The sequence below is a fragment of the Bidens hawaiensis genome, unplaced genomic scaffold (assembly GCF_021521415.1).
Source record: "Bidens hawaiensis isolate Kalapana, Puna unplaced genomic scaffold, B.hawaiensis_p1.1 tig00001032_1, whole genome shotgun sequence".
Taxonomy (NCBI): Eukaryota; Viridiplantae; Streptophyta; class Magnoliopsida; order Asterales; family Asteraceae; genus Bidens; species Bidens hawaiensis.
The window spans coordinates 4,114,153-4,186,241 of NW_027491060.1; the positions used below are offsets into that span (position 1 = coordinate 4,114,153).

The window sequence follows — 72,089 nt, forward strand, 5'->3', positions numbered from 1 at the left end:
CATGTCTAGAATCACAAAATCCACTGGGAAAACAAACTTGTAAATTTTGACAAGCATGTTTTCAACAATGCCCCTAGGATATTTAATGGATCGGTCAGCTAACTGAATGCTCATATGGGTGGGCTTTGGTTCTCCTATCCCTAGTTTTGCAAACCGCATAAGTCATTAAATTAATACTAGCTCCTAGGTCAGCCAGGGCATTGCTAACAGATAAATTTCCTATGAGACAAGGGATAATAAAGCTCCCTGGATCGGTCATCTTTGTCGGTAACTTGCTTTGGAGGACAGCTGAACATTCTTCACTTAGGGTGACATGCGAGAGCTCCTCCAGCTTTCTTTTGTTTGTTAGCACTTCTTTGAGAAACTTGGCATATTTTGGCATTTGAGCAATAGCTTCGAAAAAAGGGATGTTGATATAGAGTTGTTTAAAGAGTTCTAGAAACTTCCCATACTGGGCTTCAAATCGTTCCTGCTTCAGTCTTCCAGGGTATGGAATAGGTGGAACATAAGTTCGGACTGGTTCCTTAGGCTGGATTATGCTTGTTGGGGTCAGCCTTTCCTGCGTTTCATCAGGAGACTTCTTCTCCATAACTGGTTCTGAAGTGGTGAGACAACAGTGGTCGTACCGCTTCGGAGTGTAACGGCGTTAGCGGTTGCATTCGGGTTGATTGTGTTGTTTGGAAGGGTGCCAGGTGGTCTTTCGGATAATTTTCGGGCAATTTGTCCGATTTGGGTTTCTAGGTTTTGAAGTGATGCTTGTTGACTTTTGAGATCAGCTTCATGTTTTAATAATACTCCGCTGATATCAACAGCTCTTGAGTCGGCTTTCTTTTCTGCTTCATTTGTTTTGATCATTAATTGGATTAACATTTCTTCGATCTTAGAGTAGCTTGGGTTTTGATGGCTACTCGAGCTTTGATCTTGGTATTGAGGCTTGGGTTGGAAGGATTGATTCATAGGTCTTTTTTCGAATCCGGGTAAGGGTTGAGTATTACCTCCGTCTTTCCAGCTGAAATTTGGGTGGTTTCTCCATCCTGGATTATAGTTGTTGCTGAAAGCGTTGTTCTGTGTAGCGATGAAATCGACTTCTTCCATGGCCATAATGACTAGTTTACAGTCACTCGTCATATGATTTCCTCCACAAGTGTCACAGGTGAGTCTAGTTTTTGATAGTTCGGCTTGAAGTTGTTCGAATTTTTTAGAAAGAGCTTCAAGCTGTGCTGTGACAAGAGTGTTGGAATCAACGTGGTGTATTCCTTTATGGGTAGGTGTAGATCTTGGTGGGTTGTAAGCGAAACTCTTCTTTGCGGCCTTCTCCAGAACTTCAAATGCTTCGTTAGGTGATTTGGATCCCAGGTCTCCACCAGCGATCTGGTCGATGGCCTGTTTGTTTTGACTGGATTGTGCGTCAAAGAAAGTTTGAACTTGCAACCATACGCTCAGTCCATGATGTGGGCATCTTCTTAGAAGACTTTTGTATCTTTCCCATGCTGCGTGTAACGATTCATCATCATCGGTCCGGAATCCGGTAATGCTGGCTCGGTATTTGGCAGTTTTATCGGGCGGAAAATATTTGAGGAGAAACTGTTCAACCATCTGGTCCCAAGTGGTGATGGAACCAGAAGAGAGAGATTCTATACATTCTAGGTCTTGGTCCCTTAGAGAGAAATGAAAGAGTTTAAGCTTGATTTGATCTTCTGAGCAGTTTTGGATTTTAAAGGTTCCGCAGATTCGTAGAAATCGGGATATGTGAGAAAGAGGGTCTTCGTCGAGGAGACCATGAAATTGAACTGAATTTTCCACCATATGAATGGTGCTTGATTTGATTTTGAAATTTTCGGTGATTTCGGGTTGAGCCACTCCATTGTCGTAGCCTTCGATAGACGGCTTGGCATATTGGCTCATGTTCGGCTCATTGTTCTGGGCCGCCATCATTTCTTCGGTTTGATTTTCTCCTGATGTGGTGGCGTCTACTGATTCGTATTTGATTGCTTCTGCGGTTTTTGTAGTCCGTTTACGAGTTCGTCGACGAAAGAATCGTTCCGGTTCAGAAATTGGAGAAACAAGCTCAGGCACAGAAGTAGAGGACATACATGGGACTAAATCAAAAGTAAACTAGAGTAAAAGTTAGCTAAGGTTAGTCTAAAATTAAGCTACGAGTTATACTATGTTATTTTAAAACTTAAACTAAGGTCTAAATTAATGAAGCTAAAGTAAAGGTAAGATAAAGGTAAAAAGTAGGCTAGCCGTAAAATTATATATTTTAGTAAAAATTAAAGATAAAATAAAATAGAAGTTAAAAATTTGTACAATTATAGACAACGATTAAATTAAAACTTGGATTGTTCTTAGAAACGTACCGTGTATCCCCGGCAACGGCGCCAAAAACTTTGATCCTTGCGTGCGCGTCTTATAAAATATAAGAGGATGGAATGATTTTCTTTTGCACAAGATCGTGTTTTAAATTTATAAAAGTGATTTCTACAAAGACTAAACACACACAAAATAGGCAAGTGTACCTATCGTATATGTAGAATCGTATTGGTAAGAACCAAGTATCGATCCGTGGATACAAAGGTTTCTAATAATAAATCGTTGTTTTACTTTAATCAGAGATTTTAATCATTTTGGGGTTAATTTTTGAACTTTTTATAAAATATAATACTTATATATAATATGTAGGTGACCAAGAAAAGAGATTCTCAACGAGTTGTTCAATTATGCGAAGGTTACCATCTAAGATCAAGAATCCACTCCATTTTAGCATTGATAATTAATATGTAGACATGTGATAAACTTTCCGTAGCAATATATGATAGATAACTCCTTAACCCAAAGTGAGCATCTTCGGCACTAAGGAGATCGTATGCGCATTTTAAAGTCCACCATTTCCTAATGTCAAACCATCTCAATGATGTCGATTTAAGTTGGCAAGTAGTTTCGTAAAGTAGAAAGATTAGGATTGACTTCGATTTCGCAAATACCAATTCTAACAACTTCGGGTGGTTGTAGTTCATCACACAACCTCCCCTTGGTTGATTTATGTAGGTTATAATTACACATTCCGTTAACATATGGTTTCTTTAGCTAATTTGATATCCTAAGCAAAGCCATTTTCGGATTACCAAGGTTTAGAAAAATACACCATAACTTATATCTCATCATTTCTAAGTACAATATGAGGATCCATGTTTCGATAATGTATCAAAGTATTTCTGTCTTTCAAGAACATGAATCGATCATGAACGATTGCCAATGATATTGACAACCACCAACTTTGATTTAGTGATTTAAGATGGTGAAACATTTCTCAGCAAAAGATAATTGTAATATAACCATGTACTTTACTAGACTACATCACATGTCTTGATTAATTATCAAGTAAAACAAAGCTTCTTCATATATTTTAGATGGTAAAAGGAGTTTAGCTCATAATGAGCATGATGATAAACATTAAGATGATTGATAATAACAAATACATGATTAAACTTGGAACAATCTAACCAAATGTAGATGAATCCTTCTTCTTAATGATGGTAATGATGGTTGATGATGATGATTAGTGGTGATGACCTCCAAACCTTCAAACTCTTCACTAGATCATCAAAGTGAGTGTTAGTGTGTGTATTTATAAGTGAAAACCGGAGAGAATTCTTTTCAATGCACACTTGATGAATGCAACATGAGCCACTATTTATAGGCAATCTGGATGGTGAGGCACGGCCCCGTGCAAGATGAGCACGGCCCCGTGTAGCTTTATGACATGTGCCAGATTTGATTTGTCTTTTCTGTGACGTGGCAACGGCCCCGTGGTTAGCAGGCACGGCCCCGTGTATTTTTATGACATGTGCCAGATTTGTTTTGTCTTTTGTGTGAGCTGGCAACGGCCCGTGGTTAGTAGGCACGGCCCTGTGTATTTTAGTGACATGTGCTCAATTCTTCTTTGTCTTTTCTATATTCCCGTCCACGGCCCCGTGCATGATGGGCACGGCCCCGTGCTTTTGACCTCAGATTTTGTCTTTTTTTTGTTTCAGAAGCATGGGGGCGTGTTTCTTGAGACATGGGGGCGTGTTTCTTTGTTTTCTTGTGTTTTCTTCTGTTTTTCTTTGTTTTTTTTGCTTGTTTCTTCGTTTGGGGTTTGGTTTCACCTGAAATTATGTTTTATTATGATAAGTAGCCTTTTATGCTATGTTATTAGATAGAAATTGCAGTTTTTAGAGATTATTTGATGCCGAAAAGATGTATATTTATATGTACATCAGTTGTCAACGCTACGGCCGAGACGAAAGAAATGAAAGATGTTCCTATTGTGCGCGACTACCCAGAAGTATTCCCTGAGGATCTTCCGGGGTTGCCACCGGAGCGAGAGATATAATTCCAAATAGATTTAGTACCAGGAGCCCAGCCCGTCGCGAAAGCGCCTTACCGTCTAGCTCCGTCCGAGATGAAAGAACTGATGTCCCAACTGCAAGAACTCCTCGACAAAGGTTTTATTAGACCAAGTGTTTCCACGTGGGGCGCACCAGTGTTATTCGTGAAGAAGAAGGATGGAAGTATGAGAATGTGCATAGACTATCGCGAGTTGAATAAGCTTACGATAAAGAATAGATATCCTTTGCCAAGGATTGATGATATGTTCGACCAACTGCAAGGTTCAAGTTGGTTCTCACGAATAGATCTCAGATCAGGCTATCATCAGCTGAAGGTGAAAGAGGCAGACATCCCTAAAACAGCGTTTCGGACGCGGTATGGACACTACGAGTTCCTTGTGATGTCATTCGGGCTAACGAATGCTCCCGCAACATTTATAGATATGATGAATAGGGTGTGTTGGCCAATGTTGGATAAGTCAGTTATTGTCTTCATTGACGATAAATTGATTTATTCGAAGAGCGGGTCTGATCATGTTGAGAATCTAAAAGAGGTATTGGAGACCCTGAAGAAAGAGAAGTTGTATGCTAAGTTTTTGAAATGCGCGTTCTGGCTACAGGAAGTGCAATTCCTAGGTCACATGATCAATCCTGAAGGGATTACCGTGGACCCAGCTAAGATTGAAGCGATAACGAATTGGAAGACTCCACAGAATCCGACTGATATACGAAGCTTCTTAGGGTTAGCTGGCTACTATAGGAGATTCATCGAAGTTTTCTCTAAGATAGCCGCACCATTGACCGGTATGACCCGAAAGTCGGTAGTATTCAGTTGGGGAAAGTTCCAAGAAGAAGCTTTTGAAGAATTAAAGAAGAGACTCACGCAAGCTCCAATCCTTGCTTTACCCGATGGTGACGAGGATTTGGTTGTTTGTGCAGATGCCTCGCATCAAGGGTTAGGTTGCGTTTTGATGCAATGAGGGAGGGTTATAGCATATGCGTCCAGATAGTTGAAGGTCCATGAAAGTACTTATCCGACGCATGATTTAGAACTAGCAGCAGTAGTGCATGCCTTAAAGATATGGAGGCACTACTTGTATGGTACTAAGTGTACTATCTATACAGATCACAAGAGTTTAAAGTACTTCTTCGAGCAGAAAGAATTGAACATGAGACAGAGAAGGTGGTTAGAATTGGTAAAGGATTACGACTGCGAAATCAAGTACTACCCTGGTAAAGCTAATGTGGTCGATGACGCGCTAAGCCGTAAGAGTGAGGAAGTCCTTGCAAAAGTGAAGTCATGCAAGCTGATCATGAACTCAAGTCTTTTTGAAGAAATCATCAAGGTGCAGTCAGAGGTGTTAGTAGATGAAGGGTTAGTAAAGAAGGAAATGATTTATGGCCAGCAAGATGAGTTGATGGAAAACACTCATGGAGTTAAGACTAGGTTCGACCGTATGTGGATCCCACACCATGGTGATCTTAGAAGTCGAATCTTAGATGAAGCTCATAAGTCAAAGTACTCAATCCACCCTGGAGCTACAAAGATGTACCAAGACTTGAAAAGAGATTACTGGTGGCCAGGAATGAAGAATGATGTAGTAGATCATGTTAGTAAGTGCTTAACTTGTTTACAAGTCAAAGCCGAGCATCAAAAGCCTTATGGAAAGATGCAACCACTAGAGATACCTGAGTGGAAATGGGAACACATCACCATGGATTTCATAACCAAGCTACCTCGTACAGCTAAGAACCATGACACTATCTGGGTGATTGTGGACCGTTTGACCAAGAGTGCTCACTTTCTGCCTATACGAGAGGCTATCTCGTCAGAAACGTTAGCAAGCTTGTTCATTAAAGAGGTTGTATCTAAGCATGGAGTGTCGTTATCGATCGTGTCTGATAGAGATACACGATTCACTTCGAGATTTTGGAAGAAATTCCATGAAGCTATGGGAACGAAATTGAACATCAGTACGGCGTATCATCCTCAAACCGATGGACAGTCCGAGAGGACGATCCAGACCCTTGAGGATATGCTACGTGCTTGTGTTTTAGATTTTGTTGGGAGTTGGGATGATCATCTGCATCTGGCAGAGTTCTCCTATAACAACAGTTACCATTCAAGTATTGGTATGCCACTGTTTGACATGCTTTACGGTAGACGATGTAGAACCCCGATATGTTGGGGAGAGATTGGTCAGAAAGAAATGGGAAGCCTAGAAGTGGTTCAAGAAACGTCTTCAAAGTTCGATCAGATTAAGGCTAGGATGAAAGCTGCTCAAGACAGACAAAAGTCGTATGCTGATAAGCGGCGACGGCCGATTGAGTTTAACGTTGGTGACAATGTGATGCTCAAGGTCTCGCCTTGGAAAGGGAGTATCCGTTTTAGGAAAAGAGGAAATTTGAGTCCAAGGTACGTTGGACCGTTTAAGATCTTAGATCGTGTGGGTGAAGTAGCTTATAAGCTGGATTTACCCGATGAGTTAGAAGGAATTCATTCAGCCTTTCATTTTTCTCATCTGAGGAAGTGTCTAGCTGATGACACGTCTCATGTGCCATTGATGGACATTGAGGTTGATGAACAATTGAACTACATCGAGCAACCGATAGAAATTTTTGATCGCAAGGAGAAGCAGCTTCGTCACAAGGCTATACCTCTAGTAAAAGTGATATGGAAGCACTGCAAGGGATCAGATGCTACTTGGGAAGCTGAGGATGAGATGCGCAAGTTTTACCCTAATTTGTTTAGCTAATAGTTAGGTTTCGGAGACGAAACCTCTTTAAGGAGGGAAGACTTGTAACATCTTAAATTTTCATATTTAATAAAATAAAGTCGCGTTTAGTTATTGGGCCTAAATAAGTAATTAATACTAGCAAGGAAAATGCCATGGACTTGGATTAATTATCATGGGTTAAGGGTAATGGGCCTTAGGTCCATGGGCTTTAAGGGATATAAATACCCCTTAAACCATCCTAAAACCCTAAATCCTCATTCTTACCATCTTATTCTCTAACACACTCATAACACACACACACCCTACACCACCTTACGGCCGAGAGAGAAAGAGGGAAAGCGAGGTTGAGCGAACATTCGTTTTGGTGGATCTTGACTATTCGAGTCATACACGAGATTTATAGTTCATAAACAAGCTAGCCTAGGCCAAACGAAACGTAAAGGTATGATTTCGATCTTAAAGTTTATGTTTTTATAGACGGTTAGCTTTGAAACTTGAGTCTAGAATAGATCGGGTATGAATGAAACGTAAAGTTGTAAACTTGATATTAGAGACGAACTTAACGAACTTACGGCCGCTATGGCTCGTTAGAAATAAACCCTTAAACCTAGTATTGAACGTTGTAATCTAAAGGTCCAAGCTTTACACACTTTCGGGTCGTGTTTTACCCAAAAACGGCTAAAGGAATGTTTGCAAGAATTATTAACATTTTATCGATATATTACACCTTGAAAACCGACTGATTACAGAGGTTTTGGGATGAGCCGTAGCTGCAGCTGAGTAACTTCGCCCACAGCAAGTTCGCCCAGCAAGTTCGCTACCTATTGTGAACTTCGCCTGGTATAAGTTCGCTAAGCATACAAGTTCGCCTACTGTGAACTTCGCCTGGTATAAGTTCGCTAAGCATACAAGTTCGCCTACTGTGAACTTCGCCTAGTATAAGTTCGCTTGTATAAGTTCGCCAAAGCCAAGTTCGCCGAACACTAACCTCGCCGAATGTTAAGTTCGCCGAATATTAAGTTCGCCAAAAGTTAAGTTCGTTTAGAAAATGAATTAAAATCCTAATGGAAAATGCGTTAAGACAGTTTATGTAAATAAAATTTTTCCAAGCTGACCTGGCAGCTCGACCCCTGCCAGGGGCTCTGCCCCTTGGACCCTGCTAGGGGCTGCCGCCCCTAGACCCCGCTGCCAGGGGCGCTGCCCCCGGACCCCCGTTCGTTGTGGGTAATGACTAAGACTAGAAAGATGATATGAGTAGTGATAGTTAATTGATACGTGTAATTATTATACAGTCAGCCGAGCACAACTGAAGAAAGGGATTACCATTAACGGTGAACGTAACCGCATACAGGTGAGTTTCTAGCCCCATTTCCTTGTTATGTTTTCGGGGCTGTGTGCATACTCGATGTGATTAGTTAATACACTTACCTTAAGTGGTAAGTGTATGCCCTGTATGATTTATGTATAAATGAATGCTTGACGATGCATGAATGATCTTCGGATATTGCATGTGCCGTTAAGGGATAGTATAAAGATATGATGTATAGTTAATGTATGGACGTATGAAAGTTATAATTAAGAATGTATAGAAAGGTACGGAAGGTACAGATGGAACGAGGGAACCGACCCTAATAATGTCGGCGAATATAGGGAACCGACCCTATTAATGTCGGCGAATGTAGGGAACCGACCCTAATAATGTCGGAGAATGTAGGGAACCGACCCTAATAATGTCGGCGAATGTAGGGGACCGACCCTAATAATATCGGCGAAGGTTTTAGGACGTAAGGTTCTTTGAAACGTATGTGTATGAAGTGAAAGCACGTATGTTATTATGAAAGAATGAATGAGAGTACGCAAGTATGTAAGTATGTAAGATAGTAGGAAGGCATGTACCTTCGGGTGCATAGGTAAATATGTGAATGTATTGTATGTTGCCTGATTAACTAGAACTCACTCAGCGTAGCTGACTTTTAGTATGCACGCAGGCTAATCGACTGAGACAGCTGGCTTGAGGGAGACACATGGCAACACTGAAGAGGCTGGCATCTGAAGATTTGTCATGTTGTTTTGAAACTATGTTTTATGTTATGCTTTTAAAAGACAAGTTATGGATGTTTGTAATGGATGGTTGACAGTTTATAATATTCCGCGAATGTTTTAATTAACTCTGATTTTAGAACTGCGTTTATGAGTAAATCCAACGTCCAAATGTGAGGCACCGGTAACGGGGCCTTACAATCGATTGTACACATATCGAATAGAGGAATTGTCCACGGGAGTTGCGAGGGGCGTATGCTAGGGGTGATATCAAACGACCGACCATCTCACTTGAAGCGGTTGCGTCAAATGATTTATGGTTTTGGCATTCTTATTTTGGGGTTCCCGGCTCAAACAACGACATCACTGTTCTGTACACATCACTGTTTTTTCAGAGCGTAACAAATGGTACCGCACCTTTCTGTCCGTATTTTGTCAACGGGAGATATTACAGACGTGGCTACTATCTTGTCAATGGTATTTACCCGCAATGGTCTGTTTTTGTGAAAGCCTTTTCTTTTCCTGTCGAGGAAAATGAAAAAGCGTTCAAGAAGTTGCAAGAATCGGCAAGAAAAGATGTCGAGAGAACTTTCGGTGTTTTAAAGGGTAAATGGTGCATACTTAGTCGTCCGGTTCGTGCAATGAAAAAACCCACGATCTCTAGCTACGTGTATGCATGCATCATATTACACAATATGTTAATAAAAGAATATGGAAATGCAATTTCTTCAGATTGGGTACCGGATCCTCCTACTCAAGTTCCCGTTCCCGATGATGTGCAATTAGACTTGCGGGATGAAGATATTCACCATCGGTTGAGATGGGATCTAGTTGAGCTTATAGATTCTTTAGGTTTGAAATTTCCGGATTCAAACGAGAAGTAGACGTTTATTGTAACTTTTACTTTTTAATTATAATATTTAAGTTAAATTATGTTAAAGTAAAATATTATTTTTATTTTTTAAGTTTTAGTAAAATATTGTTTTTATTTTTTAAGTTAAAAAAAACAAAAAAATTTCTATCACACCACACCACCACCCCTAGTAAATTTCACCACATGTGATAGATTTGGGGTTGGTGATATGGCACACCACCATTGGGTGTTGTGTGTGAGGAAAATGGTACCACCCCCTCCCCCTTAAGGCTACTAACTATGGTCAGTAAGGCTAGTGATCACCTCATTTGAGGGTAACCAATCATATTTATTTTTTATTTTTTCCTTTTCTTTTTCCATTTTTTTAATATTAATTAATGGAATGATGAAGAATAGTGTATTTCTTTGGTTGAAATGTGATGTTGAATGGAGGGAAAGCTGACGTGATGAATGAAAAGAATGGTGTTGAAGGGTGTATACCCTTTAGTAGGGATGAGCGTGGCACAATACATGTATCCGTACCCGTACTGTACCCGATTGTACTCGTACCAAAAATCAATAAATACACGTACCAATACTCGTACCAAATTTTTCGGTATGGTACGGGTATTAGTAGGGTTATTTCAGCACAATACCCGTTTTTGTATCACTTTACTTTTTTATTTTGAAATCTTCGACGATCTTGAAACCGGTACCAGTACAAGTAACAAACAACCTGAATTAGTCCGAGTATCAGTACTTTCACAGGTACGTGACGAGTACCAACTTAGTACATGTACCAAATTGGTCATCGATTTAATGCTAAGATTGTATTGAAGTATCCTAATTCGGTCGCCGACTTTAAGTGATTTGTTTGTTGGTTCGAGTCTTGGATGTTAGATTATTTAATTTTAAAGAAACGTCTAAACTTGTTCAATAATAACATGGTCGGAGAACTTATTTTATATATTAAATATGAAGAATCACAATTAAACCTTTATATACTCCAAACAGGTACAAAATACCAAATGTACCCGAACTGTAATCGTACCCGTACCTGTACCCGATTGTACATGTACCAAAATTCAACAAAAATGAGTACCGTACCGAATAAGCTAAATCGGTACGGGTATTTGGGACAAAATGTTTATCTCTACCCCTCAGCCTTAGCCGAGTGATCTTCACATTATATATCCACCTTTTATTAAAATTTTAAAAACTTAACCAATTTGCTAATCAATTTTGTGCTGCTCCTACATTAACTCTGGTAATGTGATGTTGAATGGAGGGAAAGCTGACGTGATGAATGAAAAGAATGGTGTTGAAGGGTGTATACCCTTTAGTAGGGATGAGCGTGGCACAATACATGTATCCGTACCCGTACTGTACCCGATTGTACTCGTACCAAAAATCAATAAATACACGTACCAATACTCGTACCAAATTTTTCGGTATGGTACGGGTATTAGTAGGGTTATTTCAGCACAATACCCGTTTTTGTATCACTTTACTTTTTTATTTTGAAATCTTCGACGATCTTGAAACCGGTACCAGTACAAGTAACAAACAACCTGAATTAGTCCGAGTATCAGTACTTTCACAGGTACGTGACGAGTACCAACTTAGTACATGTACCAAATTGGTCATCGATTTAATGCTAAGATTGTATTGAAGTACCCTAATTCGGTCGCCGACTTTAAGTGATTTGTTTGTTGGTTCGAGTCTTGGATGTTAGATTATTTAATTTTAAAGAAACGTCTAAACTTGTTCAATAATAACATGGTCGGAGAACTTATTTTATATATTAAATATGAAGAATCACAATTAAACCTTTATATACTCCAAACAGGTACAAAATACCAAATGTACCCGAACTGTAATCGTACCCGTACCTGTACCCGATTGTACATGTACCAAAATTCAACAAAAATGAGTACCGTGCCGAATAAGCTAAATCGGTACGGGTATTTGGGACAGAATGTTCTATCTCTACCCCTCAGCCTTAGCCGAGTGATCTTCACATTATATATCCACCTTTTATTAAAATTTTAAAAACTTAACCAATTTGCTAATCAATTTTGTGCTGCTCCTACATTAACTCTGGTAAATAGTTGAGAGAAATTTGAAATAGAGTTAAAGTGATTCCATAATAAGATCAGGACTACGTAGGTGAATAATAATAAATAAAAACTACCCACTATACCCTTTAGTTTTAACTCACATTCTGCTAAAATAATGGAGATGGATCTTCTTTTCCCGCCCATACTTTCTTTTATTGTTTATTTTCCACCGGTGATTAATTTTACTAACATTCCTATTCTCCAGCGACAATTTTCGGAATTAGGGTTCATTGGCGAATTTAATTTCAAAATTCGTGGTTCATTCGCCCCAGAATCATAACATCTTGAAGGCTCTGGCTCCGTAATACAATGATTTGTATAGATTCGTAATGATTAATCATCTAAGGATTCACAATATGGAAGGTATGTAATTTAACTCGCAATTTTATGTTTAATTGTTTCCACCAATTTCAGAACACAAATCGTCTATAACGATACTTTGAAAAGGGTCACCCGCCCCTGTGTTTGTTTTTCAGGGCAAATTCGTTAATTATGATATGTAACTATTTTTTAATTTTCAATTTCAAGTTGGAGCTTCCTTTCATGGCTCTTCATATCTCAGGTATTATCATGTATTCACTTGAAACTACAAATTTACAATAGTATTTTACAGATAATGACTATAAACATAAAGGAATAACTTTTCATTGCCTTAGATCAGTATGGGATTTTAAACTGGCAAACAAGAAACAGAGCTACATTAGTCCCATGCTTATTTAATTCAAACAAAACTGAACTGTTTGTGTATTATTTTTTCTTTTCACAAATCAGAAAGCTACTGCACAAACTTGAATTCTTTTGATTATTTTCTTTTAAGTGCATAACCCTGTATCACATATTTTTGAGGCTGTTTGTGTACATAACATCAGTTGACTGGATTAACAATATAATCAATTCCCTTGTAGACTGTTTATTAGTTGAAGACTATATCAAGAACTTGATAGCTGGTGATCCTTATGTCATTGAAATATGTATTCAAAACTTAAGTGACCTTATCCATACAGATAAAAACAATTACTCAAAAGATGATTTTTAATGATTATCATTTTTTCTTTTGAGATTGCAGCCCGTTTAGTAGCGAGTTAGGGTATTTTGTGCAAACCACATTTCAGGCTAATGTTTTGCTTTCATTAATTCAGGACATATGTTTTAGGCATGATATGTTTAAGAAATCTTGATGCATTGGTAACTCACAAAGTTGGATGAGGTAGAACTTACTTTCCTTGATAAATTATATGGTAGAGCTTATTGTTATATTACTTATTCACTTTTATTTGATTGTCTATGAAAATTTACATAATATATCAGTACCTTCATTATCTTAGTTAACTTTGGGAATATATCTAAGATGAGCTAATCACATTAAATATATAATTTTAAAAACAAATATTATGATTTCTTACAGGTAATCCTAAATTGATTATAACAAACAATAAGATATAATGGTGACTGGGTTGACAATATCATTAATTAATGATAGATTATGGCGAAATAAGTCTATAGTCTAAACTAACAACAAATCTTGTTGTTTTGGATGGTTTGAACATTCTTCACAAACATTCATCAAGGTTCCATTTTTAGGCGTTGTGCCATATTTGGCCATAGGTGTCTCTATCCTATAAGCATTTGATGTTGTGTGGTAAGTGTCGGGCATAATTTCCTTTGCCTAAAATGATCAATATATATTTGTAAGATCACCTTTTCTTATTTAATTACTTTTTTTTGGCTTTTTAGTGTACATAAATGATACACACAAGTACAAAAAAACAAAAACTCACTTTGTGTTCATTTTACCAGGGCATCGCGTTGATAATCACAGTTATCCAAATAATACGAGTGCCTAATTTCAAGATGCTTGCATGAATTCATCATTAACTGATTTGTTAAGCTGATATATTACATGATTGGCTTTTCATTTATTATTATTTTTATCAACTCAAATATAACTAACAAAATATAGAGGAGGAAAAATGGGTGTGGCAAATATTTTGTTTCAATTGTTAGAGGGATTTTATGCGTAAAAAAATTCCATTTTTGGACAACTTTTATTCGTTTGACCGTTTAGAGATATAACATAACCCAAACTTCTCCCTTTATTTTATTTGAGAAACATTTGACCTGTCATACCCATTTAGAGATATAACATGTCAATTTTCACATTCAGGTTAACCAAACACAGAAGCGGAAACGCTAGACTAACCGCATGGTGTTAAATAATAGGGGCATGGCAAATATAGCCTGGAATTTGTATTTTCTTTGTGTACAAGCTTTTAACTTTTTTATTAAATGGTGGTGCCATTCATGATTTTTTGTTTTAGATTGTGAATAATTACTGAATACGATGTAAGTTCTTTAAGTGTTTGGATATACTGTCAGGTTTATGCCTTGAGTTTCTTAACTTGCTTCAGGAAATTATGCAATGCATCGTTTTGGTATTGCACTTAGTATGCAATTTGCCAATTTATGTCCTTTTTGTCCATAGACCAATCAGTTTTCTTTTTAAAACTCTGTTTAGTTGCTCTCGTGACTTGAATAACAAAGGTCAACATCACTTGCTAATTTTATCCAGATTTACCCTACAGCCCAATGCATTGTATGTAAATTTTTATGTTGACCAAGGATTTTTTTGTTTCTTATATAACCTGTTTTTAGTCTGGGTTTTTATGTTGCATTATTCATAGTTAAAAATAGAGAATGAGTGAAATTACGAATTTTTATAGAGAGGGTAAGCTTATAAATTAAACTACAAATATTATATACAAAGAAATATCGAGGGATTTGTGAAACTTCTAACATGTTATTGTTATTTTTATATTTGTGTAATGTGCAATTTATTCAACAATATGATACATCTTTAGATAAAATCTTGAACATATTTTTTTCGTATTACACCTTGTGTAGCTATTTGAATAAATTTATTTATTTCAACCCGTGTTGAACACGGGTCACTAACTTAGTAACTAATAACGTAATTATGATGCATAATTAAATAGAGTATGGAATAGTAAGGTATTGATACCGATTCCACGGATTTACTCAAATGGCTCAAGAACAATTGATCATAATCAAAATAACTCGAACCGAAATATTCGGTTGACAAGCTTCACGCTTTCAATTATCTATACTATATATAATACACCAAACAATGGCAAATTAAGACATCTATTTTTAAGTAATTTACAGCACTTAAAGCATGAGGTACATGTGTTAGTAAGGGTAAACATATCTTTTAAACATAATCCATTCAACTTACAAGTTTGGTCTCTCATCTTTAACCATATTATGTTTTTAATTTAACTTGTAAACTAACTTCCCACCCATGATTTTAAGAGGACTATAGCCTTTTCACACGTTAATATTTTTATAAACAAATTGCAACATAAAAACGAGCATTTTGTTCTCTTTAATTTGGATTTGATGTTGTAATTTTTTTCATTTTAAATAAATTAATATGTTGCGTAGGGGTGTTTAATGTCGGTTTTGATGATTTTTAAGTTAAACTTATGAGTCCAACCGTTAGTACTGATTTTTTGTCGTCTAAAACCAAACTCAACCATTGAAAGTTGAAACAGAACCGTTACTAACGGTCTGGTTCCAGTTTGATTTCATAGTTTAAACTTTAATAATAAATTAAGTTTAAAATAATTAATAATTTAAATGTACCATCAATTTTAACTAAAAACGAATATAATATGATACTTGAGATGATTATAAATAAAAATGATAATTTTAGCCTCATAAATGGTAAATAATAATGGAAGATCTAGGACGTAAAATAATAACAAAAATTACAAAAAGAATCATATTGCAGTTTGGTTAATTTACAGTATTTTATGGTTTCATATGGCCGGTTGCCGATATAAACTGCGAACCAACCGTTCATTACGTTTTGAAAATTTTGAAACCCACCAACAAACCGAAAGTAAAAAAGAAAAAGAAAAAAAGAGTCAAACCAATGACCAATTTAAACGATTTCAAGGTTTTAACCGAACCATAAACACTTATATTTGTACGTGATTAACAGGTTCAAACACCCGCTGCATCGCGCGGGCACCCGTCTAGTCTTTTATTAAACATAAACAAATGATTTAATAAGATACCTAACAGCCCTATGTATACTAAAACAATATAAAGATAAATTTAGAATTTGAAATTTGAACAAATAGAAAAAGATAAATAAATTTAGATTTTAAAAAAGGAGCTCAGGTAGGTATATTCTGACAGCCGACATCGAGTCACGTACAATCCGCAAGGTAGGTGTATGAGCTGAAGAATAAATTGTTGATGTTTCCGTAGAATCACTTCTACTTTTCTTCTTGTCAATGAGCCTGATTCCAAAACCACAACCCCGCCGCTTGTCTGCAATCTCAAACGAAAGAGCTTTGTGTGTTTGATCCCACCATACAGTTCGTCTCAATGAACCAAATGAAACATACGCCATCAATGTATATTTACCATAGCTCTCTAATTTCCAAATCTCATCATCATGTTGAGAATCCATACCATTCATCTCCTCATAGACATTAATACTTCTGTATACTCCACTATCACTAGGGTGGAAACTAGGCAAAACGGCACATATTAAGAAACCAGAAAAGTCATTGCACCAGTTCTCCGAGAGTTGCAATGTGCATCTATTCCCTCTAAGCAATGGAGGTGTAAACCCCTTTGCAATCTCAGCACCTGTAAGTTGGAGAACCATACAGTGGTTTTCCACAGCCATGCATGCTTCAAGTATGGATTCTAATAATTCCTGACCATCACTTATGATACCCGCGTCCCAAAGTGACACTTGACACAACCGTCTACAGTTTGAAGAGGTATATACCCGCCTCAACACCGAGCAAGGCGGGTCAACCCACAAGATATAGACAAGAAGCTTGAAATCAAGACATTATGAAGGCACAAAGCCAAAACCTACGCGCATGGCGCATATCACATATGCTCATGCATCACATGCTCAGGCATCATATGCCCAGGCACCACACATGCTCAGGCATCATATGCCCAGGCACACATATGCTCGCGCATCACATATGCTCACGCATATCACATATGCGCGTGGCGCATCAGCGCGCGGCGCATATCACATCTGCGCATGAAACATCTGCGCGTGAGAATAAAAGAGAAGACCTCGCGCATCCTCAGGATTGGCGCATATCACACATGCACATAATCAACCTCGTCCTTATCCAAATCAGGATTAGGGCAACCTTGATTGTGCACGTCAGACAACCTTCCAGAAGGTATCTTTTTAAGGAATAAGAATATGCTGAGGTTGACAGCTGCCAAATGAAAGGTGGACAACTCAGCATAAACCATGTGCTACCACGTGATTACAACCAATGAAAAAGCACCAGGTGTCCCCAAGGACACGTGGCGCCAAGCAATTGGAGGAGGCCAACAAAACCCTAATTGGGTCTGAGCCCAATCAGTGGAAACCCTAGCACTCTAAATACAGCATCAACTCCACAAGGAAGGATCATCAGATATCACCTGATAACATACAATCACAGAGTATTCAGCTATTAAGCAATACACTCCAATTCCTTACTCTCACATATTATTATCTTCTCCCACAAATACTTATTCTCACACCGGAGGGTTACCCCAAAGAGGACCCCTCTGTCCCTTTCTGAGGGGTAAGTTTACGGTGCTGTTCATTTTGTAGGTGGAAGAATACAGATCCAAGAGAACCATCGGTGAAATAACCTAATCACACCCGAGGAAAGTAGATCGTCTACCAGTGAGTCGATCCACGCTTCTTCACAGTTCTTGTGACAATCTCCAAAGGTTGTAAGTGACTCGCAGTACCTTGCATTCAGAATAGTTAAGCTTGATGGGAGTTCAGGCAATTCGACAAGCTTTTTGCAGCACGACACGTCAAGGTGTTTGAGTCGAGTAAGTCGCGAGAGGCTGAAATCTAATCGTGAAAAATCACTGGAACTTAGATCTAGCTCTTGTAAATTGGATAACTCAGTAATACTCGGTGGGATTTCAACTACATCTTTGAAACAGCATGTATAGAGATCCAACGGATGAAACATCGTCTTCACATGTATAGATCTATATAATTGGAGCGTTTTCAAATGTTTTAAGGCATCAAAGTTGAATTCTATACTCTTTAAATTCTTCAATTGAGACAAATTTAGAGAAATAAGGTTGGTACAACGTTCGCCAATTGATGAGGGCAAAACTTGTATCCCGGTATCTTCCACGGACAACTTTACCAAGGCTTCCATGTTTGCTTGGATCTTTGGGAACTCAAGAAGCTTTTCACAATCCTCTATTTCTAGAGTTTGGAGATTTTCCATATGGACAATCGCTGGAAACGTTCTAAGGTTGTGACACCGTGACACCTGTACGGATTGAAGACTTTTATGATTTCCAAGTGATGGGTGAATCTCTTTTAACTCAGAACAATAAAAGAGTGTCAACTCTTGAAGACACGGGAGTCCATCAAAATCCGGTGTTCTCAGTAGCTTCTTCATCCCAGGGAGTCGAAGAACTTTCAGATGCGGTAGATGCTATATAATACACAAAAGTTTCAGTCAGATTTTACAAGTAGTATAATTTCATGACTTTATGATGGCCCTTCTTGATAGGATTTATATATTAAACAAATGAAATAGAAATCAAATAATTCAATAAGAATAATTAACAAAAGCGATTTTGTATTATGATTCATGAAGAACAGATCGATGTTACAATTTGTGATCGGCAAAAAAATTGGTTAACCGGACCGGTTTGAATCAGATTATGTAGAAACCGATTCGGAACAGATTTAAATCGAAGGTTCGGAACCGGTTTGTAATTCTCTCTACTGAAACTAGTTAACCGAAACTGGAAAAACCGGGGAAAAACCAATCGTAACCCAAACCGAAACTAATTGTAAAACGGTCAAGAAACCGGTTTCAACCCAAACCGAAACGGAATGTAAACCGGTCTTGTCTTTTGTTTACCAAACCGAACCGGTTTAGGTTTTGAAACCGGTTTATACCCACCAAATTCCCACTACAACCGCCTCAATGGTTCACTTATACAAGGCAACACTTCGTTTATTTTCGAACTAATTACAAAATTTACACAAACTATTAACTAATTACAATATGCACCCTATCTTTGTTAACCGAACTTTCTAACAACGTTTAACTTAACTTTAATCTACTTATGAGATCGGGATTATTTCCAACAAGTTATATCCACGGCTGGAAAATTTTGTAGAGCAAAAAAACAGGACATCCCTTTTCTGATATAATACAACAAGCACGCTTTTATTCTTACACAAAATAAATTAAATTACGACGGCCCTCCTAACAATCTTAACAAAATTTGCTCTGTTCGTTTTTTTTTTCTTCCTTTTAGCATTTTTATTTTTTTATATAGTTAAGAAGAAAACTTCTATCAGTTACCTGCTATTTTTTATCAATATAATGCTCAGTTAATATAATCCACTATTTTAATATGTTCAAACAAATGAATTACCTTATAGCCCTTCCAAACATGTTTTTGAAAGCTGTTTCCCAATTCTAAATTAACAAGCTTCTTTGGTTGGAAAATGTCTGGAAATGGACTTTTTCCAGGATACCCTTTCCAATCAATATATCGCAACTCGTTTGAAAGAAAAGTAGGCCCTTCAACAAGCTTGGGATATCTCAATGACACCTTAAGGTACCTTAGTTTCTTCATGTTTGAAACACTTTTACAGAACTGTGATGAATCAAGATCATGATTAAAATTTTTATATCTTATGGCTTCAATCCTGTCATTTTCCTGCAATAATGACAAAAAATGTACATGTTAATTATCATTCATCAAAATAACAAAATGTTTAAAAGTTAGCTAACGTAACATTTACCATTGTTAAATGCATGTTATCGATCTCTTCATGTTTCCAAATTCTGCTATGTTTGTCAGGACTGTTAGGATGTTCCCCTTTAACAATGAAATGTCCCATTTCTTGAACCAGATCATGCATATCAAAATTGCCATCTCTTGAAACAGTTATGAGAGCCTTTTGACGGAGCGCCTCTATCCCTATTTCGGGGTGAAACCCACAAGCTTCAAGTATTTCCACTGCGTTACCTTTGTACCGCCCTCTAAAAAAGCATGCAATATCCAAGAATAACTCTTTCTCCACAGTTTCAAGTCCATCATAGCTAATTTTTAGCTTTTCCACAATTTTCAAATTAGGATTATCTTTTAGTCTATCCAAGGCACTAATCCACCCCTTCTTATCTTTGTCATACAGAAAAGAACCTAAAACTTTAAGTGCTAATGGGAGCCCATCAGCATAAGAAACTACACGTGACGAAAGTGTCTCATAATCTTCTACAGGTTTTTTTTCATTATATGCATGCTTATTAAAGAGTTGCATTGCCTCTTCACATGATAATAATTTAACATGACACACCACGTCTACCTTGTGGGTTGTCAACAAATGTTCATCTCTAGTTGTGATTATGATCCGGCTCCCACTACCAAACCAACTATGGGATCCAGCTAACACATCTAACTGGTCAAGGTCATCAACATCATCAAGAATTATTAAGACATTTCTACTACATAGCATAGTCTTAATATTTTGTTTTCCTTCCACAACATTGGGTACCGCCACTTCGTTTTTGAAAATAGCTGATAGCATATTCTCTTGCAATTTTTTTAAACCAAATTTACTTGATTCCTCCCTAATATTCTCCATAATACAGTGACCTTGAAAGTGATGACGTAATTCCATATAGATAGAAGTTGCAAGAGTAGTCTTACCGCTACCCCCACACCCCCATATCCCAACCATGCGCACACCTTCAGACCCAGCTTCTAATTTTGATTTCAAGTCTTCCAAGCGGGTCTCTATGCCGACAAGATCTTCATCAACATCTGCATTAGAGGTGAACAATCTGCCCCTGACTTTATCAACAATTTCTTTAATGACTTTTGATTCGTGCCTGCACATTGGATAAACATATATATGGATGATTAACGTATATTCGCATTATTTCACAAAGAGGTAATTTACCCCACAAAGCTTGATGTAAAAAGAATTCCATTTTAATATATGAGGATATGCAAGACACGAATGAAAGAAATCGATTAAAACGAGAGTCTCTGTATTTATAGGAGAGCCGATACTAACAACGTTATAGTAGAGCAAATGCTAACAAGAAATATATAAACAAAATAATCAAAATATTTGATAGATCCACCATTCCAATAAAGTAAACCTCTTAAGCACAAGTACAGGTAGCCCTAGCTTAACTAAAAGCACATGTAATAAATTTATTGACTAATGCATAAAAATTAAAAAAAAAAAGTATATTTTGCGTTGTACAAACACATTAAGCATATATACATACTCCAAATAGAAAGAAAATTACCCGTTGGCAATGTGCTTGGGTTCCCATCCAGCAATGTTACTTGCATCAACAAGTGCGTTTCTCCATAGCTGAGCTTTGTTGTTATCTACGTCTAGTTGGTCAAATGCCTTTCCAAAATCCTCCTTTTGTTTTCTCACGTCAGAGGGATCCACATCATAGAAAATAGGCATAACGATTAACTCTCTTTCTTCTTTGCATTTCATTATATGTGCAAGTTCTTCCAAACACCATGAAGAGCCTGCATAGTTTTTGGAGAATACTACAACAGCAATTCGTGAATCTTCGATACCTTTGAAGAGGGATGGACCGATGGATTCACCCCGAGAAAGTGTTTCATCATCTTTGTATGTGATGATTAAGTTCCGCTTAAAAGCATCATGAAGATGATCCACAAACGTCTTGCGGGTGTCTTCCCCTCTAAAACTAAGAAATACGTCATACGTAAACGACCGAGAAGAGGATGATGATGAAGATGCCATGTAAGTGTTGGGTATCTGTATGGTAAAATGGAAACCAAATGAAATAAGATGTATGTGATTTGCTTTGTGTTACTGAATGAAATGGGCCAAAAATAAAGAACTGAGAGTGATTTGATGTATTCCCTAGCTGCTTCCTTATATATAATTAAACTATTTTACAGAAAGAAAAATTTATACCGACTTAATTTGTATTTATATAATACTGACAAGTTAAAATAAATAAAAAGAAATAACTTTTTGAGAAAATTTACTTCCTCCATAATTGATGGAAAGACCAAACCACAAAAACACCTCCTCCAGAAGTTCATATTCAAAAATATCTTTTTGTGTTTAAATACGTTTATCTTTGATTTTTTTGTTTTTCTTTAAATATGTTAAATTGACAAACTTTTTTTTGGGTTTAATTTCGGTATTATAACAAGTGTAATCGACATGTAACCAATAGTAATCGCATAGTTGCGCCGCTTCAACGTGACGGTTAATATATCTAGTTTAAAATAAAAGTAGTACTAAAGACTCGTGGGTTGTGCGGGACCCGTAATCGTATTCGTAGGTAGGCCTGTTCACGAGCCGAGCCGAGCTCGAGCCAAGGCAAGCTCAAGCTTGGCTCGATAATCAATCGAGCTGGCTCGGCTCGAGCTCGAGCTCTTAATCGAGCTAAAAAATTGAGCTCAAGCTCGGCTCGGTTTTTATCGAGCCGAGCCCAAGCTCTTAATCGAGCTAAAAATTTGAGCTCAAGCTCGGGTCGGTTTTAAATCGAGTCGGCTAGGTTCGGCTCGAGTTAACCTGTAATAATAAAACTTATATGCAACCATCAAGCTAAACTAAATAAATATGACGTTAAGATCAACACCAATCAATTACAAACTAAATAAATACGTCTAATAACACCATCGAAAACAAAATATGTTCAACAAGTCTAAACCAAACCAAATACAAAATTAAGTAGAGAAGTATTATCTATGAGCGACGGCCGATGGCGGAGGTGAATATGAGCGGCTAGGGTTAAGGTGGAAAATGGAACGTATATTGATTATTGAGTTTGTGAACTATGAAGTCTCATCTCTCAGTTACTCACTATATGAAATTATGAATATGAACTATGGAGTGAGAAACGAAATTGGGCTGGATTAAAGAAAAGCCCATGTGTTAAAATAATTGGGCTCGATAATTATATGCATGTATGTATATATATATATATATATATGATAAACTAAAATATAATAGTTCGAGCCAATCGAGCGAGCTCGAGTCGAGCCGGGGCTAGCTCAGGCTCGGCTCGTTTAGAAATCGAGTCGAGCTAGGCTCGGCTCCTTTACAATCGAGCCGATTTCGAGCGAGCTTTCACCGAGCTTTTTTCGAGCGAGCTTCGAGCCGTGAGCTTTTTGAACAGCCCTATTTGTAGGAAAGAAACATATAAAGTACGGAGTATCAGGTTTATTAAAAATCAAATTAAACTATAAGGGTTATATTGTATTTTTATCAATACTAAGGAAAGAAAAGTAAAAGATGTTAATACTCCAAAGGAAGAAACTGAAAGCTTATTTTATAAACTACTTCGATAAATACAAAGTTACAAGTCACATCGTATTATTGTTACCCATTTCTTGGCGGGGAATATTTTTCATTTTGGTCAAGACAGGCGGCTAACGCATAGGATTTTTGTAATAATTGTATTGAGTTAAATCTAAATATTAAATATTTGTGATTTTTTTTCAAAATAAAAAGTAATAAGGGCATTCACATGATCACATCTTAGTTATCACTAACCTCTGGCCTCAACCATATTTAATCTTAGAGTTTAATTAAAACTCATATTTTAAAATCTATTATCTCACATGAGTTTACATAAATGATGAATAGTAGTTTTTCTACCATTGCAACTTTTTATAATTTAGAGTTAGATAAGTAAAATGGTGAAAAGGATGGAGTGTGTTTTTAAAAGAACTTTTTATATTTTAAAGATTGAGGAGGGTTTGATGGATGCTGTGGTTTCATATTACCTCTTATCACTAAAATATAAAGAAAATATAATTTATCACTAATTAAATGTATCAAATTGTCATATAGGATCATCGTCAAACTAAACCGTGCAACATAAACCCCCTTCCCCAATTGACCATATTTTATAAACAATTATTGTAGGTTGAGAAACAGAATAAGATGAGTAACTTTCCCAGATTTTGCATATTATTGTAAACCAACAAATGAAAATAATAAAATAATCAAAGAAAGAAAGATGGATGTGAGTGTAAGTAATTAGTAATACTAAAAGAAACAGAAAACTAAAGAGAGAAGGGATTTAAGAACAAGAACCCGTTAAATTCGTAATGATCAGAAACTCCGGGAGGTTTCAATTCCTTGCAGGTGAGCTGTCGACTTTAAAGCATTTTATTGTGATATGTAATGCCGTGTGGGACCATTTACTTGTCAGTGCCAGTCACAAGCATTTCTTCGATGAAATATCTTGAATAGTGATTAATGAATTTTTTTGTCTACATGTGAAAGTTCCCTTCTTCTTCTTCTTCTTTTTTTTTTCTTTTTTTTTAACGTCATATAGAACCTGTTATTCTTTATTTATGACACATTACTTTTTTGAAAATAAAGATCAATACATGGGTGAAAACTTGTTTGAATTACCTATGTCATTTTAATTTATCAACGAGTGGTCAGTACAAAGCCAGCCCAATAAAAATGAAATTGTTGAACCTTAATCCTAGTTTGATTTGTGCTGATTTATGTTTAAAGGTTAAAATAGTTGTGTTCAACTCTCGTGTTGCGGTGGAGACACGACATGAATTCGGTCAATATTAATTCAATTTATTATGAAACTGGTACGGTATCTAAATACGCTACAACAAACAAAAAAGGAACCCCAAAAACAAAGTCGTAATTTGACCAAAAAGGTTTCTAGACGTGTTCAGTTCTTTGCATCGACGACTTGATTTTGCACATCAAAATGTAATCACGAAAAAAGTTACATGGTCATAAAATCCGAAATATAAAATCATGTAAAATTGAAAATGAAAAAACAAAAACATTATTTTTAGAATGGAAAAGAAAAATATGTCAACCGGTGCTTATTTTCATAGGGTGCTCCCGGATTTTTCTTTTAAAGCCCATTGAATAATTTTGATGGAGAACATAGCCTCCGGACAATAAGAAATTTCTGGAAATAGTTGAATTTATCGTGTTTGCATGGCCTTGAAGCCCGACCCAACAATCAAGAAGGGTTAGATCCTCGATACCAAGTAGGTCCGGGTTACTTTGTTTTACTCCCAAAAGATTGTTGAAGGCAAGAAAGTAAATTGTTTTCTTTGGATTAATAGTTGAGCAAAATGCTTACTTTAGATGGGACATATTGGTTTGTAGCTTTAACTAACATCCCTTTGTAACTTTTTATTTTGTTTCTTGCTAGTTTCTTAATATATCACATTCCACATACACTAAATAAAAGATACAGGTTGCTAAAGCCGTCCAAAAATCATTATTATTGGTGTGGGTCAAACCATGAAGTGGTTACTAATTTGTCAGCCAAGAGCCCAAGACCACTAAATTTCCACATGCTTGAAAAAATATCTTAAAACTATTGAAATTTTCTATTGAAGAATGATGATATGACTATATGTATTATACTATATTTGTAGTCATATACGCAATCGGGCACCAATATTTTTATATATACAACTTGAAGCGAAATAAAAGCTGAATAATATTTCGTTGGTGGAATACATAAGATCCTTAAAATTGAATGGGTGCGTGGGTATTTGGTTTGATTCCCGCATTGAGCGCTTTTCTCCCATCACCACATGTCGAATCCCCTCTCCTATTTTTCTTTTCTACGTACTTCTTAAATGTTTAGGATTTTAATTGCTATTGTATATGGGTGCACCGTATCTGTATCGATTATCGAAGCTAACCAATACCAAACAAACTCTCGTCATCGCCACAACACGCATGTTGAATAGTACTAGTTTGAATCAAATATATATGCAAAGAATTCGAAGTGATTTATTACAAGGTTCATGTTAACTTTTTAATTCTTTTATAAATATATGCCCTTTTATGAAAATCGAGTTTATTTTTATTTTTTTATTAGTAGAGTTACTGACATTTCATTTTGTAATTTTGTTTTCAGTAGGATCGGTTTTGTCATTCAAATGGGGTGGCGGCGCAGCTTATTGCCTGCTTACCTGCCTCTTTATTGTAATTGGATCATTTTATTTGAAAAAAAAAACAGCAAAAAAAAGATTATATTTTGTAATTAGACTACTCTCATTGGCAAACCAAATGTGATTTGTCCCACTATTTAGAGAAGAAAAAAAATAAAAAAAAACTTGAAATAATGGCAAACGGTTTGCTAGAGCAAACTAATTTGTAAACCATGTTGGTGTCACATATCAGCACATGAATGAGCATGTTTTTAATTTCTTTTTTTTTATTCTTTCAAAATAATTAGTTTGAGGTCTAATCTTGATTTTTTTTTAAACTTTTAATAATTAAGTTATTATAGTAATTTAAATAGCATAGTCTTGTTCATTTGTTTTAGCATACCGGTATAAACTTGATTAAAAATGAGTTAGTTTAAAAAAAATACTTTTTAATATAAAAATAATATTAATCATCTAAGTATTTGTGATGAATATAATAGTTTTTTAATATTTTAAAATAATTATTTTGATTCTTTTTTTAATTAAATTATTATTATTTTCTGTTTCTAGTCATTATAAAAAAACAACAATTATTGATTATTATTAATTTAAAAAAAATCCTGAAGGTTGTGTTGCTAATGAATGTGCAAAGTTTAGTTTGATTGGGTTGGGTAAATGGACGAAAGAGAAATTAATTTTATATAAGAATTGGGTTGGTTTGGTTTATGAACGGTGATTTTCTTACGTTTACGAACCTAGGAAATTTTCGTAGTATCTCATAATGTTAAAAAATCCAAACCCTTCACAATTGGGCTAGTGTGCATATCCTTCAGTAAAACTTCATTCTGGGCTTTCATAATACTTTAAAGCACAAAGTTTACTCGGCTAATATTATGTGTTCTAATTTCTAAAGTATGTAGTTGGCACCGATTTTACTAAATCACAAAGTGCCCAAAATATAACTAATCCACGCTCACTCTTCACTTAGCCTACAAAGCTTACTCAATAAGCCCACGTGGAAGTAATTTCAAGTTTGCTTTGTTGGCCTAGCAAGGATCCATTGTGGAAACAAGATCTATGATAAGAGTAGAGGTGAAGAAAAGACCAGTTTCGAAATTGAAACCGGTTCTTAAACCGAAACCAAACCGCTTTAACCGGTTAAATAGGGTAAGACACCTTTGAACCATCCATTTCTAAACTGCAAATATGATGATTATGGCATAAAAAAGATAAAAATTAGTTAACATTGGGTAGCATGAACCCGATTCAGGCAGACATGAATCTCTGCCATTGTGAATAATTCTTTTACTTTTATTATCCTTTTCTCTCTCCATTAGTCTATGTGTAGTGGGCTATAAAAAGGGGCGATATGGACGAGGAACACCTCCCCCTGGCTACAAGTTTGTGTAATGCACATGCCGACGTGGTGATTATTTGTTGATGGGGCGATTTTTGGGCAACAACACCATCCCTGAACTACACATAGCATTAGAGATGAGCTCGATATTGTTATCGAAAATATCGGTATCGAATGTACCGTTGATACCCGGTACCATTTGCCCATCCCCATTTTTTATGCACCCTAATAAATCTACATAAATTGATGTACTTCTCCTCATAGTTCTCCATCATCCTCAAAAACAAACAATGACTTCGGTTTTTTTTTCTTTTTTCAAATCAGCCAAAATGGGAAGATGAATATGCAAGGATTGAAGCTGCATGGGGGGGGGGGATACAATGGTGATTGGTGAGTTTATTTTAAAGATTGACCACACACGATGTAGGACAATGATCGTATGTTTCAGACAATCTAAACAGCAATATTATTAATATTATGTTGTTAAGTTTATATAAATCGGTCTACATTTCAATTACATTCCTAAGGTTGAACAATACTTTATTTAACGGAATGGTTGAACAATACTCAAAACGCAGATATGAAAAGAGGAAATATAATTTAATAGTTCAGAATATACCAATATAACTCGACATTATTAGAATACAAAATGTATTGCCTCAATCTTTGCATATTCATTTTTCCCAATTTGGCTTTTCCAAAACTATAACAAAACAGACGATTTGTATCACCATTTACTAGGATGGTCTATAAATACAAGTCACATTAGGGTCCTTCAATATTTGAATCCGATACAATAACTCAAAATTTAGTTCAATTGTTAGATTAAAATAAAATAGAACTTATGATTTTTTTTCAAAACTCGATTTTAAATTATATAGATAAAACTTTAAATTTCTTTTATATATTTAGCTTAACAATAGTATGAACATTTCAAATCAAACTATATAAATTAAATCAAACCAACTTGAATTCTAACGAATTTTGAATTTCAAAATCAAATAAAATTTTGAATTCAATCAAAAATAGAATTTCAAGTTCAATTTTTTTTAATTCAGGCTCAGCTTTAAAACATAGAAATAACTCAACCTAGGTTTGAATTGCCATCGCCGTTTAAAAAAAAGATGAACACGCACAATTTAGGAAGATAAAAATTTCTTAAACACTGATATATGTCTTGAAAGGCTTAAACCCAATAACAAAATCTAACAATTCCGTGTTCGTCGAATGTAAAAACAATATTAAAAATGTCACCAACTAGATCCCCTTGTGATCCTTACCTCAAATAACCTAACTAATAACATAAAGTAAAGAGCCAAGGATGACTTGCCTGTGAACCAACAGCCAAAACCCAAACTCTGGTTGGTTGTTGTTTCATCAGCGAAACATGTGGTGGACCCCACCAAATCCACCGGGCCCACCCGCATGAGAATTGTAGATAGAGAATTTATGTTCTTGCTGGTGGAAGTAGTCGTCAATATTGGAGGTGGTTGTATTATCTGAGTTGTCACCATGATTGGTTTCGAGACATGGTGTGGACCCCATATCATCATGCTCATTGAATGAGCCATCGGGTTGGTTTTCTTGAACCTTTTTCAAGTTTAAGAACCGACCTCCTGGTCCTCTAGCCCTCTTGAGTGCATGAACATGCCTTGATTCATGTAGATATGGCTGTCCAAAAAGATTCGAATGATTAAAAGTAAAATTTTCATAGTCAGACCAGGCAGCATATTGGCCGCCTTACCAGTTCACTAGTAGCCTGGTAGAACCGGACTTAAAAACGGATGGCCTCATAATCAATATAAAAATACTTATGTTTTGTATAAACTTGGAAATCTGGTCCGATCACCTAGTCCGGTTCAACCAATGACCTGCCAGTCCACTTGGGAAACGATTAAATAGAGGCTTAGCCTGACAGGTTCCATTCCGGGTCCCAAGCCAACCGGTAGTGAAAACAGTTATTTAGAGGACTCTTCATTATGCTTAAAAACCCTTACTATAAATGCAAATAATCTTCAATAGAAAGTGGAATTCAAATCGGTTTGAAAGATAATAATAAGCGAAAAACATGAATGTACCTTTCGTGGTTTTGAAAGCTTGTTTTGTGCCTCAAGTTTTGCACGACACTGCCTCCTTCGAAGAATTGCATTGTACTGTTTTGCATTCACATATATGGCTTCACCTTGTGTATAATCTGGTGGAAGTGGGACCCGCGAAGACGCTATGTTCATGCCTTGAAAATGAGGAAGCTGGTGATGTATGTAAACAATGAGACTGAGAATATCTCATAAACAAATGAAACTTGAAATAACAAACTAATCTTGTATGTGGGACGACCAAACAAAAGGTCAGTTATAGAAGAAGAGGTAGTAGCATAAGGCCACCCGGGGTGGAGCGTGGTGAGCCTCCATCACGCGTGATGGCCTCACGCACACCGCCGCCGGTGCCCCATCTAGCGTGATGGTGGTTTGGTGCGTGATGGCTATCACGCTGTGAGGGGGGAATTCCGAGAAAAATGGAACGTTGGAGGGGACTTGGTGATGGATTTGCAAAAAAAAAAAAATCCTATCACACCACACCATCACCCCTACCAAATTCCATCACATGTGATGGATTTGGACTTGGTGACATGGCACACCACCATTGGGTGTGGTGGGTGATGAAAGTGGAACCACCCCCTCCCCCCTAATTAAAGATCTTGCAAACCACAAAACATAAAGAAAGTTTAGTAATGTGTTCACCAGAGTTTGTGGCCCGTAACCATAAGGCGCAAACATCCCATGATAGTATGGAACCTGAAAACATGCCTGAAACGAAATTTGGAAGAAAAAAGTCATCACATAAAATTAATAAATGTATTGACCCGTTTGCTTTTATGTTTTGAACTTTAACAAGTTTAACAAGTTCAACAAGAAAAAAAACTTATAATTTAAAGTGTCAAAACAACTTCAACATCACTTAAAGAGCGTTTATTAAGAATAAATCCACCAAACTCATTCTATTGAAATACTAAGATTACTACTAAAATACTATAACTTCTGAAAGATATTAAAAGTTACTTAGTTCTAAAACTTTGCTCAAAGAAAACTCTGGTCAACCCGACTCGACCCGTTTCAACCAGTACTAAAAACATTGAGTTTTACCTTAACCCAATTTGACTTCCTTGGACCCGACTCATCCATTTTGCCACTTCTACTTAATTATCGTATACAAAAATATGAGACTTATATTATGAAAATAACTTTTCCAATCACAGTAGTAACTTTAACCTTTATAAAAATTTAAAATAGCACCAAGCAATTTGACCCGATCGGTATCCAGCCCATTCATTTTACCAACTCTAGTATAAAACAATTCAACTTACATATGGCTGCTGGTGATCAGGTTGAGAACCAGTAGCATAATCTTGAGCACCAAGCGGTAAAGCAGACCCCTCGCTACCTTCTTCATGTGTCGCATGAGCTGGTTAAAAGAAACGAAAAAATACCAAAAATTATTTAAACTTTCAAATCACAATGAAAATAATAATAATTATACTTACTAACATATTTACACAATTCTTAGTAAATAATAAAAACAGTTACTAATATTGTTTCTTTTTCTTAAATATATTAAAGTCTATTTCTAACGCATTCAGCCTCCTAAACTACTTAATTTAAATGTTTAGATTATTATTGTAATAGTTAATGTCAAGTAACCATATTTAAAGAGTAACTTTTTTATAAAATTTATTAAAATAAAAAAAGGTAGTTGCATGCTGATCCAGCCCTTTTAGAGCCCAACATTTAGTGTGTACACAATTTAAACATTGTACTAATTTTTTAGATTTATTTCTAGTAATATTAAAACTTTTAGCGAATACACCAACGACGGTAACGATATAATAGATAGATTAACTTACCCGATTGAACAGAAAACTTGTTCTCCCAATACTTGCTGCTGTCTCCAGCACTAGCTACTTCAGGACAAGATTGAGATGTAGATTGAGTTGAAGATGAGTCTTGATCTTGAAACTGAAACTGAAAACCAACGTGCTTCGTGTTTTGCTGATGTGGTGTTGACGATCCCATTTTCAAAGTTAAGTTATTAGACAAAGTTGGGTGGTCAACAAACAAGTCAGCTCCGGTCCACTGAGATAAAACCCAACACCACATTGTTCATAATTATTTACAATTATATCTCTATGAAATCACTCATTTTATAGACAGATTTCCAGTTCAGGATTCTGCATTTCTCATATTAGAATTGGAATCCAACAATTGAAGGCTGAAAACAATAGTAGAATCTGATGAAATTATTATGTAAAATATATAATGTCAAGAACTAGATGCTTATCTTGTAACAGTACTCTATTAAACATTAAATATACATACAATTAGTGTAATTAAAAGCAAGCATAAGCACAAATGTAATTAAGTAAAACTAAGACACGAGTCTTGATGTCATGACTAAAGAATCTTGAAGTGAATACGATGATTTATTAAAACTCACGAGATTAATAATCAAAGGGTGATTGGGATTGTTTGTTTGAGATATATGCTTAATAATCAGTTTATTGAAAAAAAACCCTTTCAATTCAAAGGTAAAATTATAAAAAAAATGCAAATGATACAAAACCATAAACACCCACTAGGAATTTTGTAAAAATGCAATAAAAAACATCCACAATGATGAGGCCGCCCCAAGCCACCTCACCATTTTCATCTCAACAAAACGTTGTCATGCCATTTTGGCACGGCGCCTATTAATGGGAGCCCCTTGGGATGCTACCCTATTAACGGGAGGCCGGGGGTTGGGGTGCAAGGCTACACTTTTTTCCAACCAATCAAACCACTCGATTCACGTGAAAGTGACTCCATAGTCACTTTTTTAAATTTAATTAAACCAATATGCATGGTACCACCGAATAAAAACCATCATGTCACCCTCTTATAACCAAAAAACATCTCCAAATACTTCTCTTTTCTATCCTCCTCCCTCAAATAAGTAAATAACATATATTTTACAACTAAAAATATTCACTCATCCTCTCTTTCCTCTATGGGAGCTCAAAAATGTCCAAAAACGAAATGCATGCAATGCTCTAAGAGCAAACCTAAGCACAAATTTAATTGAACAAAGTTTAGAGCATAAGTAGTAAAAAACACCATAATTAAAATACCTTACCTGAATGTAATGATTTGATATTAAGTCACAAAATTAACTATTAAGAAGAGAGTAGACCACATCAAGAACAAGAAACACTCATAGAATATATATTAAAACCTACGATATCGTTTTCTTTCCGGTCCCCATGTTTAAAGAATGAATAAGAGCTTAACAACACACAAGAGTGTCTTAAAAGTCAAGATCAAGAAACCAAGATTCACAGAATTTTCTTAACCAAGAAACTAACTCCCAAGAACAAAATGCAGACATTTTAAAATTATTTTTAGTAAAAATTATATATTTTAAACTCATAGTAACAAAATGTCAAGATTGGGTATCAAAATGACACATGCATGTATCACAAATCAAGAAACTATAACAAGACTCATACCCTGATGAAAAATAAATAAATAACTATACCCTTTGTTGGAAAGAACTCAAGTATGCCTCCTCCCTAGAAACTTGGCAAAGATATATAGATATATGGGTGTGTATGTATATGTTTGAGTGCATAAAACGACAAAGGAAGTAGTCGTTTTGAGGGGTCCGGTGGAAGCACCGGTTCCGGCGAGTGGTTTAAGAAGGTAGGAATTAATATTAATATGAATATGAATGGGTTTTGATGAAGAAAGAGAGGGATTTGTATGGTCTAGGAATCATGCGAGTGGTTTTAAAGAGTTTAATGTTTTCTGTAGCTCTGTATCAGCCGCCCCTATTGGCCTCCATATATGTTGCCAAGCGTCCAACTCAGAGCGTCGGTTTTACTCCTTTTTTGCTATTATCAAGTTTTAGCTTTTGTAGCTTTATATTTATTAACTATGCATAGAGTTTCATGGAAATGCAAATTTAATAAATAAAACTGAAATTTAATAATTTTAATATCCGTCAATAATTAGGCGGGTGTCGTGGCACGCAAATGGCAGGCTTCAGCGAGTGGTGCGAGCCATGTTGGCCGCGCACATTGCAACGGTTGCCTGCAAGTGACCAGGCAAGAGACGGCTCGCGTGTGCTAAAGTGATGTTTGAATGGAAACTTTTGGGGGCGTTCATTTGACTGTTGGGGCATTAAAAAAAATTAACTTCCAATATTAACCAAAAACCATACATAATTTCACATACCAAAAAACTAAATAAAAAAATCACTCATTCTATTCATTTTTTTCCAATACATCTAATTATAAACCAAAAATATTATAGAATTCCTTTTCTTCGTCCGACTCTTTGGAGGAAGACGACCTTATTTTTGAAGCCGAGAGGATAACGATTAACTTGTTGGTTGAACGGTTTCAAGGTTGAAAAAGGCTAACAATTTAGCCCCGATCTCGTTTATGACGAACATCATTTTAGACGGCGGCGAATGAGTTGACAACTATTTATGTGTTTATCAAATGATATATGTCGGATCGGTATCCTTTTTCCTAACAAATACTAGATGCAATACCGGTTTCACGACTATGCAAAAATGTGCAGGTGTTATTCGTCAACTAGCGTATGGAATTTCGCCATACGCAATGGACGAATACCTAGAAATGAAGTTGTGCGAGACTCATTTCATTTTTTCTGTCAAGGTATACTTATATGTTTTGTTTAGTTATATTTTTATATTGTTCAAGGGTTTACCTGACAATGTTTATACATAGGGATCGTATCGATTTACTCACAGAGATAATCGTGCAAACCGACTTTGTATGATATCCAACGCATATACGAGGTGCAAGGTGAAAAACATGATTTCATCGGAATGCTCAATGGCATCGATTGTACACGTGTCAGATGAGATATGTGTCATACGGTCTGGCGAGGTCAGTTCCACCGGGGTGATCACCCCAACCAAACCACAGTATTATACTTTAGGCGGTGGCCTCATAAGATCTTTGGTTCTCGCATTCGTTTTTTGGTGTAGTGAAGTCAAATAACAACATAAATGTTATCAAACAGTCATCGATATTTCATGACATTATTGACGATTTGACGGGGTTGAGCCAGCTCAATCGTTTTATACGAATAAGTGAGTAATTATGTAATTACATCATATTATTTAACATAATTACTTTATTTGATTCTTACAATAAGTATGTTATTTTTATTTGTATTTGATTCAAATTCATTATATATGTATGAAATTAATCTCTATTATTTCTATTGGATAAAACTCAGAGCTTTTGAAAATTGCAACGTTTGACTATCTTTCTTTAATGGTTTTATCCATTAAGTTTTCAACATTAAGTACTGTTATATCTATTTAACATGGTCAAAATGTTAAAACAAAGTTTTAGGAAGAAACAAAAAAACATATAATTGTAATGTTTTTTTCTTTTCTTGCAAGTAAAATAATTCATCAAGTTTACCAATATCTAGTTCCCTTATTGTTTTTGTATTAGTTTATCTTTACCTATTGTTATATTTTTTTTTCTATAAATTGTAATCGTTATCTATAAGAAAAATAACCAGAAAATTTGTCTCAAATCGGTCTATTTTTCTCTTTTGGTCTTAAAGCCTAACTCACTCTACAGGTGTATCGAGAGATTGATGAGTATCTATCATGATACTTGCTAGTAGCTCGCACATCAAGATCAGCACAATATATACATCATAATTCAAAACATCAATAATTTGTTTCTTTCAATCCTTCATCCTCCCTTTATAAGAGGCGAGGGGTGGTGGATGTGATGAGAAATTTCATCATACACCCTATCCAATCAAATGGTACCACATCATCAATCCCAAATCTATCATATGTGATGGTTTTTTACTAGAGTTGGTTAGTGTGATGGATTTTTTTTAATAAATATAAATAAAAATAAAACAATATTACATTAAATAAAAAATAAAACAAGAATACATTAAATAAAAACCGACAAAAAAAAAACCTACGGCCCTTCCCAACCCCACTTGTCGCATATCTCGTGTTTGCGTTGAATTAGGATCGATTTAAGGGGTTCCTCAAGATGATTGTGCGGTTGTAGGATGAAAGTTAGATCGGCGTATTTTTGGTTTTCATTCAAATGGGTGATGTACGTCTCCTCACGTTTCATTTTTAAAATATGAGCCGGTTTCTTTCGCTCCTTCGTCTCAACCATTTCCGCCATCTTAGCCGACTTGTATTCGATAAAGTTTTCGGCCACCGCTTCCTTTCCAAGTCTTGACGGTTCCCCACTTTTCTTGCGATTCGACCGTGTGGGTGTGGGTATGTCTTCGTCGGGATTGTCTTCGGGTTCTTCGTTCAAGTTCATGTTCGGCATGTTGCATGACAAGCCGCCGGTAGACGTCATGTAGTCCCCGGACTCGGAAGTTTTTGATCTTTTTGAACAAGATCATTTCTACCTTGGAGCCGTTGGTCCGTTTAAATCGACCAACGGAATCGGTACCCACTTCACGTGACGTCTCGCAATCTCCCAGGCATCCAAGTGGGGAAAATCCTTACATTTGTAAACTCGGACATATTCGCGCAAAGCGTTCGTTATGATAGTCGCCTTGCTCGATCCACTCTGTGGAGTTCGGGACTACAAAACATTTAGAAAAAATATATATATCAAATTGTAAAAATAAAGTACTAGATTATAAAATAAATAAACTAAAATAGTTACCTCTTGGATGTAACAAGCATTAAATTTTGACATTTTTCGATTCAAATCTCCCCACTTGCCAATCATTTGATCCTTGTTTCGTTCGGTTGCGCGGGGAAGTTGCGAGAAATGGTCTTTAATATGTTTCCATAAAGCTTCTTTTCTTTGTTGGTTTGAGTGTTTTTTTGATTCGGATCAATGTAAATAAGCATTGGTCAAGGCGGCTTCCTCATCGTCCAACCAACGCCGATTACCTCTTTGATGCGGCTCCTCATCCGCGGATTCATCTTCAAAGTTTGCACTTCGTGACGAAAAGCACTTGCAAATTGATGTATAACCTCGTTATCGTCTAGAGGATCGACGGACATTTGAGACGATTGAGATCCAAACATTTGAAAAGCATTATGTGGATAATTTTGGGTAGAAAAATGTGGAATAAAAGGTTGGTTTTGATACGATTGGTTTTGGGACGGTTGATAATAACGTTGTTATTGGTGGAATAAAAGGTAAGGCTGTCTACATCTTACCCTCCTCAGACCCTACCATAGCATTGCTATTGGTGGGATATACTGAGTACGATGATGATGATAACGTTGTTGTTGGGAAGGTTGTTGATAGTTTTCGGACGGTTGAAAAGGTTGCGGATAATAAGGTTGTTGTTGGGAATGTTGGTTTGTGTCGGGTTCGTCTTGTAAGCAAAATCTCGTCGGTTTGCCAAGATTTTGTCGAACCTTTGGTCGGGTTTGGGTTTTCTTTGAACCCGACCCGCGTTTCTTAGAACCCTCCATTTGATATGTTAAAAATGGTGTGTGTAGTAGAAGATTTTGAGTTGGATTTGAGTTGGATTTGTGTATGTTTTGAAGATATATTTATATAGGTAAAATATGGTTTTTTTTTATTTCCCAAGTCCAAATGGTCACCCCCAACAGCTAGATTTCTTGGTTTTCACCCCATCACACGCGTGATGGCTATCACGCAAAGCTCCTCCATCAAGCTTGATAAGGGAGTGGCGACGGTGTTGATAAACCCATCACGCGTGATGGGTGCTCCATCACGCGATGCCCCGGGTGCTCTAATGTTCATACAGGTAGTATTATTATTCCTAAAAAGTACGAAGATTCATGTGATAATCTTGTTTCTCTATAACAAAAATAATTCTAACTTATAAACACTCTATAGGTTACCTTTTTTTTATAGCCAGAATCCATAATCTTTACAACTCAAAATTGTTGAGTATAATTCTATTTTAAATATCATTGACCTCAAATTCAAGACTAAAGGAAGAATTCCGATATTAATTTATATTAAGGATAAGAGAGGACGAACTAATTTTAAATAATAGTACTTAAAGCCGACCAAGAATAGTTATGCATCTTTATCTTTTCCTTGATAATTAATCGGCTTTCTTTTAACAATTTTGGAACTACCTCTAATAGGACCACTACTCGAATGAGTTTTTCTCTGACATGATGTCATCATCATACTGATTTTGATTTTACAAGTCTGACACACCCAAAAACACCATCAAAAAAATATATCCATCATTGTAGGAAAACTCTTGAATCAAGTTTCGAATTTAAGACGTTAAGATTCAAGTTTTAACTATTATCCCTGACATATAGACTAAGAATAGTTATACTCCTTTATCTTTTTATCTTGATAATTTATTTAATTGACTAACTAATGGAATAATTTCGGATCGAAGCAAAGCAGACATTTATCAAAACGTGTGTGGTTTAAAATATTTTTAATATACATTTGGTGGTTCTTTGAAACTACCAATATCATTATAAATATAAAGATTTTATAGTATTGGTGGTTTGTATGATTATGTTGGGTGTGAATCATCATCCTCGTACACAAGTAAACAAACAATATATAAATTTAAAATAATGTCTTCTATAAATTATAAACAGAAATGTAAGATCAATTATCTTCTTAATTAAAATATTAGCACACAAGGATTCTTTTATTTTCTACTTTAGCTATTGAAAACACTAATGTTATAGGTCCATTTTATAATGTTGTATGTCAAATCGTAAATGAATACGGTATTCTAAATACTAAGTTTATTTTGTTTTTGGCTTTGACTTGTCTTCATTGGAGGACGTTAGTGACCTAGTCTATACAAATTAATCGGCAAATAGTTGAAGAGAAACGTGTGAAATAAAGCTCTAACGGCTAGAAGAGAAGGACCTAGTCTATACGAAGTAATCGACAAATAGTTGAAGGAAAACGTGTGAAATAAAGCTATAACGGCTAGAAGAGAAGACCAATTAAATTCTAGGATTCTCAAATGTTAGTTATTTATCCTTTTCCATTTAATAGAGCTATGATTGATAGAAAAACACAACACACACATACAACTCTCATTGAAACATTTGGATTCGATTCATAATTGCTCTCGCATTGTAATTTTTACTTCATTTAATAAGATCAACAAAGGCAGAGTGACGATTAGTCACCTCCCGAGATTTTATGTCAAAGTGTAACATCACGTAAAATTCGGGCCAAAAATGTCAATTTTCAAAGTCAAGGGACCAATTCCAACAAAATCTAAACCCCAGGGACCAAAATGTAATTTTAGGTTTTCCTGACCTATCGCAGTACGCGATGGGTCAGAGGAGATACCCATCGAGTACCGCGATAGGGTGGTTTGACACGCGTGACACGTGTGCCACGTGGCACACGGTGGCAACGCCTGCCGCCACGTGTCACCACGTGGCAACACGTCCGCCACGTGTCGCCACGTGGCTCGGCGCCTGCCACGTGTCACCACGTGGCATGTCTACTTACTGACTCAGCAACCCTACATCGCGCTACGCGATGGGCTTGCCAAGTGTAACGATTCCGACGAAACCAGGTATACCCTAACCGGTAGACAATAGTTACGTTATATTTAATGTCGGGTACATGAAGTACCATAGTAATTATACGAGAATACATGGTTCACTGTATTGATTGTACGTGAATATATAATTCATCGTAATGAATATGCGATTAATCGATCGATAGTTATTGAAACCCGAACGAATCGAGGGTTCAATTATAGACGAGATATATGATATTTAGTGATGTTTACGAAGTATTAAAGCTTCGGGATAAGTGAATTAAAGCACAGAAAAGAATTTTCGATTTAATGGTACGTCGGTACGTTAAACGAAACCTTTAATACCAAACCAAGCAAGAGACGATCGATCAAGCCGAAAAAGATGCGCAATTATTAATAATATGATGTTTTAAGTTAATAGATGTCATGGTTAAAGTTTTTAAAGTTTTTAAATCGTTTATATATAAATTTCATTTTTTAAGCCGAAAAACGACCGTTTTAGCCTCGTTTTAAGTTAAATTAAACATTTAACCAAAAAACGAACTGAACCAGATTATCCAAAACATTATCCGGATTTCGAGAATCCAAACATGTGGCTATAAATGGAGAGGTGAGTCCCACCCCACCCCCCCTTGAAGACCGATCGGACTAAAGGGGTTAAACCCCATTCTCATTTCTTTTTTTTACATCAACCATGGCATCATTCATTCTTCCTCTCCACAATATCAACTAAAAACCGAGATTTTTGCAAGAAAACCGAGGTAAAAAGTCGAGTTATTTACGTTTCCATCTTCGTTTCTTGAGTTTATATGCAAGAAAATGAGGTTTCAAAGATGAAAACCGATTCTTGCATGATCAAGTGATGTATACGGGTTATACAAGGGAGCTTGGTCCAAGAAAGGAGTTAAACGAATCAAAAACGAATTTTTACGGTTCAAACTTTAGTTTTGAAACAATAACCGAAACTATAGTGTAAGAGGCTTGATTGTGAGTGTAACTTGCTTGGTATTGTGGTATGTTGGTTGTAGGTTCTGTATTTAGTGGTAGATAAGGCGGAAAGACGAGTTTGTAGCTTGTAGTGGCGGAAAACATAAGGTATATTCGGTTTATGTTCGGTTATGGATTTTTGGACAGATTGTGGATGGTTTAGAGTTAGGTCATGAAATTTTACAGAGGTGTTAAATACATGAAAATATGAGTTCTGTGAATTTTTGGTAATTTTTGGACAAAGGATGAATATTTGGTGAATTTAATGCTCGGTTTTGGCTAAAAATGGTGAAAAATAGTTAAATATCATGAAAAATTCTGGAAAATTGCAGATAAGCTTTTTATAATATTTATAAGTCACACACAAAATTTTAGGTCAGTTGGAGAAGTCTAAGTAGGCTTTTCGGTTAAACAAGTTCTAGGGTTATCTAGTTCGGTTTTAGTGAAAATGGCATGTAAAAAGAGATTTTGGTTCTGGAAAAATTACAGGGGACTATGTGGATGGCAGGGGACATCCAGGAAAAATTTGGGATTTTTCTAAGGTCGTTTGGTATTTACGACATATTTAGTGTTTAAATGGTGTTTAAAAATAGATAAATAAAATTTAAATATAAAAATTAATTCTGGAAATATTTTTATAAAATTCCCCACTGTCAAAAAGTGATTTGTGCAAAATTTCAAGATCCGAGATTAAACGGATAATTATTTGTGCAAAAACAAACTTTTAAAGCTTAAAACGCGTAAACCAGTAAAGTTCGCCTAAACGAGCTGACCGGTGTATAAAAACCCTGAAAATGGACTATTTTCATATAATTAAGTTAAACAAGTAAAAATAAATCATCCGAAAATAATTCGGATGATTTGAGTAATTTTATCCGATAAAACAGTTTCCGGTGCACTAAAGACGGAAACGGGTCCCGCGGCCAATCGGGGCGTCTAAACCGAGCTCTAATTTCACAACTTTAATTAAATTATCAGTCAACAACTATTTTCGGGTCGTGTGTGACCAAACTCATTTTGAAACGTAAAAATGGATAACCGTGCTAGGCACGCAAAACGGGGAAACGAACTAATAGTAGTTTTGACAACTGAACCCTAAACGATAACACAATCTGAGTCCGGAGAAATGTTTCTGGGTTAACATTGCCCCCGGAATGGGTACAATACTGGGTTAACAGTGTCCCCAGATGTACCGGTTGATACGGTTAAAGATTATATAAACAATAATTGTATAATAACGATCGTAGGGATCATAATATAGATTGGACGTGTTAACTGATAATGATTGTTGTTACCTGCTTGCATGTGGTAAGGTGAGTTTCACGAGCCCCTTTTTCTGAATTGTTTTTAAATATTTTCCCGGGGCGGAAAGCATGTTACTATTGAAATGTTTAAGTACATACTGAACGCATGGATTTGCGTGTATTTATAAATATTTGATTGTACGGGAATCGTACGGAATGGGTACAGTACTAGGTTAACAGTGTCCCCAGATGTCCCTAGAAGTGTTTCTGGGTTAACATTGCCCCCGGAATGGGTACAGTACTGGGTTAACAGTGTCCCCAGATATCCCTAGAAGTGTTTCTGGGTTAACATTGCCCCCGGAATAGGTACAGTACTGGGTTAACAGTGTCCCCAGATGTCCCTAGAAGTGTTTCTGGGTTAACATTGCCCCCGGAATGGGTACTGTACTGGGTTAACAGTGTCCCCAGATGTCCTTAGAAGGGTACAGTACTGGGTTAACAGAGGTTTCACTTGTGGGCTCAACATAATTACATCGATAATATTATATTTTGATATGGATTTATCATGGTTTACTCAAATTGTGAAACTCACCAACTATTCGTAGTTGACCCGTTTTCTCACATGCTTTTCAGGTACAATTAAGATGAAGTGATTGGTTACGTGCTAAGTGCTTGATGTGTGTAAGATTTGCGTGCGGGATGTTAGGATACATTATAAAAATAGAATTATGTATCGTATTGTATGATGTGTGCATCACCTAGACGGTAGTGAAATACGAGAAAATGTAATTCGAAGTATATTAATGTATTCAGTTTTCTTTATAAACAATGTGGTTGATATCAGAGGTGTTTGTTGCGCCCTGTTTACGTTTCCGCTGCGGTTACGGGGTGTTACACCAAGGAACCCATCGCGTAGCGCGATGGGATCCAATTTGGGCTATAAATAGGGCAGTCACAAGTTCAGCCCTTTCACACCTCAAATTACACACACATACTCTCTCTAGATTCTCTCACTACCTCGTAAAGCGTGCCAACGATCCGTCTCGATAAACGTGCCCCGAACCTCGTTTTCCGTGCCCGTTACCTCGATATACGTGCCACTCCCCGACATACCTCGAAGTTACCTCGAAGTGTGTGCCAAGGTGTTGGTATCTCGAAGAACGTGCCAAAGGTGGAAAGAAGGATTAATCAAGTGAAGGTTGAAAAACGAGCGACGTCGAAGTGCTGCCCACGTGAAAAGGGAATATTAAGCCAATCAAGGTAGGCATAATGCCCGACCAAAATAATATTAAAATATTATCAAGGCTTAATGCCTAAGTCGAAGTTATTCTTGATAAACGAAAGAAATATATAACAAAGAAAAGAAAGAAAAGAAAGATAATATATATATATATGAATATATATAAAGATAAGGTTATTCTTTGTTATATAAATATATTATTTAAGTATTATAAATATGCTTAAATAATAAAAGAAATATGTTTCTTAAAGAAGAAGAAATGTCGGGTTTTCAAATATAAACTAAAGGTTTATGAAGATTACTTTTTGACTAAAGGTTTTAAAGTAAAAGAAATAATGAACTAAAGGTTCATCGAGATGATAAGACTAAAGGTCTTAAGCCGGATCGTGTATCCGACTAATGAATGTTATACTCGTACTATAGGTGCGAGATAGCAAGAGAAGAACGTACGGACGGTGTTGGAAGCCGATCCTATTGAAAAGGTGAATACGCCCCATTTTTACAAACTTGTTTTCAAACAAACAAACGTGTTATGTGTAAAACTTTACATGAGGCTACGTGTCTCTAAAAACATTATAAATAAGAGTATAAGCCAGCCCTCAGGCTATGGTATACGTTTGTATGGATCCTTACATATGTGGAATGCGGTGGGCACATCGCACCACGCTTGGTCACGACCTCCAGCCACGATGGGCCGGACCTAAGTTACGTCCGAGTGGGGAATGGCCATGTGTATATTTATGGTACCTAAGTTATGTCATAAACGCTGCAGTGTTTCGCTGAGGTGACCTAGTGCAGAGGCTCGAGTTTATGATGATTGTTTTAACTTGATTATTCCTAAGCCAAGATGGGCCGAGACTTACGTGGTCTCGAGGGGTAATTAAGTGAAGAAAATATTTTTAGCGTCAGCATATTCACCAGCATTCGTTGCTGACGTATTTTATAACATTTTGCAGGTAATCAAGATTAGAGCTTGTGAAAGCGAAGAAGCTCAAGAATCCGGTGGCTCGGATTAATTTTGTATAAATATAAAACATGGTGGTTTTTGTAAAACTTATAACAAGTAAAACGAGACTTTCGTCTCGTTACCTTTGTATTGTAAATATTTATACAAACGATCCTTTGTTTTATAAAGTCTTCCGCTCAAACCCGTAACTCTGATTTATTTACAAATATGGTACCAACTATGGATCACACTCCTAGGCCCGAAATGGGGGTGTGACACAAAGATCGTTAAAGATCAATGGCTTCGTCGTAACCACCCGCCTCATCCTTTTTTGCTTTCTTTATCATATTTGTTACAAAATTTGTTTAAGTACACTACCTCACATACTAATTTGATTATAAAATTATCCTTATTATATTTTGTTTAAAACAATTAGAAGTTCACAATGGGGCAAGTTGTGCTTTTCATTTTCAATTATTTGTCAAAGTTTGCGATCACTCACTACTCAAAAATTATTTCAAATATGTCGTCTCAACCCAAGTCATCTTCTTCCTCGATGCCATCTTTATGCTCTAGATTGAATCACCCTATTCCTGCTCTTCCATCAACTGAAAAAAACAAAATGACAACTGGTAAAATAGACATCTATTGGCCATTTCACTCCATGGCCCGAAACATTAACCAAAAGACCTTTCATTATCTCGAATGATGGCATCATTTCTGTGTCTCACGAGTGAAACAACATATGAAACAATAGCAAAAGACCAATCATATGCTGATAAGAGAGACTGAGACGATGGAATTAGAAATGAAGAACCCAATGGAAACGACGACCACTCCATTGCAACCCAGGATCTTGAATTTTGACACTTTAGGAATCCCAAGGAGCCATCATGGAGATTTCATCCTCATGCAGCCTCGAAACCAGGACATTGCCCCAACTCAAGCTATTAGGGTTGCTGTAACCAGAGATTTCAACTTTACCCCCAGTACAGCGTGTAATGATGAATCCCTGAAGGATCATGTAAGCACATTTGGTTGAGAATCCTTGGATATCCTAAATCTTGATGTCGCTACCGCGGTTCAAAATTTTAAGAATTTTGATAATATTTTTTAATTTTCTTTTCTTTGGTTTGTTAACAGAAACATAAAGATAAACCTTAATTAGATGAATTGTTAAAATGATCTGTTGTTCAAACAAATTGTAATTTTGATCCTCTATATATATCCAAAAAAAAAAAGTTCCTCATAGTATTTGAACATGCGCCCTTGAGGCATACCCGTCTTAACAAATACAAGCTAACCATCAAACCGGTCAACATCCCATATAATTTAACTAAAATGTCAAAACGGAGCTACTAATGATTTTTGTGACACCAAACCATGCCTTTATATATATATTTATATATATATATATATAAGCATCAACAATTATATATAACCTATACGAAAATGCACATAGCCTACACAATACACATATGCTTTTAAAATTAATAAAAACATTTGAAGGTTGTATTTTAAAATACACACGTGTAGGTTATATGCATCTTACGCAGTTTATATATATACTTGTTATGCTGATATTCACATGCTTATTAGATTTTTATATGTACGTTATATGTTTTTATGCCAAAACACAAGTGCAGGTTTTTACTAATGTGTAAGAAAAACTCTTTTTAAGTTAACGCCTTAATGGAGTTGTTTATAGGATAAAATATCAGCGTAGACAAAAACCCAATTTTTATGTTCTGGGCTTCGAAATGATCAAATCTTGGTCCTGAATTCTGAAGCTCATATGGCCATATGACTTTGAGCCCACTGCTTAAATGAAAGCCCTACATGTTACTGTTAACATACAAATATACAATTATGATACACACAATTAAATATCAATACGGTTCGGTTTAAATTTCGAACAACCTGGTATATATTAGATTAAAATTGTTGGCTCTATAACGAACCTCTAAATGGATTGGCACATTCCCTACCTATTCATATATATTAAAAGAAAAAAAATCTGTGTTTTACTATTTTATATAAAAAAAAAGTTGAAGTTGTTTACATGTTATGTGTAGCATTTAATGTTCAATATAATGTTAAAGTTGAAGTTATTTACATGCAATGAGGCTTTAAGTAACTAACCCTTTATTATTTTTGTGGTGGTTTTAACTAAAAACTATGTTAAAAAAACATGACACAAATTAAAAACAAACAATGTACAATTAGTTGACTAGGGTGAGCCACACCCTCATACCCATGGCCCGCACCTACATTAAAGCCTTGGCGGATGAGGGCTTGGCAACACTTCTTGGTGGCTATGTAGTAGTTTTAGCGCCCAGGTATCAGTATGCTAATGTGGAGAGGGGTTGGCGCCCCATCTATGCTACACACAACCTAATAAAAAGCAATGAACTGGAGTTCTCTTATATTCACTTTCAATAATTTAGGTCATGTTGAGAGTAGTGGTGAAGCTTGAAAGAAAATACGAGAGGAGTTAAAATTTCAGATGAAAACGAGTAAACTTAAATACGAATAAAAAGTTTCAGATGAAAAATAGTAATTAATACTCTAAAAGGTTTTTTTTTTAAGGGAAGGGGGGGGGGGGGGTAAGGACAATATAAATCAAATCATTTTGTGTGTTGTATTATAGAATATAAATCATTTTAATAAACTACGAATCCCATTCTTTTTTATAGATTTAAATGTTTTGAGTTGCGATGGCGGCATGAGACTTTGGGGTGTAGGAAGTAAAGACTAAAAAATAAAAGAAAAGGATCACAAGGAAACAAAAAGAGGGAAGGAAGCTATAACTATCATCATAAAGCCAAAAGTAGTAAATTATTCTCCCAAAATTAAATATTTCAAACAATTATTATTATTTCGTATAGAACCCGGAACCTATGTATAAACGTCTAGGAGAAAATATTTGAAATCTAAAATGTTAATGAAGAGCTAACTTCATCGTTTGCCTATGTAAAACATAAGGGTCAAGTTATTTTGACAATCTCATAAATCCAGAAAGAGTACGAAGAGAAATGTATTATAAAATATAACAAAATGACGAGCAAAATTTGACATATTGTTAAGTAATATAACATCATATCAAGGAAGAATGACAAAAATAAATTAAATAACACAATGATACAAAATGAACTAAACAAAAATTCTAAAATCTACAAGCTAGAAATCGAAAAGCGAAAACCTAAAATATAATATCGTAGTTTTCGATGAGACGATTCCAATGGCATTAGTATGAGCTCAATCCGAGTCCTTTTGATATCTTTTTTATGACTTCCTAGTTTTAATTAATTATTATATTTTTTTAATAAGTCTTTGAATTTTGCATGCTTTTGGTCCTTTAACAAATTTCTAATTATTTTTATTTGGTGTTTTTAGTAAAAATTACAATTGATTCTTTTTTTCTATAACAATTGAGTTAAGCAATCAATTAAAGCAATAACTTTTGTAAAGGGTTGATCAATATTCATCTACGAAAGACATTTAGGACTTTTTATGAATATAAGATAAATATAATTAAGTATTTCTTTATAGGATTGCTTTATTTTGTAGAATAAAAAGACTATTTGGGATTACATTTGGAAGAAAATAAACAACTGATTTCGAGTTTGCTTAACCGAAGCAAAAAGTGGCAAATCGCCTCATGGGGATATGAACCGTGTCATTATACCACATTTTATATTTATAACTATTATTAAAATAAATTTTGACTTTAAAGCCCATAACAGTTAAAGCTTGCCTTTCATTGTCAATTTACCATCTTCATTCCAATAATTTAGCTAAACTCTTCATTTCAAAAAATTTACCTAACATCTATTTCTACTATTTTCTATATTTTTCTCTAAATTATAAGAAAATTGTATGAGATGATTTCAATGTGAGTGATCTTATACCAAATGTAAGCCCATATGACATCTCTCATCCTACGATCACGGACTTCAACACATAGTCTAATAGTAAATGATCTATATAGTAAAAATATTGTCACGTAGACGCCACCTAATTAAACATGAGAGTTTGAGTACATAAACTACCGACATCAAGATGCCTAAAAAATGCTCCAAGTTCATTTATTTAACATGCGCCCTCCTAAAATTGAAAATGCTTATCAAGTCCTTTAACTTTCTTTTTAATGTCTTTAGCTTTTACTAAAGAAACACTCGTCTCCAATCTGTTTTAAAGGTTAAAAGCTACATTTTAAGCTTTATACCTAATGTTTTAACATTCTGTAAGTTTATTTTAGGACACTTCTAGTTAAATTATTTTTAGAACAGCCAATTTTATTAATATATCAAATATCAATAACACCCAACAAGATGCTAAGAGCCACAAAATGAGCACTTACACAAAGCAAGATAAAAAAATAAAAAAATTATAACATGAATCGCACCAATGCGTTAATCTTCGCTCTATTTTTAACCATAAGGACACCAGTATTATGCTCTGTACCACCTTTTTGTTTAACGAATACATTGACAATGACTTCGAAAACTCAAGGTCAGATTGATGCTCCTCCTTGCTAGCACTTCTATCATTTGGGACGACCATCTAAGTCAGCCGACTGTGATCATTAGTATCATTTAACACCATATTTTTTAGAATGGAGGAGCAACGAGAAAAAAACAATCCATCCTCTTTACATTGCACCATCATTTGATAAAAAAAGGGTCGTGTTGGAAGCTGTAAGGATTCCAACAGCCAAACCACCCGATTCTTTAGATCACATTTCCTCATCCCAAGTAACCCAACCTAGTTTGAATTGTTGGTTCTACCGCCTCACAAAAACCAATTCATTAATAACTTTCATGGGAGCTTTTAAAGAGACAAATAATATAAATCGAGACGTCATAAAACCGTATTTACTAGAGCAAGTCTACCGCCAAATGATAATGTGTGAGCATTACAATCCTATAGCTAATTGCGCGCATATAAGAACTAAAGTCGCTACATTAATTTACATGATTTTTTTTCTATTTTGAATTTGGGATATTCAAATTATAATAGGTCTTCAAAATGTTAAATATTTGAAATCAGAATATTATAATTTTTGGATCCGGGTTATACTAGTATTAAAACCAAATTATAAATCTAACTTTTCTCAACTCACATCATGCAAATTTCAAATAATTACACTGCATTCTCGGATTTAAAATACTAAGAAAAGAAATGATAAGATTGGATATGGGAAGATATGAAAAGACCTTATATACTTAAAACGCATTCTCGAGTAAAAATAAAAGAAAATAAAATGTTAATTACATTTTTGAGTTAGATCGGAAGAAAAAGATAGGAAAAAAATTGTAACTTTACAATGATGTTCTCATAGCAATATGGAAAAGAGTATTGAGATATGGTAAATTAGTAATATTGTAATGGGCTATAAATTTTTCCTTCACAATCAGACCATATTTAGTTGGAAAGTTTTGAAGCAAAAAAAACCCTAACTTTTTTTTCTATTTTCTTTTGTTTCTCTAAAAAAAGCTCAATAATGAAAAAAAAAAAGTTTTTTTTATCTTTTTTTTTTCAAAACCTTAAATACAAAACTCAAGAATGCAATGTTAAATTACATGAGAAGTAACCAAATTGAGGATAAGGGTGTAGTTCATGTCATCTTCTTCGTGTTTGATCACATCTTTCAAACTCTATTGTAATTCTCTTTCATCTTTTGACACTTTTCAATTTTTAATAATAGAAATAATTTTAAAGTAATTACTTACTAAATATTTAAAAAAAAAAACTATGATTATTACTTACCAAACCCCAGTAAAAAAAAAATGAGACTTTGAAGTCCAAAAGAAGAAAGTTTTTGTGGAGAATGATGGTAAATCAAATATTTATTGGGTTGCTTGAAGTCGAGCAACTACCGCTAAAGAAGATGGAGGATTGGAAATCTGCCCACTAAAAGTCTCTAACCTTGCTCTCTTATCTAGGTGGTGGTGAAGGTTTAAGGTGAAAGAAGTCTTTGAAGGAATACGATTATGGCACGCCATAATTCTCCTAGAACCATGTTGGCAGACCCTATAATAAAATACTTAACAGTACATGGGAAACGTTTTGCAAAGATTAATAACTTTCTTGCGCTCTCTTCGGTTTCTTTAAACAAGTTAATCAAAGACGAAGTTGGGAATGGGTTAAAAATTAGCTTTTGGTTGGACGATACCCCGCTAGAAAATTATTTCCTAATTTGTTTGACTTGGAAGTGGAAAAAGGTTGTTTGGTGGTTGCTCGATTTAAAGACCGAGATGGGGAGATTGCTTTAAATTGGAATCGGAGAAGGCAACCTTTGTATGGCACTCTAGTAAATAAGTTAATGGATTTTTTTGGAAAACTCTACAGTTTTAGATTTAAAGTCGGTCAAAAAAAGTGGGTGTGGGGTGGTAATAACTCGGGCACTTTCTTTTTGGATTTTTAAAGACAGAACGAGTATGTAAAAATAATAATATAAGTTCTTTACATACAACAGTGTATGACATTACAAATATACACTGCGTATACGCTTGCGGTAACTATTAACTATTTTCTAAGTAACCATTTTCGTTAAATAAAAAATGGTTTAAATAGTTTTAGAAAATTAATAAATGATTTTGTAATGACATGAGACCATGCATCTGATAAGGTTTTGATGATATTAGCCCCACCCCAAAACCATGTTTATGCTAAAAGAAAACATGATGAAGCGTGGGTCGGGTGCACCAAGGCAACTAGTCCGCATACAGGAAACAGATCGGGACCTTGATGGCTATGGGTCCATTCAAATCTCATCATCTTAACCCTACCCACATGTGCTCTAATCAATGCTTATTTTCCATATTAATTTTTTTCATTAATTCATATTTATTACCATAACTGTATCTATTAATACACCGTTTATAGTTATGAATTTAATCAATACTATATAAATATTAGCATATGGATTAACCGACACTATAACCTCTTTTATTTGAGCAACTATTTCTAACTATTACGATTGGTTAAATATTTTATAACTTGTAACTCGTTTGAAAGTAACTAAAAGCTCCCAACTCGCTTGCATGTCAAGTATTTCATAGCTTGTAACTCGTTTGAAGGTAGCAAAAAAGTTCCCAATTCACTTGTGTACGTATTAGGAACTGATACGAGCACGCCCCACGAGTGACCCCATTAAGAGTGCCGTTAGTTTTTCTTATGTGACTTGTCTTTTGAGTTTTACGCAAATTTCATTCGCTACTAATGGTTTTTTTTCATGCTACAAATTTTGTAAAGTATTTATTTTATAACACAAAACATCGTGAATCATAAATGGTTTGTGATAGAAAAAAATAAGGTGACATATATGTGCGTATATTGTTCAATTGTTGTCAAAATAAAGTATACATAATGTTCTGAACATGATACGTGTTAATGAAGAAACATGAGTAAATTGAAAAGCACTCCCCCCCCCCCACCAACCCCCACCTAATCATATGTCGCACATCACTCTTGTTTCGTCTTTGACGCAACGAGTAAGGCAGTGTTCCCTAGCGACACGACTTGCCATCTCAACCTTCACATCTCATTCCCGGTCGACGCCCATCCCTATCAGAAAAACAAAATAGCCATGGTAATAATATTTGTTGTTGGAATGAATATATTAGAAACAAGTTTCGTGTTTGCTAAAATTGTTTTTTTTAATATACATGGTATATGCAGATATACGCTGTTACACCATCTTTAACGGTAATTTCATGAAAATCCTTGGACTTATATGAAAACTGAAAGACATGCGAGAATGATGTGCTAAGTAGAGAAATGAAGATAAATTAACTTTGAAGGCGGAAAGTTGTGAAAAGGAAGGAGAGATGGAGGATCACGTGTCCATATTTTCTTACAAATTTATTAGATGATGGGTATATTTCATTTTAATATCAACGGCATCATATCAGCTTCATCGACAAGCATATGCCGCACATCTCTTTTATTGTGACCTTGCCGCTAGGGTGCAATACTGCTCCTAACGAACAACTAGCCATCTCATCCTTGACGTCCCATTCCCAAATCCACAACTCGCTCCTCCTAGAAAAATATGATATATCCATATTACTAATTTTTGTTTTTTAATCAAAATATTAAAAAACATGTTTTATGTTTACAGTTATTATAAAAAAAGTTTTATTATACACCTCATATATTTACATATACACATTTATAGAAAAAGGTATTCAGGCTATCTTTAACGGTAAGTTCACGAAAATCTTTCGACCTATACCAAAACTGAAAGACACATAGGAAAGACATGCTAAGAAGAAAGATAATGAAATGTTATTTCAAAAAACGATAAATCGTGAAAAAAAAAGAAGAAGAAGACAGAACGAACCGCATGTGCATATCTTTTCACAAATTTGTTACATTTTGAGTATTTATTTCATTTCAATATCTATAGTAGCATCACCAAATATAAAAAATGTTTCCATTTTCTCCCAAAAATAATAAAAATGAAATTTCCAAGAGAAGGTAGAAATAATGCAATGTAACATTAGGTTATTAGTAGTGGGCGCCAATTGGGGCGCGAAGGGGCTATAACACCGCTCCTTAGGCGAAATGTGGGGCGAATTGTGGGGGGGGGGGGCAAGCTTTTATCGCCGGAAGGTGTTGTTTTTGGGGGCGCGAATTGTATTTTTTAATATTATTATATTGTGACTGAGAGAGGGGGATATATATATATACACATTTATATATATATTATTATTATATTATATTTGTAGCCCCTACACCATTACACCCCAAAAGCAAATTCACACCCTTTACTGACTGGGCGTCACACGACGCAAAACGCCTCAATTTGTAGCCCCTCCACTACACATATCGTTAGAGGAAAGTGATTTGGAGTACCGATGCAAAGTAGTGTCAGCAGGCTTCCTTTTTCACCTTTTTCCATCGATTAATCAACAGCCACCGTTACCACTCACCGGCAACCCCTCGGACCCATCACCTTTATAACACCAACAACCCACACGCTACTTATCTTCCATTCCATCATAAGTCATAACCTCTGTCACAGACACAACACAACCTAATATTCTCACCCGACTCACCCTTCGTCTACCCAAAAGAGAACGTGCGTTTGTGTCATCACTGCCTGTTTCACTTTACACCAACATCTTCTGATCCATCAACTGTTGCTTCTACATATTTATGCCTTTGGTTTCAACTTCTCTACTATATATAATTGAAGCTGTTGGTAACATATATAATTCTGTGATCGTGATAATATCATCGAAAATGTTGACGTGTATCGTGTGTTCCAAGCAGCCGATCGGTGGATCGCTACACGAGGAAGACGATGGAGACATGGCCGCTACACCGAGAACCAAACAAGCCGTTAAATCATTAACTTCTCAGGTAAAATTGTTTTAATTATAAGTTTATAACATATACTGTCTATCTTTATTACTATTAAGTCGGGTAGAAGTAACATTTGTCATTTAAAAAAATTAAACAGTTTATTTGTGTTAATTATAAGTTTATAACATATCAATAACTGTCTATTCTATATTACTATAAAGTAGAGTAGAAATAACATTAGTCGTTTAAAAAAAATAAACAGCAGTTTATTTGTGTTATTAAAACTAATATTATTGGTTTATAGATCAAGGACATTGCATTGAAGGCATCCGGAGCTTACAAACATTGTAAGCCATGTACCGGTTCATCGGCTAACACTAACTTGACCCGAAGGGGTTATACGGACTCTGAATCCGGTGGATCAATGTCGGGTCGGTTTTTTGGCGGGTATAACAGGACCGGTAATTCGACACCTCGGGTTTGGGGTAAGGAGATGGAAGCTAGACTTAAGGGGCTTTCGAGTGGAGCGAGTACTCCAGCGTTGGTGAGTGGTCAAACCGAGACCGCGGTTGTGTTTATGGAAGAAGATGAAGGTAAAGAGTGGGTCGCTCAAGTGGAGCCCGGTGTCCTCATCACGTTTGTTTTGTTGACTCGTGGCGGCAACGACCTTAAGCGAATTCGTTTCAGGTTAGCTTTTTTATTTAAATTTACTATTTCAGTTTAAAAGTTTATATGGAATGAAACTTTAAGGACTGAAAACAATTTATAAAATTATTAAACCGAAATAGTAAATTTGAACAAACGTGACAAAAAGCGCAGTTTACTCGTATTATTATTATTATTATTATTACTTTTTATTTGTACTTGAATCCGAAAACGTGTTCTGTAGCATATTTATGGGGCATAGCAACTAACAACCAGACTGCATAAGAAAACAAAAACAGTCCAAGGAAGAGACTGTGACATCTTTCCGAATGCTTGATATAGGGAATGTGGGTCCGGCCTGGTTGATATACGTAGACAATTTTTTTGATTTTATATCGCAATAACTGTATTAAATTTAATAATTGTCTATTAATTAACCCCCAGAATGGGTCCAGTTATTAAATATTTGTTGGCAATTTAATCCATTTTAATGTTTTTGATTGATTGTTGCTGGTGTCATCCCATGTTGGTGCCTATTTCTTCATATGCATCGACAGTTCGACACCCCATGTTGAGTTTATTGAAAATATTGCATATTTATGTGTTAGTTATAAAAAGTAATTAAATTTACTGACAACTAACCTTTTATGTTATTAGGTGTAATATTAGTTGGCATGTTTTAATGTTATTGTGTTGTGTATTATCAGTCGTGAAATGTTTAACAAATGGCAAGCTCAAAGATGGTGGTCTGAGAATTGTGAGAAGATTATGGAGTTGTACAATGTTCAACGGTTTAATCAGGCGGGAGTACCACTGCCGTCTCCACCAAGATCTGAGGCTGAGGTTAGTTTTATTGTTTATGTATTCATAAAAGATTAATGTATATATGGTTTCATTTTTTTCATTGTGTATAAACATGGACAAGAGAGTAAAGGCATATTGGATAAAATGACAACTTTATTGCATACAATAAAAGAATAAAATGTGAACATATAGGACCTGTGAATGAACCGAACGATAACAAAGGAAGCAGTGAAGCATGTCTGTGTTAGTTTGTATAGCGCGAATAATCAAATGAACGGAATTTTTCTTGTTCTTGCTCGTGTGCGTGTCCGTTCGTTAAGAAAATTAACGTGCCCGTTTATTATTTGTATAAACGAGCAGATCGGTGAATGAATGTAAATAAACAAACATAATTGAACACAGATGAACGAACTAACCAAGCTTAAACCAACTAAAAGTAAACATGAAGAACAATGTGTTGGGCCTAAAAAAGTTTAAATGAACTTGTTAACGAAATTAAACAAATGTAAACTAATGAACATAAATGAACGTAAACAAACAAACATCGTATTTTAAAGAACGAAGAAATGAGACGTGTTCGTGCTCTTTGGATTAGCTAAATGAACAAAAAATTGTGTTTGTGTTCATTTGTTTATTAAATAAACGAATTTCCTGCCGAACTGTGTATTAAACTTTCGGTTAGTTTACAGGTCATAAACATTATTAGTTAGTTAGTTAACCTTTTGTTAATATAACTTCTAATCAACATTACCAAAGTACTAATATTATTTTTTGAATCATACATCAAAGATAAAAAGTTATATTTTTGTTTCAGAGCTCAATAGCTGAATCTACTGATGCCAGTCCAGTAACACCACCACTTAGCAAAGAACATCCACCTAGAAACTTCTATAATCCAACTGGTATAGGATACTCATCATCAGATTCACTTGACCAACAACCCAATCTTACCAAATTCTCACACATAAGCGGGCCCAAAACCGAGGCATCATCGTTAGAGGCTTCTAGAAGAACCAGTTCTTCTCAAGGCGCCGATCAATCTGGAGAGCCTTCTTTGAGCAATGTTAGTGAATTGGAAAACGAATGTGTTGAGCAGGATGAGCCCGGTGTGTACATTACTATCAGAACCTTGCCAGGTGGCATTCGTGAGCTTAGACGGGTCCGATTCAGGTACAAATCTGAAACCATGATCATGTTAGTATGTTACAACTTGTTCTGATTATACTAAACGACGTTTTATGATATTTGATATGTAGTCGAGAAAGATTCGGAGAGATGCACGCAAGAATGTGGTGGGAACAGAACCGAGCCAGAATTCAGCAACAATATTTTTGAGTTTGAATGTTGGGTCTAGAAAGCTTACATATATTGAAGATGTTATTATACCTATTAATTATAATTATGCAAACTAGTGAAAGCCTTGAACGCCATTTTGAAGTTATTATGTTATTATCAAGTGATTTGTACACCTAAGCTTCCTTTTTTCATTATGTCTTATGGTTCTTGTGTATGATTTAAAGATGTAACTTTCTTTCTCATCATTATATACAAGAAAAAAAGTTTTTTTTATTTTATTTCTATTGTATGATACTTTTATATATTGATCTAGCAACTCAAGTGTGAGTATTGGTCCAACTGTAAGACCATTGAATGGTCTAAATAGTGTAAAAGTTAGCTTGTTGTAAGTTATTTTGGTGGGCCCCTCTCCAGCTTGTGGAGAGGGGTGTCTTCGTCTTTTTGGCCGGTTTGTTTATAAAATTCATACTCTGAAATAGACGTGCACAAAAAAACCGGTTCCGGAACCTAACCGGTGGAACCGAACCGGAACCGGTTCCAGTTCCAACCCGGTTGGAACAATACCCGGTTTTGGTATTTTTGTACCCGAAAATCGTACCCGGTTCTAATATTTATATGTCAGTACCGGTCCCAAACCGGTTCCTACCCGGTTATTAATTGGAACCGGTTTGGTTCGTACCCGGAATAACCGGTTCTGACGGGTTTTTTTGAAGGGTGAAACAAAAGTCAAACTAGCCGTTGGAACCGGTTCCAACGGTAATATAGCCGTTGGAACCGGTTTTTTTAGACACCAATTAGCCGTTGGAACCGGTTCCAACGGTAATATAGCCGTTGGAACCGGTTTTTGGGCCAAACCTATATATAAGTTGTTTCCATTACTTGTTTCACCACCAAACTCAAAAACAAACTACAATACTACTCCTTTAGCAAACCCCTTTTCTAAAAAATAACTATTACAAACATTATTAAAACATAAACGATACTAAACATAACAACTAAAACATAAAAAACAAAGTCCGTCGTTTTAACCCGGGAATACTTATTTTTGGGTTGTAGAGCCGGACGACTCTCCCACTTCCGTTTTTTTAGCTTCCATTCTTCTTTTCTCTCGACAATACTTATTCGTATGTTTTCGTAATGTCGAGTTGGACGCTGCTTTAAGAAACTTCGAGCAATATTTGCAACGTGCCAACTCATGTGAGTCGGTCATGAGACACAAATCGTAATGAACCCAAACATCGGGGCATCTTGTTGTTTCGATCACCATAACAACGTCATCATTGGTTGCCATTTGTTGTCGGTTTAAGGTTAATTGTGGTTTGGAGTGTGTTTTATAGTTTTGGGAGTGGTTTAACAAGTACACAAACAAACCTTGCTATTTATAGAAAGAAGATAACCTATTTATAGTTAAAAAACCGGTTCCAACGGTCTAAAACGGTTATATAGCCATTGGAACCGGTTCCTAACGGCTATATTGTTTAAATTTCAAAAAAAACCGGTGGAACCGGTTTTTACGTAAAAACCGGTTCCGGTTCCAACCTACCCGGTTCCTAAAAGATTGCATTTTTGGGCATCGGTTCGGGTCGGGAACCGAACCGGTTCCTGACTGGAACCGGTTTCATTTTCTACCCGGTGTGAAAAAAACCGGTTCCGAACCGGTTCGGGTTTTCAAGATGAACCCGATTTGTGCACCTCTACTCTGAAAGAATAAGTCTGAGTATGGGTCGATGACTTGATCTAGTTGTCAGCTAAAACAGAACTTATAAGCGATGTTTTGGTTTTTATGTTCCCATAAGCAATCATTTTAATTACTGAAAAACATAGTTTGGTTATTTTGGTTTACCGTTGGCTTTGTACACGGGTAGATTGACTTAAGTACATTCAATTAATAGAAAAATAATTAAATACTGTTTTAATATCGGTTCAGTTGATTTGATTATTTACCACATATAACAATTACTGAATAATAAAAGCAATTATAACCGATCAATCGCTTTTCAGAACTAGTTATATTATTTGGGTTCGGTTATGTTATAAAGATAATTATGTTATTTCGGTTTGGTTATGTTATAAAAGATACTTAAATATGCTAGTAAGTATTTAAATTATGTTATATAAGGTAAAAATAATATATTTGTTTTTTAATATAGATACATTTTTAACTATAAACTTTTTAAGGGCAATGAAGGAGCTTACTGCATTTCCTCTACTAGAAGAGTGCCAGCGCGATACATCGGGAAACTGGAAACACATACTTTGATAATCATGTAACGAATGTTTGGGTGTTCATTATTTCGTTTAAAACCGTGAGATCATTCACCAGTTTGGTTTCATGGTTGAAACCGGAGGTGGCCGTACATATTGAAATGTTAATTATATACTTATTTAGTATTAGATATAATATATATTAGACATAGTTAAAATATAGTTAACCACAGTTTTATTTAATACGAGCAAACTCGTCTATTACAACTTTAATTTATCCAAATTTCCAGTGGTTTTTTTATAATTTTTTATCTTGTTATTATTTCGCCTTTTATTTATTCTAATAATATTTATTATTTATATGACCAAAGTTATCTTTGTTCATAGTATGATTCTCTTAATAATGTATTAGTTGATGATTAGTTTGAAGTGAAGGTATATTCAGATTAATAATTCTTGTTTTAAATTTTAAACTCAATTTTTTTTATCAAAGTACAAACAAAATCAGAACCTAATCGTTGGTAATGGTTCGGTTTAGTTGGGTTTTATTTAGAAACAGTTTAGTTTTGGTTTTTGACGACAAAAAAAATGTGTAAAGTTGACTCATTGTTTAATTAAAAAACTATCAAAAGCAAACCGGACACACTTTTGCATAATTTTTTTTACTTCGAAAACTATAACAATATGATACTCAAATTAAAGATAATAGAATGCTCGTTTTTATGATGCCATTTATTTTAAAAAAATATTAACGTATGAAAAATTTATGATCGTATGAAAAAAAAATATTAACGTATGAAAAATTTATGATCGTTTAAAGGATGAAACTTGTAATTATTTTGAATACATTGCAAATGCACGTAAGATTTGATATTACAATGACATTTATGCCCCTTATTAATGTTGTACCTCAAGCATATTTTGTTGTAAATTATTTAAACAAAGCGTCTTAATTTGTCCATCAATGGTATATTATATATAGTATAGATATAGATATAGTTTCACACATGCTCTAGATTTTGTAACTTATTTTTTTTACATATAATTAAACTGGGTAACTAGATAATTGTGAAATTAGATAAGTGTTGTTTTTATTAGTTTAGTTTTCATTTTATGTGTTTGAATGCTAATTTTTTGTTTGCATGAATTGTTGTGGGTTTCAGGATATACATCAAACATGATTGGGCTCGGTGAGTTGCTGCTTGTAGCATATAGATACGGGCATATTCATGAAGTGGGCTTGTAGCTGAAGAAAACTGGTGTGCTTGGCATTCGGAGTTCATTTGCGCATGATGTATAAAGATTATAGAGAAGGCATTGTCCCATGTAGAGGTGCCCAAATCAGTTAACCGGTTAATCATTAACAGGTTTATATGCTAACCACTTTTTTTATGGGAGTTAACTGGTAGACCGGTTTTCGGGTCGGGTAGTAACCGGTTTTGATCAGTTAGAGAAACAGTTTTGACCGGACCGGTTAATAACCGAAAAAACCCCGATTTTTAATAAAATAATAATAAAAAAGTCGGTTAACCGGTTTCTAACCGGTTTTGAAATCAATAATATAAACCGGTTAGGATCAGTTAGTAACCGGGTAGTACTAGACCGGTTACTAACCGGTTACGAAGCTTGATCTTGAACCAGGTAGGGACCGGTTAACCGATTTTTGTGTGCACCTCTAGTCCCATCCTCATTTGATTCACCCGTCGTTTACATCTTATACGTTTTGTCACCGGTTAGGTTAGAGATTGAGAGTTCATTATATTGATATTCTCATTGTGTTATACGAATGTATTCGTTTCATCTTGTTAGTTACATAATCTGTGTGTTGATGATTTTGTAGATCTTGTATTGTAATTCATCATATCTGATTGTTGTGGAGGTAAAGTTCATGGACCAAGCTTCTGGTTGTAAACTTGGAAGCCGGTGGGCCTTGGTTTCACGTCACTCTCACATACATTGTTATATATACATCATATATATGCACATTTAATAATTTTTTAATATGCCTGCGAAGGTTTGTTATTGTTGAATAAAATATAATGTTTTTGAAGAATATGACGTGGAGTTAATGTTAATGTGACGATTTGTGGGCATTCAGCGTTGTAGATGCTCTTGCCTCATATGACGATAGTTTAATCTCTTCCGAAACATGCACGCGTCACTTTCCACAGTTAGCAACCATGGTAAACAACCGTCATATGAGCGGTAATTTCATTATACGTTTTATCTGAATTTGTTAGGCGAAACAAACAAGGACACAAACATAAAGATAACTCTTGCACTTTGTTTTGCCTGTTGGGTCATGTGATTAAACAACTACTCCTGCCAAGGTGAAGATTGATAAAAATGACATTATATTTATTTTATCAATCAACTTCCCCACGGATGTATATAGTGTGACATCTGCCCCGATCCGACCCGACCCAGGTACCCGTTCTCTGACCCGATCTCTCTTTTATTATTTAATATTTATACTTATATTTTACTTTTAATAATAATATATATTTTCCTTCCCGCCTCTCTCTCTCTTTCTTTCCGCCGTCCCGTCCCTCTTCCTTCTCTCTTTCCGCCTTCTTTTCCCTCTTGTCGCCGTCCCACCCTTACGCTTTGTTTCCCTCCTCTTTGCTTGTCCTTTGGTTCTTCCCGCCTAAGGATGTCTGCAGCTCCACGCGCCAGACTCCTTACATGGAAGCCTGCGTGAAGACATCTTGTTCCTGCGATGCGTGAAGAGAACTCTTCTCGCAGCGCGCTAAGAATGCATGTTCTTCCCGCAATGCGCTAAGAATGTATGTTCTTCCCGCGATGCGCTTAGAATTCTTGTTCTTCACGCAGCACGCTAAGGATTTGTGATTCTTCCCGCAGTGCGCTAAGGATTGTTGTGCCAGCCTTCGCGCTCGCGCACTCAGCCTTCCCGCGCTTAACCCTTGTATCTTCTGTTTAAATCTAGCCGTTTGCTTTTGTGTTGTCTTATCTTCTGTGCTGTTGACCTAACCTATCTAATGTCTGAATAGTTACTTTCGGCGCAGCATGCGTACCAACCCCCATTGGTTGGTAGAAAAAGTGACTGACATTATCTTTTGAGATCTGCTTTTGCCATGCTTGACCAGTACCTTTATCTGAACCGCCCATGCCTGTTACTGTGCCCTGTCAGCTTTATCTTGCCCCCTGCAGCTGCCATATCTTTTGATATCTTTTGCTTTTGGATTCTTATGCTTTTTGATATCTTTTGCTTTTTGAGATCTTTTCCCCTTTTCTAGGGATTATGTCTCCTAGGGTTTCTCTATAAATAATAGTATTATTTTTCCTAACACATCACACACAAAACACTTAATCTCTCCTGTTCTCTTGCCCCTTGCTCTCTCTGCCGTCTTCCTCTCTGCCTCCGTCTTCCTCCTTGTTCTTCCTGCTTTTCCGGTAATATATATTATAATTTACTTATTAATTATGCTAACTTATAATCAAGACTTAAAACAAATCATTAAAACAATAATCTTTAATTATAGGTTAACCTTGCTTGTTTAAAAGTTGGTTCTTGCTTTATCTATCACCGCATCGTTTATCATGTGAGTTATCTCGTATCTAATCCCTTTTTATTTTAAATGCTTTGGGATGTTCATGTGTTCATACAAAACTTGAGTCTTAAACTTGTTTTTGAACTTTAGTCGCGCAGTATCCCATGTGTTGAGGACGTTTACTTGGCTGTTTATTTGTATGTGTGTATCATTAACCGCTTTGTTCGGCCTATTCCGCAGTTCCGTTGGTACCATTAGTTGAACACGGGAGACCTATCGTTTACGGTTTTCTTTGTTTACACTTGCACAGATGTTTTCTCGTTTTTATGCTCAATTGGGAGCATGGATTGAACTATGATCTATGAACTATCTTAGGCTTGATCACAATCTGATTACACCCTTGTTAAACTCTAGACATACACGTGTTGCGCAGATTTACTGTGATTATCTATGATTATCTATTAAACTTGATTTCTCACCAACACGCAAGTGTTTGACGTTTATTTTAACACGTTCAGGTTTGCAGTAGCTGTTTTGGAGCTTGTGGACACGTAGGACGTTTTTACTTTTGGACCTAGAATTAAAATGTATCAGGACAAGTTAATGATGTTTGAATGTTATAATTTATAATATATTGATTTATGTTTGATTTATGTTCTTTATTTTCCCCGCTGCGCGTGCGCGATAAAATGTGTATTAATAAATATTGACACCAATAGTGTCACGAGTAATGAAACAATATGTGGCGCCCCGATGTATAATCCGCCTTTGGTCGGGGTGTTACAGATTGGTATCAGAGCTCGTTGACTTTAGGATAGGTGGTTAGACGTAACGGCCTAGAATACCTAAGAGTCCCTTCTCGCGCCTGAGAGAAATCTCATGTTTGCGCGCTTATTGTTAATTACTCGTTATTTATGAATATGCTCGCACTTGCGCAGTATATGATTTTATGTTTTATTTCGCGATATTTCGATTTTTGTTGAATTTCGATTTTTATTGATTTTACTTACATATTCGTTTGTTGAATTTGAAAATCCGAAAAGTCATGGTGATACATGAATAGTTGATTTTCAATTTCCATTTACGATTATGTTCTGAGGTTGGAGACTTGAAAAGTCATGGTGATACATGAATTGTCAACCTCCAATACTCATTTTCTTGTATATTTTATATTGAATATTGGAAAGTCATGGTGATACATGAATCGTCAATCTCCAATACTCGTTTACTAGCTATTTTAAATTGAGAACTCGGAAAGTCACGGTGATACGTGAATTGTCGGTTCTTGATTCGAATTTGTTACCCTTATTAAGTCTGCATTTAAAGTCATTTATTTTACTTTAACTTTTGATAGTATCTAACTCTGCGAAACCAAGCTTTATAAGATTAAAACTTTGCGCTAAAACCAAGATATTAATTAAAATTTAAAACTTTTATAGAATGCCTCCGCTATCTCGCCGATTTCAGAGAAGAGAAGCCTCGCGCATGCGTAGACAGCAACGTTCCCAGGAAATGGCCGCCGCAATAGCCCAAGCTTTGAGCCAAAACAATACCAACACCTCGAGTTATAACATTAAGACATTTAATGCGGGTAACCCTCCAAAGTTCACAGGTCTCGAAGGAGCCACCGTGATGCTCCAGTGGCTCGAGAAGATAGAAAACACTTTCCTTCACACCCAATGCCCCTCAGACAGACGAACCCTATATGCTTCCAGTGTCCTGGAATCCAGAGCGCTTACATGGTGGAATGGAGTAGCCCATGCGCGTGGCGCAGAGGCTGCTTCTAGCATGACATGGGAGGAATTCAAGGAAATTCTTACGCGAGAATTCTGCCCTCCCAACGAAGTTAAGCGCCTGGAGGAAGAATTTTGGAACTTGAAGCAGTACAGCGGTGAAGCGCGCGAGTACGCGACGCGCTTCCATGAACTAAGCCTGCTTGTCCCTCACCTTGTTACCCCTTCCCGCCGAGCCATAGAGAAATTCCTTGGGGGTCTCCCCATGGAAATTCAAGATTCTGTATGGGCCAGAAACCCAGTTACCCTCTCTGACGCCATCGAGTTGGCCGCTGTGCTTAGCGACAACCATGTCAGAGCAGGAACCCTGTTCCTGCGGGGAACTGAGAAGACCAAACCCACCAAGACTGTCCCTGAACCAACAGAAACCAAACCAGAACCCTCAAACCATAACCAGAAACGTAGGCGCAGACAAGCCTATGCGCTTACCAACCCGCCCATTACCCAACAACCCATTTATCAACCTCCAGTTTACGCGCCTAACCCACTGTCAACCTACCCAGCACCTCCTGTAGTCCACAACTATGCCTTAACCAATCCAGCACTTCCTGCCCCGCCAACTAAGAAACCTTACACAGGAAACCAACCCTTTTGCCCAACCTGTAGACTTCATCACCCACCTCAAGTCCCGTGTCGACAATGTAACCGATGTGGCCGCGTAGGTCACTCCGTTGAGTACTGTAGAACCCCTCCCTCCAATCGATTGCGCCAACACCACCAGCCTACCCGCAGAACCCACAGCCAACTTACCAAAACCCACGACCCAGATCGTGCTTTAACTGCGGTGATCCAAGTCATTTCCGGAACGGGTGCCCAAGGCTACAAGTTCAGATTACTCAAGCGAATCCGGTGAACCAAATTTCGAACCAAGTGACGCGTGGCCGAGCTTTTAACATAACCGCGCACCAAGCGCAAGCGAATAACGACGTAGTTAATGGTACATTTTTGCTTAATGGATTTTATGCATCTATGCTTTTTGATACTGGCGCCGATAGAAGTTTTATCTCTCGCGCCTTTGAGCGGAAGCTTGCGCGACCGCGCGATAACTTAAAAGAAGATTTTTCAGTTGAATTGGCTAATGGCGAAACTGTTTTAATAAACTCGGTGATTAAAGATTGTACGCTTAACCTTAACGAAAACGATTTTCTGATCGACCTCATCCCTATGCCTCTTGGAAGCTTTGATGTTATCATTGGTATGGACTGGCTCTCGAAGAATCGCGCCGAAGTTATTTGCGCCAAGAAATTGATTCGCATACCTCGAGGAAATGGTGATCTTCATATCTACGGCGAAAAACCCTCCAGTGGTCTTAAACTTATGTCTTGCGCCGAAGCCCAAAGACTCATGCGGAAGAAGTGTATTGCATTTCTAGCCCATGTGGTTAAACCCGATGAAGGAAAGAAGCTTCGCGATATCCCTGTTGTGCGTGATTTTCCTGAAGTTTTTCCTGATGATCTTCCTGGTATCCCTCCCGCTCGTGAAGTCGAGTTCCGTATTGATCTTGTCCCTGGTGCTTCCCCCGTTGCTAAATCTCCTTACCGTCTTGCACCCGCTGAGATGCAAGAATTGGCCAGCCAACTTCAAGAGTTGACTGCTAAAGGATTCATTCGCCCTAGCTCTTCGCCCTGGGGTGCTCCGGTGTTGTTCGTTAAAAAGAAAGATGGATCGTTTCGCATGTGTATTGATTACCGCGAGTTGAACAAACTCACCATTAAAAACCGGTATCCCTTACCGCGTATTGACGACCTCTTTGATCAACTCCAAGGTGCCTCCTGTTTCTCGAAGATCGATCTCCGTTCTGGTTATCATCAGTTGCGTATCCGCGATGAAGATGTTCCGAAGACTGCTTTTCGTACTCGTTATGGCCATTTTGAATTCTTGGTCATGTCCTTCGGTTTAACCAACGCACCCGCCGTTTTCATGGATCTTATGAATCGGGTGTGTAGGCCTTTCTTGGATAAATTCGTGATCGTGTTTATCGATGATGTTCTGGTGTATTCTAAGACCAAGGCCGAGCATGAGCAACATCTCCGATTGGTATTGCAAAAGCTTAGAGCCGAGCAACTCTATGCTAAGCTTTCCAAGTGTGAATTTTGGTCTGATGAAGTACAGTTTCTTGGTCATGTTGTAAACAAGATGGGTATTCATGTCGACCCATCCAAGATTGAAGCAATCAAGAACTGGATTACGCCATCCTCTCCTTCTGAGATCCGTTCCTTTCTGGGCTTATCTGGTTATTACCGGCGTTTCATTTCGAACTTCTCAAAGATCGCTTTGCCTTTAACAGCTCTGACGCACAAAGGTAAACCATATATTTGGGGCTCGAAGCAAGAAGAAGCCTTTCTAACGCTCAAGCGTTTGTTGTGTGAAGCTCCTGTTCTTGCGCTACCTGAGGGTAATGATGATTTTGTCGTGTATTGCGATGCATCCAACCAAGGTCTCGGTTGTGTTCTTATGCAACGAGGCAAGGTTATCGCTTACGCATCAAGGCAACTTAAGGTTCATGAAAAGAATTATAAAACTCACGACCTCGAGCTTGGTGCAGTTGTTTTTGCCTTGAAGATCTGGAGACACTACCTTTATGGTACTAAGTGTATCCTCTACACTGACCATAAAAGCCTTCAGCATATCTTTGATCAAAAGGAACTTAACATGAGGCAACGCCGATGGAACGAACTCATCAGCGATTACGATTGTGAGATCCGGTATCATCCTGGTAAGGCTAATGTGGTAGCCGATGCGCTCAGCCGAAAACCCTGCCAACTTAACTGTATCTTGCCGCGCACCCAGCTTCACTTCGCGCCGATTCAAAGCAACCTTGAATCGCGTATTCGTGACGCGCAGCGCGCATCCATCAGTAATGGTAACCTTCGCGCCGAGTTAGCGTGTGGCGCGGAAGCACTCTTTGTCCCTAATCTGAGTGGAATTCTCTGCTATCTCAATCGCATCTGGATCCCTTGTGATGAGGATCTTCGCGCTGATATCCTGAGTGAAGCGCACAAATCCCGATATTCTATTCACCCTGGCGCTGATAAGATGTACAAGGATTTGCGCATAACTTATTGGTGGCCCGGTATGAAAAAGGATATTGCTGTGTTCGTAGCTAGATGTCTGACTTGTTCTAAAGTAAAAGCTGAACACCAACGCCCATCTGGTTTGCTCGAACAACCAGAAATTCCTACGTGGAAATGGGAAGGTATAGCGATGGACTTTATTACCAAGTTACCTTTGACAGCAAGCAAACATGATAGCATTTGGGTAATAGTGGATCGATTGACTAAATCTGCTCACTTTCTGCCCATTCGTGAAAACTACCGTGTTGAGCATCTCGCGCAGCTTTATGTCAAGGAAATCGTCTGCCGCCATGGTACTCCTTTGAGCATCATATCCGATCGCGATGGCCGTTTTATATCTCGCTTTTGGAAATCTCTCCAATCTGCGCTAGGAACTCGCTTGGACATGAGTACGGCATATCATCCTCAGACTGACGGTCAGTCTGAGCGAACTATTCAAACTCTTGAGGATATGCTCCGATCTTGTGTTCTTGATTTTGGAGGTAATTGGGATTCGCACCTGCCTTTGATTGAGTTCTCTTATAATAACAGCTATCATTCCAGTATCGGTATGGCCCCATTTGAAGCACTTTACGGTCGTAAATGCCGCTCCCCAATTTGTTGGAGCGAAGTGGGTGAAACTCAAATCACAGGACCCGAACTTGTTCAAGAGACAACCGATAAAATCGCCAAGATCCGTGATCATTTGCTGACTGCCAGAAGCCGACAGAAGAGTTACGCAGATCGTAGGCGAAAGCCTCTCGAATTTCAAGTTGGTGATCTTGTTCTCCTCAAAGTGTCGCCTTGGAAAGGTGTTGTCCGCTTTGGGAAGAAGGGTAAGCTTGCTCCTCGTTATGTTGGTCCATTCAAGATTCTCGCGCGTGTGGGAAAAGTTGCCTACAGACTTGACCTGCCGCTCGCGCTCAGTAATGTGCATCCAACGTTCCATGTTTCCAATCTCAATAAGTGTTTAGCTGACGAGAACCTTCACATTCCACTTGATGAAGTTCAAGTTGATGAATCCATGCATTTCATTGAGAAGCCTGTTGAGATTATGGATCGCGAGGTTAAGCAAACCAAGCGCAGTCGTATCCCTATCGTGAAAGTTCGCTGGGAGTCCAAGCGCGGAGCCGAGTTTACATGGGAAAGGGAAGATCAAATGAAGATCAAGTACCCGCACCTGTTCTCTGCGCAACCTACTTCGAGATAAATTTCGGGACGAAATTTCTTAAAGTAGGGGAGACTGTGACATCTGCCCCGATCCGACCCGACCCAGGTACCCGTTCTCTGACCCGATCTCTCTTTTATTATTTAATATTTATACTTATATTTTACTTTTAATAATAATATATATTTTCCTTCCCGCCTCTCTCTCTCTTTCTTTCCGCCGTCCCGTCCCTCTTCCTTCTCTCTTTCCGCCTTCTTTTCCCTCTTGTCGCCGTCCCACCCTTACGCTTTGTTTCCCTCCTCTTTGCTTGTCCTTTGGTTCTTCCCGCCTAAGGATGTCTGCAGCTCCACGCGCCAGACTCCTTACATGGAAGCCTGCGTGAAGACATCTTGTTCCTGCGATGCGTGAAGAGAACTCTTCTCGCAGCGCGCTAAGAATGCATGTTCTTCCCGCAATGCGCTAAGAATGTATGTTCTTCCCGCGATGCGCTTAGAATTCTTGTTCTTCACGCAGCACGCTAAGGATTTGTGATTCTTCCCGCAGTGCGCTAAGGATTGTTGTGCCAGCCTTCGCGCTCGCGCACTCAGCCTTCCCGCGCTTAACCCTTGTATCTTCTGTTTAAATCTAGCCGTTTGCTTTTGTGTTGTCTTATCTTCTGTGCTGTTGACCTAACCTATCTAATGTCTGAATAGTTACTTTCGGCGCAGCATGCGTACCAACCCCCATTGGTTGGTAGAAAAAGTGACTGACATTATCTTTTGAGATCTGCTTTTGCCATGCTTGACCAGTACCTTTATCTGAACCGCCCATGCCTGTTACTGTGCCCTGTCAGCTTTATCTTGCCCCCTGCAGCTGCCATATCTTTTGATATCTTTTGCTTTTGGATTCTTATGCTTTTTGATATCTTTTGCTTTTTGAGATCTTTTCCCCTTTTCTAGGGATTATGTCTCCTAGGGTTTCTCTATAAATAATAGTATTATTTTTCCTAACACATCACACACAAAACACTTAATCTCTCCTGTTCTCTTGCCCCTTGCTCTCTCTGCCGTCTTCCTCTCTGCCTCCGTCTTCCTCCTTGTTCTTCCTGCTTTTCCGGTAATATATATTATAATTTACTTATTAATTATGCTAACTTATAATCAAGACTTAAAACAAATCATTAAAACAATAATCTTTAATTATAGGTTAACCTTGCTTGTTTAAAAGTTGGTTCTTGCTTTATCTATCACCGCATCGTTTATCATGTGAGTTATCTCGTATCTAATCCCTTTTTATTTTAAATGCTTTGGGATGTTCATGTGTTCATACAAAACTTGAGTCTTAAACTTGTTTTTGAACTTTAGTCGCGCAGTATCCCATGTGTTGAGGACGTTTACTTGGCTGTTTATTTGTATGTGTGTATCATTAACCGCTTTGTTCGGCCTATTCCGCAGTTCCGTTGGTACCATTAGTTGAACACGGGAGACCTATCGTTTACGGTTTTCTTTGTTTACACTTGCACAGATGTTTTCTCGTTTTTATGCTCAATTGGGAGCATGGATTGAACTATGATCTATGAACTATCTTAGGCTTGATCACAATCTGATTACACCCTTGTTAAACTCTAGACATACACGTGTTGCGCAGATTTACTGTGATTATCTATGATTATCTATTAAACTTGATTTCTCACCAACACGCAAGTGTTTGACGTTTATTTTAACACGTTCAGGTTTGCAGTAGCTGTTTTGGAGCTTGTGGACACGTAGGACGTTTTTACTTTTGGACCTAGAATTAAAATGTATCAGGACAAGTTAATGATGTTTGAATGTTATAATTTATAATATATTGATTTATGTTTGATTTATGTTCTTTATTTTCCCCGCTGCGCGTGCGCGATAAAATGTGTATTAATAAATATTGACACCAATAGTGTCACGAGTAATGAAACAATATGTGGCGCCCCGATGTATAATCCGCCTTTGGTCGGGGTGTTACATATAGGTAGTTAAAAATATTATTTTTTTGTTATCAAATCACATGATTTTATAAGAATACTACTAGTGGAAGGAGGTCCTTTTTGCTCGACCAATAATGAAATGACAAGTTATTATTCGAAGATGTGTGGGTACCGTGAAAAGTAAGTAGATATGACTCTAAAAAAATTATGTAATATATTATACTTGGAAAATTTTGTAGGGAAAAGCACAAAGGATTATTTTAGTTGTGTGTTTATCATGCTAAAATTTGTTTTTTTTAACTTTTAAGGAAAATCGTTAACATCGTTTAAATTTTTATGATTGTGATCGACTCATTAAAAGAACTACGGTCTAACCATTGGAATTTTGGTGTGTCTAGGTTTGAGATCTTGGCGTATATGTATCGTGAAGTAACATCTGTTAGTGACAATTTTTATACTGGTGTTATAATCTCAAAATCTTGATGGACAGTTTGTGTTCTCGATAGTTGGATCATCAGGTATTTTAAAAAATTTTTATTTCTTGAAAGACAAGCTTGAAATAAAAACTACACCAGGTTAGAAAAACCTAATTGGGGACAAAACAAAAATTACATGCTAAGTAACAAGTTTTATAGCCACACTACCCAGTTCAAATGAAACTTACAGTTCAAGAAGACAACCACAAAAACGAAACAGAAACAATCGAATCAAATAGAGTGTCTTTGTTGTCATTTGTTTGAAAAAAATAGCCTAATTATGATCTCTCCAAATAATCCACCACATAGTAAAGATAATCGCCTTAATAACCTCTATTTTTTTCTTTTTCACCCATATCTAGAAGAGTCGAATTAGTCTAAAATACTTTTGTCCCTTTATCAACCGGAAGAACTACATTCAACTAACGACCGATAGTATTCCAAATCTTTGAAGCAAGGCAACAACCTCCAAAAACGTGATCCAAAACTTCCATTGAATTCAAACATATCAGACATAAGATAGACGAAATATCAAAAGCTTTGCGACTTAAATTAAATCTAGTCGAGAGACGATCTAAAAGCAAGCGTCAAATCATGATATTAACCTTCCTTACAAAAAATTTATTCCATCTCCTATGGATGGGACCCTCTGGCAGCCTCTGACTATCCAGGTAAGATATGACTCATTTAACCAAGAAGGCGTCATCAAAATCCAAATCCAAATCCAAATCCATTTATCATCTGAACCACTCAAAGAAATTAAAGCGACTAGAGAGATCATCTCATTGAATTGAACATCCTCCACCCCACCCCTAGGACATCTACTCTAGTTCCACACCCAAGCAAGATTAACCAATTTCTCTTTTACTAAGACCATGAGTAGTCATAAAGCCCCACCCCTGGCATTATGCGACACGTGGCGCCCAGTCAGAGTTATGATTTTATACAAAAACATGGTGTAGTCATAAAGCCTCACCTCCAGGCGTTATGCGCTACGTGGCGCCCAGTCACCATTAATTGTTTTTGTTTTTTAAATAATAATTTATTTAAATAATATATATAAAATAAAAAAACTACTTTAAGATTGAAAAAAATATACATTATACGGATGTAGAAGTTTTAAAATTCATTCTAATAACAACTTTGGCATATGGCATCTTATTATCGTAAATACATTTTGTTCCAAATTTTTTCTATATATAAATCTCTTTAACAAAGTACCAAGTTGCAAGGACTTCAATGCAAATACTATTAGAAACAAGGTTCAAAATACATAAATAAATAGTACCATAGGGATTAAACAAAAACACTAAACCATTTATAAAACAAAAAACCCTAAATCACAGTCTCTCTTCTTCTTCTTGCTGCAACCTCTACAGATGCAAATACTTGAAAACCCTAGAACCGTCTCTGGTGGTATATGGTTTTTTGCAATTAAGGTTTTGTTCTTTATCTATTTTTAATATATACCGAAGATCTAATGAAAATTTTTAATTATCAATTTTTGATTTTTGAGCCCCTTTCTCACGTTATATACAAAACGCTCCAAAAAAAAACCCCAAAACGCCGGGGGGGGGGGGGAGTAGTGGGGCGGTGTTCCCCGGCGTTTTGGGCCAAAACGCGCCCCCAAAACGTCCGAGTACGAATGGTCTAAACAATTTTTGTTCAACTTAAAATTTATGAGTCTAGGAAATCATAAACATAAACTATAATCTCCGATCCACACATCTTTTCAAAACAAAGTTTCATTTCCTTTTCCTTTTTTTTTTCTTATAACCGAAGCAAGATTCATGTCTTTATCATTATTTTTATTAACCGCATTCACTATATGTGAAGAGGTAGGTCCCAGCAGAGCCCAGTTGGACCCGCAAGACTCACCTTAAACAGGGACGTCTGCGCAGAGACCAACTGGATCCGCAGGACCAACCATGCTCAGAGACGTGACGTCCTTACGCGCAGTACGCAAGCTGGTCCCGCAGGAAAAGCCTCCCAATGGTGAAGAACTCCGCCTGTCCCCGCAGCCTCGGATACAAGCCATTAGGGAAGGCCACCCGCGCAGCATGGCTACACGCACAAGGCACTTAGCTCTCGATCACAGTGTCACCTGAAGGAATGAGCAAAGCCGGGAGCAATCCCGCACAGAGGCGGGAGGGGGAATACTCCCGCCCAAATAAGCCAGTATGTATACTGAAGGATCTTTTACTGTACCTGACGAGGTATGGGCGAAAGATCTGATCAGAGATACGACAGCTCACTGATACAGTATGGCGAGCAGCATGCTCCTGTACTGTATCACTATTAGCCGCTGCCTACTCACCAACTACTGTCATACCACGTGCGTAGCCGGCAGTTGGTGGAAAGGGAATAGTATACAGCAGGCCTGGTCACTATCAGCCGCTGCCTACTCACCAACTACCAGCAAGGCACGTGCGTAG

At 36.6% G+C, this 72,089-nt stretch overlaps 3 protein-coding genes across 3 annotated transcripts; 1 reads left to right on the plus strand and 2 right to left on the minus strand.

The window, feature by feature from the left end:
• Positions 1–16,280: 16,280 nt before the first annotated feature.
• Positions 16,281–22,040, minus strand: LOC143555388 (TMV resistance protein N-like). Its single transcript, XM_077044955.1, has 5 exons — positions 21,499–22,040; positions 19,980–21,069; positions 19,607–19,894; positions 17,882–18,648; positions 16,281–16,926 (listed from the first exon to the last, which is right to left on the minus strand). Exons 1-5 carry the CDS (start codon positions 21,975–21,977, stop codon positions 16,311–16,313), a joined length of 3,240 nt encoding a protein of 1,079 aa, XP_076901070.1. The 5' UTR covers positions 21,978–22,040; the 3' UTR covers positions 16,281–16,310.
• A 6,583-nt stretch (positions 22,041–28,623) lies between these two features.
• LOC143553921 (nuclear transcription factor Y subunit A-3-like) lies at positions 28,624–31,827 on the minus strand. The gene is made up of 5 exons (XM_077043808.1): positions 31,387–31,827; positions 30,850–30,947; positions 30,227–30,292; positions 29,564–29,734; positions 28,624–29,156 (listed from the first exon to the last, which is right to left on the minus strand). Exons 1-5 carry the CDS (start codon positions 31,637–31,639, stop codon positions 28,863–28,865), a joined length of 882 nt encoding a protein of 293 aa, XP_076899923.1. The 5' UTR covers positions 31,640–31,827; the 3' UTR covers positions 28,624–28,862.
• Positions 31,828–52,330: 20,503 nt separating this feature from the next.
• On the plus strand, positions 52,331–55,691 carry LOC143555398 (protein Brevis radix-like 2). The gene is made up of 5 exons (XM_077044962.1): positions 52,331–52,820; positions 53,068–53,450; positions 54,116–54,251; positions 55,027–55,382; positions 55,469–55,691. The coding sequence occupies exons 1-5, from the start codon at positions 52,614–52,616 to the stop codon at positions 55,545–55,547; spliced, it is 1,161 nt and encodes a 386-aa protein (XP_076901077.1). The 5' UTR covers positions 52,331–52,613; the 3' UTR covers positions 55,548–55,691.
• The last annotated feature ends 16,398 nt before the right edge of the window (positions 55,692–72,089 follow it).

Excerpts from the sequence above, each read along its gene's own strand:
- LOC143555388 (XM_077044955.1), bottom strand. The coding sequence starts at position 21,977 with ATGGCATCTTCATCATCATCCTCTTCTCGGTCGTTTACGTATGACGTA. Across the intron at positions 19,895-19,979 it reads ATAACATGCATTTAACAATG|GAAAATGACAGGATTGAAGC; the intron begins GTAAATGTTACG and ends TCATTATTGCAG. Across the intron at positions 18,649-19,606 it reads ATGTTTGGAAGGGCTATAAG|CATCTACCGCATCTGAAAGT; the intron begins GTAATTCATTTG and ends TGTATTATATAG.
- LOC143553921 (XM_077043808.1), bottom strand. The coding sequence starts at position 31,639 with ATGTGGTGTTGGGTTTTATCTCAGTGGACCGGAGCTGACTTGTTTGTT. Across the intron at positions 29,735-30,226 it reads GTTACGGGCCACAAACTCTG|CTTCCTCATTTTCAAGGCAT; the intron begins GTGAACACATTA and ends ATACATCACCAG. Across the intron at positions 29,157-29,563 it reads AGCTTTCAAAACCACGAAAG|CCATATCTACATGAATCAAG; the intron begins GTACATTCATGT and ends CTTTTTGGACAG.
- LOC143555398 (XM_077044962.1), top strand. The coding sequence starts at position 52,614 with ATGCCTTTGGTTTCAACTTCTCTACTATATATAATTGAAGCTGTTGGT. Across the intron at positions 54,252-55,026 it reads CACCAAGATCTGAGGCTGAG|AGCTCAATAGCTGAATCTAC; the intron begins GTTAGTTTTATT and ends TTTTTGTTTCAG. Across the intron at positions 55,383-55,468 it reads CTTAGACGGGTCCGATTCAG|TCGAGAAAGATTCGGAGAGA; the intron begins GTACAAATCTGA and ends TTTGATATGTAG.